Source organism: Eucalyptus grandis, chromosome 7 (genome assembly GCF_016545825.1).
Source record: "Eucalyptus grandis isolate ANBG69807.140 chromosome 7, ASM1654582v1, whole genome shotgun sequence".
In the NCBI taxonomy this organism is placed as follows: Eukaryota; Viridiplantae; Streptophyta; class Magnoliopsida; order Myrtales; family Myrtaceae; genus Eucalyptus; species Eucalyptus grandis.
This window is the reverse complement of record NC_052618.1, coordinates 5,170,097-5,242,185: the sequence shown is the minus strand read 5'-3', so window position 1 is coordinate 5,242,185 and position 72,089 is coordinate 5,170,097. Positions and strand designations below refer to the sequence as shown.

At 39.8% G+C, this 72,089-nt stretch overlaps 3 protein-coding genes across 3 annotated transcripts; 2 read left to right on the top strand and 1 right to left on the bottom strand.

The window, feature by feature from the left end:
* Positions 1 to 13,493: 13,493 nt before the first annotated feature.
* Positions 13,494 to 29,314, top strand: LOC104454821. Its single transcript, XM_039317333.1, has 13 exons — positions 13,494 to 13,906; positions 14,028 to 14,156; positions 14,848 to 16,490; positions 19,597 to 19,803; positions 20,087 to 20,891; positions 20,971 to 21,347; positions 21,471 to 21,519; positions 22,012 to 22,565; positions 22,689 to 22,737; positions 23,757 to 23,853; positions 24,424 to 24,660; positions 25,243 to 25,479; positions 26,061 to 29,314. The coding sequence occupies exons 5-13, from the start codon at positions 20,250 to 20,252 to the stop codon at positions 29,312 to 29,314; spliced, it is 5,496 nt and encodes a 1,831-aa protein (XP_039173267.1). The 5' UTR covers positions 13,494 to 13,906; positions 14,028 to 14,156; positions 14,848 to 16,490; positions 19,597 to 19,803; positions 20,087 to 20,249.
* An 11,763-nt stretch (positions 29,315 to 41,077) lies between these two features.
* LOC104422932 (disease resistance protein UNI) lies at positions 41,078 to 67,679 on the bottom strand. The gene is given in 5 exon segments (XM_039317332.1): positions 41,078 to 41,085; positions 41,168 to 42,542; positions 42,544 to 43,606; positions 65,197 to 65,280; positions 66,306 to 67,679. Coding segments are annotated over 3 exon segments (2,445 nt in total). The 5' UTR covers position 43,606; positions 65,197 to 65,280; positions 66,306 to 67,679.
* On the top strand, positions 57,715 to 58,661 carry LOC104429938 (uncharacterized protein At5g41620-like). Its single transcript, XM_039317008.1, has 2 exons — positions 57,715 to 58,076; positions 58,119 to 58,661. Exons 1-2 carry the CDS (start codon positions 57,876 to 57,878, stop codon positions 58,374 to 58,376), a joined length of 459 nt encoding a protein of 152 aa, XP_039172942.1. The 5' UTR covers positions 57,715 to 57,875; the 3' UTR covers positions 58,377 to 58,661.
* Positions 67,680 to 72,089: the final 4,410 nt, after the last annotated feature.

The following is a 72,089-nucleotide window of genomic DNA, read 5'->3' as shown; positions in this document are numbered from 1 at the left end:
GGCAAGCTCTGTCACGAATCAAGGATCACTGCTAAACGATCTGAAAGAAGAAGAAAATGCAACGATGTCAAGTGAAGTGGAAAGGCTGGAAGCTACCCAGAAGCAAATAGCAGAAATTGATATTATGCCAGAGCAAGACCTTTCGGACTTTCTAGAATTGGAACAACTTTCTTTCTGTTCATCTCCCTCAGGATCGGATGTTAGTTCACATTTCTCAGAATTAGAATCTGAAGAAATGAAGTTCGAAGCAAGTCCAGAATATCATAAGGGAGAAGCATCGGAAAGTGCAATCTTCCAAATACAGAACAATGTAGAGCCAGAGGTTGAACCCTTTTCCTTGGAGGTAAACAAACACTGCTTTTGAGAAAGTTCATTCATTCCATGGAACAAGAATCCAAAGTCGATTCATATTGCTCAAGACAAGAATATGAAATTAGGGGTCCGGCGAGGCTTGAGCTGGCAAGGATTGGGCAAGACTCATCCTAGCCGGCCCTAGGCAAAGCTCAAGCTTGCTAGGATTGGGCAAGACTCATCCTAGCCGGCCCTAGGCAAAGCTCAAGCTTGCTAGGATTGGGCAAGGCCCAACCTTGCCAGCCCTCTCGATCACTTTGTCAGAGGAACAAAGAAAAAGACAAATAAAATAATTCAAAATTCAAACAAAATAAAAATAAAAAAAGAAGGAAAAATTGTCCACATTGATGTTGACCGTGCCATGTAAGATTATTGGCATCACATCAGTAATTTCCAATCAAAATTAGCAAATTGTCAAAAGATTTAGGACTCAATTAGCATAATTGAAAGATTTAGAACTGAATTAGCACATGCATACTAGGTTTAGGGTTTTTATTTATTTATTAATTCCCAAGATTTAATTATAATCAAGTGATATAACGGAGATTACAATCATGAAGAAGCAAATCATCTCTCAAGAAATTATTTGCATTCTACTTTCTCAATTCATGGCAAATAACTTGGTTTGTCTTTTGTTCCTGTGGTCTCTTACCCTCATGCATAATTAAGCACTAGGTCTAAGAATGATTTAGTATTCCCTTTTTTTTTTTGGGGGGGGTGTGGGGGGGGTGTGGGCTGACTGCGATTATTTCAGGGTTAACAAGATTGGTAATGTTCTTTGTTCCAGAGACTCCAGACAAGATTACAAGAGGTGCAGGTAGTTTATCACGGGAGTAAATCAGATGAAAATGAGATGCAGGGACTTGTTGAGGTCACATGCCTTTCTCCCTCCCTCACTCTTACGTCATTATTACTTTCTGGCCTATGTTTTCCTCCAAACAGCGTGCAAGTTATGGTTACTGGACATGCAAATTTAATTAAATATATTATGAAGCTTTGTGACGAGGTGATTTAATCACAAAACTCCATTCCATCCTGCTTTCGTATTAATTTCTCTTTTATATATAGATGTTAAAGATTGTCATCGAGCACTTGCTCAAACTCTTTACTTGTCGTCTCCAGCTTTTACGTAAAGTACCTTATTTGCTAAAATTAACTCTCAGATGCTATGCGCCTTTTCGTCTTTCGAAAAATTTTCTTCTCTCAAAGTTGCACGCAACCTATCCTCTCCAGACCACTGCCAAATCAAACTTTATGTCACTAGAAATCTACACATCTTGTTAAAACTATTTTCTCCAATTCGAATATCATCGCGAATGCCATTGGGAATCTTGGCTCTATGATATTCATTTGCTAAAAAATTATGCGAGTAGAAACGAGATAAACAATGAAAATAAACCATACAAGAGATTACAGAGTTCGTTTGACCAATCAATAATCTACGCTAAGAATGGCAGAAAAAATTAACTATAATCAGGTGACACAAATGGAGATTACAATCGCTCCATGTCTCAAGTGTTTGCTAACCCCTCGTTTTACACCCTTAAAACTCACAAACTATTGCTCTACGACATATCAGTTCTGTTTAAATAACTTAGAGAAATGACAGGATATTTTATGGAGATGTTTCTAGCGGCTTAATCTTCTCATTGAATGAAAATACAACTCATACACAGCGAATTTATGGAATAAATCCTACCATGTTATGCCTAAAAAGAAAAAAGAAAAAAAAAAAAAAACCCCCACTGAACACGTCTCACACTCCCGGCCAGGTGGGCTATGGGCAAGGAGCGCGCCTTCTGGCCTAGCGGACGACGAGCAAGGCCTCCAGATAGTGTTGGGATGTGGTTTATTCTCCCGTTTGACAGAAGACATGAGGTCCCTTTCCTGGCTACTGGAGGAGTTTTATAATATGAGCTCGTATTTTATTAATAGTTTGGACTTGAACATATGAATAGCTACTTGCTTAATATATAATCTTCATTTCTTTTAATTGAAAGTTGTAATAAAAATGTGGGATGTCTTAATTATAGTGAAATCCTCTGTTAGATGTGGGTCTTGTTTTAGAGTGAACCGGGATAAACTTTGTGTCATGATTTCTCTTTCACTTTTATTCTTTATTTTGTTATGTTTGTGTCTCTAGTCCTAACAGGCAGAGCAATCTGACGTTGGGCACAGCCTGATGGACTCGAGATATTATTTCAACACTATCAATGTCATTTACATATTGAATGCACTGACATTGTTGTAATTGCCTGCTGCTCCAGGAAAAACCAATCTTCGATCAAGCCGTCACTCGTTCAGTTGGATCATCCATTAGTTTGGGTTCGGGCCTCTGTTCTCGTGCTGTTGAAGATCAGAAAGGTAGCTTTTATTCTTCAAAGAATCATTACATGTTAAATGCTTTGTGGAGAAGATCTGCAACATGACACTGATATAAGCTTAGCCATTCAATTTCAACATTGGTTTGTCCTAAAATATAAGTTTTCTAATACTCTTTGCTTAGACAATAGCATATTGCTAAGCTCAAGGTGACTTAAGAGGTGCCATTCTTTTTCTTTTTGGGAAACTTACACTTGGGACTATATGATTTACAATTAATATTTGAGAATTACACTTAACCTCCTACTGTTGTATGGAGAAAAAGAGACGAGAACTTTTACTGTGCTCACAAGATCACTATCTTAATGCTTATGTCAATAAAGTTGCATTTATATATGCATCAAATTGCTATTGTAGATAGTATGAAGTCTAGAAATGCTGCTACTTCCAAAGAAGCACTCTCTCTGAACTGAACCTGAGTCGATAATGGCAAGACAATCAATTTTCTTCTTTTGGTGAACAAAGGAACCGACTTTGGCTTTCTATTTTCAAGTTGTCCGTTTAGATAAGTGTAGCTGCATTATCATGAAATGCGTTTGATAAGTTGCGGAAAAAAAAATTATTTACCCAGGGTAGATTATGAATAATGATTGTAACTTTGCCTCATGAATTTGTTTCTATGCAGAACTCAAGCCATTCTTTGGGATTGATTTGCATCACGCAAGGGCAAGCTATGTCATGAACGAAGGATCACTGTTGAGCGATCTGAAAGAAGAAGAAAATGCCATGGTGTCAAGTGAAGCGGAAAAAGTAGAAGCTATGCAGAAGCAAAGAGCAGAAAGTGTCTCTGTGCCAATGCAAAACGCTCAAGATACAGAGACTGAACTATTTCCCTGGCTAGTGAAAAAGGACACAGATCCTCATGCTGCTTTGGAAAAAGTTCATTTGTATTCATCACACTCAGAATCGGAAGTCAGTTCACATTGCTCAGAATCAGAGTCCGAAGACAAAGATAAGAAGATGAAGATCGGAGCAAGTCCAGAATATCATAAGAGAGAAACATCGGAAAGTGCAGTTTTGCGAATTCGGAACACTGTAGAGCCAGAGGTTGAACCCTTTTCCTTGGAAGTGAATGAAGACACTGCTTCTGACAAAGTTCATTCATTTTCCTCTGAACAAGAATCTGAAGTTGATTCATATTGCTCGGGACCGGAATATGAAGTTGGGGATAAAAAGGCAAGGATAGAAGCAATTCCAGAATATTACAATATTATGCACATACCAAAGATGAAAAAGGAAAGTTCTCCACATGCTACTTTGGATAATACCAATGCCTCAATTGATATGTTAGGCAGCTGTGGAAAACAAGAAGGGAGACCATTAGAAGGATGGGGTGCCATTAACTATGACTCTATAGTCAACCTTCTCATCAAGTCCATAAAAAAATCTGACAATGAAAAAATTGAAAAAATTGGAATATATGGTAGAAACGAGGTTGGAAAAGCTATTGTCATTGAAGCTTTGAAGGAATCTGCAATTTTGAGGAATCTATTTGATAAAGTCATCTGTGTTACTGTTCCTCTGAACTGTGACATGGAAAAGGTGCAAAAGGAGATTGATGGACAAATATCTTCTAATTTAACTGATGCCAATGCAGCGGTGGTGAAAGCATCGGAAGGCCTCAAGTTTTTGCTCATTCTTGTTGGCATTAACCAACACATGAAGCTAGAGACATTGACAATTCCTGATTCAACAACACCAGTGGGTAGCAAGATAGTTTTTGTGGCTAGATCAGGACGATTATGCAACGAAATTGAAGTGGATAAGAAAATATGTTTGGACGATCTGTTGCTATGCGAATTATTTCGTCAGAATGTGGGTGAAGTTGTTTATTATCCTAAAAAAGCCCTAGCTAGGGAAATGGTTAGGATGTGTAGGCCATATTCGCATGCTGTTATTCTAGTGGCAAGGGCACTGCAAAATGTTGATGACATTTCAATCTGGGAACGTGCGCTTGAAAGGCTCAATGTTCCACCTACAAGTAATGAAGCCGGTGTAGAAGCCCTTATGGTTAATGTATTAAGATTCAGCATTGACCAACTAGAAGATGATAAAACTAGAAGATGCTTGAAAAATCTTGCTCTTTGTAACAATTACTATGAGATTGCATCCGAGTCTGCTATAGGCCTATGGGTCAAGGATGGTATTGTAGACGCCCGAGATGAAGGCCAAAAGGTCCTAAAAAATCTTGTCAATGCTAACTTGCTTGAAATTGATGAGAATGGGCAATTTGTGAAGTTTCAAGACCAGGATCAGGATATATTAGTGAACTTAATATTTCAGCCTGAGGAAAATCGTGTGTTTCTGATGCGGGGTGGCTTAGACTTGACAGAGCCACCAGAGGTTGAGGAGTGGGAGAGGGCAAAAGAGATATGTTTGATGCAAACTGGAATTTCTGAGCTACCGAAGGAACCAAGGTGCCCTTCACTTTCGTCATTATATTTGCAAAGAAATTACAAGTTGAGAAAGCTTTCTTCTTCATTTTTCAATCAGATGCCTGCTCTAGAAATTTTGAATCTGTCCAGAACCCGCATTCGGTTCTTGCCAGAGTCCATATCTCAACTTGTCAGCCTCAAAAGACTCTTCTTGAATGATTGTGTCCTTTTGAGATCGATATCGCCAGCAATTGGAAGGCTCAAGCAGCTGGAGGTATTTGATCTTGAGGGGACAAAGATTAAGAATCTTCCTAAGGAAATTGAATGTTTAATCAATATGACTTGTTTGGGGTTCTCAATTTCTGGAACTGAACCTTCAAATGACTCTAAAACGGTGATTCCTCATGGGGTAATATCTTCTCTATTACACTTGGAAGAACTTAATCTCGATGTGAATGCCAATGCTGAATGGTGGGATACATGTGCTGAAGGTGTTGTATCTGAAGTTTGCAACTTGAAAAGGTTAAGCACTTTGAAGTTCTCCTTTCCTACAATGGAACTTTTGAGACAGTTTAATCAGCTTAGGAAATCGATGGAGCATCCATCTTTAGCTCAATTCAGACTTTGTGTTGGTAATCATGCTTGCCATATCATGAATCGGCTACCATCAGATATTGAATTTGAGTTGGAACAGTGCAACCGATACTTGAGGTACACAAATGGTGACGATGTCTTCACCGATATTAAGGACATGCTGCAACAATTAGATGCATTATTCTTAGAAAGGCATGCTAATCTCAAGACGCTGTCTGAACTAAGAATAAATAGCATGGAGCAACTCAAATGGTGTGTTCTGGGGGAGTGTGATGAGCTTGAAGTGCTCATAGATGCATCTGATACCATGCATCAGGAGGCTTTGACCGAATCTCACTGCAAAAGTGCCTGTCTTGAATCGCTGGAGTTTCTGTATGTGTATTACATGAGAAACTTGAGAAACATTTGGAAGGGCTCAGCGCAGAAGGGATGTTTATCTTCTCTCAAGTTGTTGACATTGTGTAAATGCCCTGAGTTGACTGTTATTTTCTCATGTGAGATGCTCGATAATCTCAACAATTTGGAAGAGGTCACAATTGAGGACTGCCCAGCCATCAAAAGCCTAATTAGCTGCCAAAATTCTATTTGCGAAGTCCTTGAGACGTCTTATTTCCTCCCTATGTTGAAGAAGTTGTCCCTCCATTACGTGCCTGAACTTTCCAATATATCCTGTGGGCTATGGATTGCACCGAGGTTAGAAAGGTTGAGTTTTTACGACTGCCCGAGTCTCAAGTCTCTTTCGACCAATGAAGTTTCCAGTGAGCAATTGAAGAAAATTAGGGGGGAGAGGAGTTGGTGGAAGGACTTGGAATGGCGTGGCCATAAGCCAGATCACTTGGATGGTATTTTCGTCCCAATTGACACATGTGACGTCCCTTGACTCTGCGTGCATGCGTGTGAGTCTAACTGTTGGAACTGCTTAACAGGTCAGTAGGAACTTCAGTTGCTTAATGACTATTATATCGAATCAATATCGGTAGTTTAAACTTTGATAACTCCTGCCTACCCAATGGCAGGCCTTACTAGTCGACTTTTCTGAGGTTTATAAGTTTCTTCCCACTGTTTTTTTCCTGTTGTTCAAAGAGAGGACCCTGAGATAAAGAATAACTGGGCAGGGCTTGAATGGCCATCATCAGGTTGGTTGAAGTAATGATAAATAGTGGAATGGGAGATCTGCACTTGAAGGAAATTTTTTAGTTTGTTGGATTTTGCTAAAAGCAATCAACCTGGACATTAGAATGCCAACCCTTGGTACGACGCCGCACGGAATGCAGAAGAGCTTTCTATTCTGCTTGTTTAGCCGGATTGGTTAGAAGCTCGTATTCCATTCACAAACAAAGCAGTCTCACTTCCTGTTATTAGAACTGAGAGTTGAGTCTCCTAGTCAGAGACACTATTCACTCTCCTAAGTCCTTGTCTGCGGCAGTATAACCATCGCTTATCTATCTCGGTAGGCAACAGCCACAGAAGAATATTTCTCGTTGGCAATTTATAACATCACTGGCTATTAGACATGTGATTAGCAACTTCCTCTAAGAAAATAGCAACACTTGTACGTGACTAAAGCCTCTTTCATATGAAAAAAACATAACTCTCAATGTCCATCTAATAAATTCTATTTGTGGTCAACTATTAGCACTCCACAAGACAGAATTATTTTTGACTGTTTTTTAATGGTTAATTTATCTATACAAATAGATGACTGGCATCATCAGTAAATCAAGTAATATGACGAGTGCATCTGATGATGAGAGCTCTTTCATAGGGATTGGTATCTTTATATATTAGAACAAGTTTCAACTATCACCAATATATATCCAAGTATTTAGCATTTTCTGATAGAAAACTAACTTCCAAGCTTTTAATAAGTTCAATATGTAATCTATAGGAGCTGCCACTGGGCATGGCTTGGCAAGGGCCCGTTTTTAAGTAATTTAAATTTTTTAATGAATTTTTTTTTTTAAAGTTGGACTAATTTTTTTCAAAATACTAAAATAATAATAAAATTAATCGAGGAAAACTTTCAACGATCATTTCATCTTGTCGTGTCAATGACCGGATATGGCACTTCTGCTATGAGCGGTGAATTAAGGTATGTTTGGTAATATTTCTATTATGAAAAATAATTTCCTTTTTAAGAATAGTTTTTGTTATTATTTATATTCTCTGGAGCAGTATTTAAGTAAAAGAACGTGTTTAATAACTATACAAAATTTTTATTTCTAGAATAGAAAAAGAACATAAATGCATTTGGTACCACTTCTAATTTTTTTTGTAATGTAGAATTTTTTTTAATTTTTTTTTGAATTTTTCTTTTGTTTATGTTTTTCTTTTCTTTTTTCCCCCTCTTCTTCATCTTCCTCCTCTATCCGGTGATGGCAGGCGGCAACCAACTGTGGTGACTGGTTAAAAGAGGAAGAAGAAGAAAAGAAAAGAATGACTTATTCCAGAAATTGTTTCTTGAAAGAAGAAGTAACGTTTTTATACTTCTTATTTCTATTCCAAATCGATTCCATACTACTTTTCTATTCCAAGGAGTAGAAAATTTGGCTAACATTATCAAAAGGATTTATGTTCTTTTTTTGGTTCCAAAGAATAAAAGAACAAAAATTTGGAGAAATAAAAATGTTGACAAACGGAGCCTTAGAATGTCAACACACGCATCTCCTTGCATGTCTCCTTCAATATCTTGCACATTGAATTCTATGTGTTCTTACTACCAGTGAGTTTTCAGCTTGCCCTTCCCTGTGCCATAGACTTGTAAAACTACAAATATCGTCTTGCATGCATACACATCACATGTGGAAGAATATCCAAAGTAAATTGGATTTAGCTATTGGACAAGACTCCATATTAGGAAAGTGTTCATATGGACATTATCTAGCGTGATACTAAAAACTTTATAGAATGTCAAACTAATTGACATCTCTCATTATTTTAGTAATTACATTTCAGGAAATATGTCGGAATATTTACATCTTAAATGTAAGAGTTCCGTGATATAATTCACACTCATCATTGACCCAATGGTCAATAACGATACAGTATGCGTCATTCATAGGGCTAATCCATAAATTACAAGTTAAAGAAACTTGAAACTTACTCATTGGCAGCAAATAACGTCATTTTTCTCTGTACAATTAATTATAGTTTTTTTTTTTTTTTTGTGTTTATCATCTAAAGAATGGGCCTGAATTGAAGTTATAGAGCTATTTGCGCATAGCGCACAAAGTAGGGATCTTCAGCAAAACCAAAAGGTTGCTTGGTGATAAGACGATAATATGCATGCTCCCACTTATTCCTTGCCTCGTCATGCTTGAACGGGGTTTTTGCATGCTACGTTGCACATGAAAAGCTCCTCCTGACCTTGGACATCTCTTCCTCATGTCAATATTTGTGCCTCCTCAAGTGGCTCGTCCCACTTGACGGTTCACCTTTTAATACACCGCTTCATATCGTGCAAATGTCCTTTTTGACATCATTGCATTGATCCAAATTATCTTCTGGGACCAAAAGCTCTTCTCTGCGAAACTAGATCCGTAGTTGCTTGGGGTTTTCGTAGTGGATACGGGTATCCTCCAAGAAAGCATTTTGGTAGGGACTACCTTTGAGTGCTCACCTGTGCAACTCTTCCCAATCAACGATCTAGTCATCGTCGAATTCAATTTGTTGTAAGGGCAAAGCCAACTTATGTACATTGTCACGGAATTCAGTGAACAAGTTTTGCTTTTAAGTACATGGCAAATCTAGATTGAATTGGAATGATTGGACATGATTGTAGTTATTGTTCTTCATTATATATTTAGAATGTCGTTGTTGGGGAAAAGGAAATAAATGAAATTGACAAACAATTTTAGAAAGCAAGAGCATTTAGAAGTTGGAAAATGGTGAAGAGCGAGAGCAAGGGCCACTTAGGCCCTGTTTGGTTGGGCATTTGGAAAGCTCCTTTGGGCTCTAAAGTCCCTTGGCCAAACGCAAACGTGTTTAGTTCGGTTTTTTGGGCGACTTTGGCGAGATGCAATTGCATCTCCAGATGGCTCTAAGGGCCTTTAGCCCAATGTAACTCCGAAGGTACTTTGGGAAGTTGCATCTCCGGATTACAAGTTCGGTACTATTCATCTTCTCCAAAATCACCACACACCACCACGAAAAAGCTGACCGGAGGCCGACAACCACCGGCCAAGGGGTCGCGCGCGCCGGCGAGGTGCCGGCGACCACCGCCTAAGGGTCGCCCGACCCCGGCGACCATCGCCAGACCTCAAGCAACAGTTGCTTGGGGTGCGCGACCCCAGGCGACCGCGACCCCAGCTACGTTCGCCTGGGTCACGCGACCCCAAGCGACAGTCGTCAGGGTTGCGCCTAGCCATTCGATCGCTAGATCCGGCGGTCCGATGGCCGAACTTCAAAAAAAAAAAAATACTCAAGAACGTTTGCACAGGGGTCATGCCTGGCCATCCAGTGCCAAATCCAGCGGTCCGATGGCTGAACTTTAAAAAAAAAAAATACAAATGTTTTTTTTGTTTTTTTTAATTTAATAAAAGCCATTTACAAATGCAAATTTTACCAAACGGTATTTTAGCCAAAGTTGTATCTCAATGCAAATTTTACCACACGATATTTGCATTTGTAAGAAACGCATTCCCAAAACAACAAATGACCTTAATAAAGATCCAAAATTTTCCTTTTGGTCTTGACAGTCACTTATATGTAGGGCCAACGGTCGGCCATTGGGGTTGGCCCGCCATTGGGCTAGCTTGGGTCACTTGATATGGGCCCGAACCAATTAATTCAGCTTCCAAGGCTAAATCCATATAAAAAGAATAATTTGTCAAGCTTGGGCCAGCCCATTAAGGTCAATGGGCCTGACTTGGTCCAGTCCAGATACATTTTGAGGCTCGACGCAGCACCCAATAGGCTTGTGCCTTCCTACGTGATTGGTGACCTTCTTGATGAAAAAGCCAATGCAGCAACATTTTACAATTTGTAAGATAGGTCATTAGCTAGAAATCTTCAATTGTATTTGGCTTTCACTATATTTACAATACGCGATCAAAATGAGTATTAATTCAAAAAGCCAACTGAAAACTTGTTAATGCGTTGACACCAGGCCCAAATATGAGCCTAAATATGAGAACCTTCTTGCCCAAATTAGGTCATAACAATATAGTTAATCCATAACACCTACTCAATAAAATGCCTAAACTAGCTCGTCAACCAACGAAACCCATGGATGGAATGTCTAAAAGCTCATCATAGCGAGTTTCCAATTGAGAAAGTTTAGAGTTCATGACACATGTCGATGCTCGATTAACTCAAAATATGAAAGGAAGTTGAAGTATAAGTCGAGAAGGATCCATCAACCAAGGAAGAATTGTTTCCAAAAGGATTTGAAGCAGTTACAAGTCATCAATACATAAGTCAAAAGACAGTTAGAGATACGGAGGAAGGTTACGGTGCATAATGGAATGACTCATTAGAGATATAGGAACAATCAAGGATGGCACCTATATCCCTCAAGACATTTAACACAGGCAATGCACTAGGGACAAGAATTGTGCATCAATCAAGAAGCCAAATTTTTAAGATCATTCAAATTAGAATCTGCTTTAGTTTTGAATTCAAATTCGAAGCAGATTAGATTTCCTAAGTTCTGTTATTTGTGTTTGATTATAAAATCTTCCAGTCAAGTCCTTTAAGCTTTTTACGTTCTCTATGCAGTCATGATTTCCATCGATAAGTTTTTTGTTCAAATCCAATCATCAAGTAGGCATGCACCCAAAAATTAAAGCTATCTTTTCTAATCAATATAAGTTCCTTGCAATTTCCTTTTTTGTTTCAATTATTTGTGCACTCTTTTGTTTACGTAATTCGAATCTTACATAGTCCTTGAGACTTCTCAAGGCACATCAGAATCCATTAACTTTTAATTTGAAGTTGGATTTCATGCTTTAATTTGTCATCAATCAATTGCTTTTAGACTTTAGTCATTAAAATTATTGAATTTCTAAACAAAACGTACGTAATGTATCTTTTGCGACCACAGTGGGACGATACAATGTCTTGCCATAGTACTAGGAGTGTGTCCGGGCTGTAGGATTCTGAAGTTAATGACTCCAGTAAGTCCGAACCCAGCAAAAGCCTCTTAGGCGAAGGATGGTCCTCAGGATGGAAGACCACCACCCAATTCATTGCTGAAAATGTACAAGATCACTCTTTTTAATCGACTTATATTATCTTAAAAAATTCTAGAGAAAACCTTGAAGTGCTAAACAATTCGAATACACGGCTCAGATGAATCTACACTCTGGCAATGTGGTAAAAGAAACAAAAGAAATCAAATCATTCACCATGTCGATGCACAAACTGAGAACGTAATAAGTAGAGTTCAAGAAGGTGAACTCACTTTCGTGAACGTCCATAGTCAAGGATACTAAAGGCTCATTGATGATGGGCCCAATTTGACTTCGTGGGCTTAATTAAGGCCCAAACATCCTGTCGATGAAGGCCCGTTGAGGATGGGCCCAACTCGTTTGACCCACATGCCTCAATATGGGCCTTCAGTCCAAGGTACACCCACAGGATGGGCCTTTTTTGGGATTCATGGGCCCAATCAAGACCTAAAACCAGCCCAGGAGTCTTCATAAATTGTGCATTGGCCAATTAAAGCCCAATTTTGGGTTACATCAGCTCAGCTAGTGCTCAAAATATTCGGCCAATGGGCCTAGTCACCCGCCCATTTAGGGACCAGCCAATTAAGGACCAAGAGCAATGGGCTGTGGTCGAGGGACGGTTGGGCACAAAACAGGCGCAAAACAAGATTGGGCCAAGTAAGGGCCTTAATGCTACAGTTAAGGCCCAATTGTAATGGGTATAATCCTGGATCTTTAGAGGGATGACTATGGGCCCTCTGAGCCCTCCAATGACGGAAAATTACATGCCCCCATTAATATGAATTATATCGCGCTCTCTTGAAAAATTAGATCGACTAACAAATCTGTCAATGGACATAAACGAGCTCTTTTTGGCTCATCTTCACAGTATATAGGAAGAACACATTGCTAATATAGATAGAAAGAATGGATCTTGTAGGTTTCCCAATACTAAATGAGCTCATAATATGTTCAGGTAAATATACTCGATTTCCTGAGTTCGCTCCCAAAAATACATAGACCTATCATGAATATGAGTAAATGACGTCCAATAAATTTACATTTGTTGTAGATTTGGGTGAATTGTGAAGGCCCATTGTAAGCAAAAGATTCAATCACAATATTTTTTATGTAATGATGCATTGTAAGCTTTAGATAGACTCATTATTTTGATGAGAAAATCTAATGATGTTCGAATATTGACCCTCTTAACTATAAAACCAATCGTAAGCTTCGGTATGAATTAGATCATTTGAGCTCATCAACTACTCGCAACATGACTGAGTTGGCCAAAAGCTAGTTCTACTCTTAATGATATCGATTCCAATAACAAGAAGTAAAAATTAGTTGCGGACACGTCCATGTTGTATAAGGACCGACTTACACAAATTAGTGGGAGTGTGTGCACATCAGTGCCCCCATTTAATGCGTTTATGAATTTTCAAACGTTATCAATATTATATTGTCCAAAAAAAAAAAAAAAAACGTTATCAATATTACAGCTCATCGTTGTCGGTAGTCATTTGATGTATCAGAGGCCAAAGTCAATTTTCAAACGTTATCAATATTACAGCTCATCGTTGTCGGTAACTCATTTGATGTATCAGAGGCCAAAGTCAATCATCCTTATCTGGTTCAAGGGCTATTAGTCTCATCTGCCATTCTATGAGGTGCATGCCCTCTTGAGGGTAATCTTCTCAACAGATTTTGGGGAATCAACAAACACATACGCAGAAAAGAGAGGCAAATCGACGCATTCATTGAGCGAAATTGAGCCATGAGCAACACCAGCACAGAACGGAGGCCAGAAATGCCAGAACTAGACAGGACCAATCTTGGTAAGGCTATCAACACCAGCCAGAGAACGGTTCAGGAACGAAGGTCGGGGGTATCGAAATCAAACCAGAGCACCAAATTCAAGAAGTCTGCTCGAGTTCGGGCGACAACCATCAACTGCGGCAGCAGCGACTTCCAGAAAATTGTCAAGGAATTCACCGAAATCCCTTCGCTCAACGGGAGCCCGATTAGCAGTGCGGACTCTACTCCTACGAAAAGGTAATCAATTAATTAATCATGTGATTTTTTTCCTGTTGTTGCATGCATGACTGTATCCTTGATGTTTGAATGTGGACGTGATTGTTGCATGATTTTGTGACGGCAACCAAATGTGTTGCAGAAAGATGATGCCTCGGGGGACAGAGCAGGTCCGAGTCGCCCCAGCCTCGGACCTCGATGTGCAACCTGAGGATGGGTACATTTGGACGATGTACCGTCAGAGGACATCTCCTGAAGCCAAGTATCCAAGGTGAGTTTAAAGACAATCATTTCTCTCGCAAGTCTTGAAGCTCCATCACCATAAGGATGTTGGTAGTTTGTTTATAAAATAAATGAAAATGTGCCTTATCCCACATCAAAAGATATAAGTGCACACGTGAACGAGATTTGACACTAACTAATGATTACTATTTTTATTTATTAAAAATTCGGACTTATTTTTATAAAAAATTAATTATAAATCTTGTTAAAACAGTGTAACTATTGATGAAAAGTTACGATTATTTTTTATTTTTTATTTTTTAATTTTGAATTTTTTTATGTCTTTTCAATGTAACATTTAACATGTACTTATTTATTTTGCAACATTTCTCGAAAGATTGCTTTTGTTTTTTTACAACCTTTTGAAAAGTTACCTCTATTTGAAAAATACGTTTGTTTTGAGATCAAATACAAATCTTCTTTCATTTTTTCGATTTCTTTCGAAATAAATTACAGTTATTGCTTCTAATTAATTTTCATTAGAGGCCCTGAAGAAATATTAGAATTCTCATTTGAAACTTTGTTATATCTTGGAGGAAATTTACCGATAACCATTAATAACGTTGTGAAACAAATAAATTATTAAAGAAAGTGATATTGAGTCTCTAAGTTCGACTTGATTAGATCCGAGTTCATTATTCTACCTAATTCGAAATCATAGTTTTCTCAATAATTTTAAGGATTTCACTGTGCAACAATGGAATCAGAGTTTATAGTCGGAAGCAAAAGGTGCTGATGAGGCTTAAGGTCCTGGCGTATGTTGCCCGGTTGTGTGTCTCGGCTGCTCATGAGTATGCTTGGCGGACAATCTGTTGCTGGGGTGAGGACTGCACGATAATTTGGTCTACTTGGAGCCCGCCTTGGTCTAGTTGGCTGAGATTGTGGGTTTGTGCGTGGAAGAAGGGCAGAGAGAGAAAATTCGCTGGAAGGAGAATCTGACACAAAGTAAGAGACAAGAAGAGAAGGAAGGAAGGAAGGAGGAAGCAAGGAGGGGAAGGAAGGACGAAAAAAATAAAATAAAAATTCCCCCTCGCGGTCTAGGGTTTGCAGACGCGCACGTACGGCTTTCTTCTCCCTCTCGTTTGATGGCCATTGAAGTTTCCGGGCCCATTTCAGTGTTCGCGACGAGCATAGCCGTGCCGCGATTGACCGCCGGTTCTTCCCCTTTCGCTCTCCGTTTACGCCGGTCGGTCCGGACGCTTAAGCTCGCGTTCCAGAACGCCGGCAACCCACGATCTGGAACGTCCGGTCTCCGGCAGCGCGGCGCGGCGCTCGAGGTGGGCGCGGTGCGGGGGCGGTGCGGTGTCGGTGACGCGGCGAGGCCTCTGCGTATGATGCTGGGCGAGGTACACGTGGGCGGTCCCGCTGGCGGCATGGCTGATGAGGCGAGAGGCGATTGTACGGATTCGGTCAATTGCGTTGTTGCGGGGAAGGACGCGGACGCGGGCTTTGCGGTCGACGGTTTGACCGGCGCGGGTGCCGATTCGGGCGGTGGTTTGTCGGTTTCGCAGGGCGGCGGAAGCGGCGTCGGTTCGTTTCGTGAAGCTATGGCGACCCATTGTTCTTATGTAGAGAACGGAGAGGTGGATGGTGATAATGTGGCCGATCTTCGGGATGAAAAGGTCAACGGCTTGAGGGAAGTGAAGCGGGAACGCAATTTGGTGTCTTGGACCGGCATGATTTCCTCGTACATGAGCAACGGCCAGTACGAGCTTGCTTTGCGGTTGTACGCTCTTATGTGCCGGACGGGCGTGAGGCCGAATGAATTTGGTTTCCCCGTGGCGCTTAAGGCGTGTAGACTTACTCGTGACTTCACGATGGGAATGCTCATCCGTGCACAGTTACTCAAATGCGGGTTTGAGTCTGATGGGTTCTGCAGTACTTCTGTTCTTGGCCTCTATATTGAAAGAGGTAGCTATTCAGTTATTTTGTCAGATGATACAGTGTGGTGTCCAGCCCAATCGTTTGACTTACGCGATCCTTGCAAAGCTAGCGACCGACACATTGGATGTCGGCTTGGCAAAATTGTGTCATGGCCAAATTGTTAAAGTTGGTTTAGAAAATGATGTTATTGTAGGAGGAGCTGTGGTTGATTCTTACCCAACACCGGGATTCCTGGACGATGCTTTGGGAATATTTCAAAATCTAGAAGAGAAAGATAATGTTATCGGTCAGTCCCAAGGATATTAGCCAAAGTTAGCCATTTGACGGTGCTCAACTCAGAGTTGTTCCAGTTGCATTTGTAACACAATGGTACTGTCAGTGGGGTCTTGAGAAGGATGATATGAGAGCTTCCGTAAATTTAATATCATGAAGAAATGAGGTATGGCTCTGATTATACCTTTTAGAAGGTTTCGGATTATATGATGTTGTTGATTCCATTCCTAGAATTGCTGGTATTTATTTTTACCTCTCTTAATTCCAGTTTATGCACTTTTGATACCTCGATACTCCATTCGCTCGCATTTATTGAATTCTTAGAGAATGTTGTTACATGCATGGGCTGATATGTAGTCCTCTATTTATGGAGGCAATCTAGAGATATTGAATGGGTTTTTCGGGTGTCCCTTGTTTGGTTCTAATGTGTTCTATTTGCTGTCCTTGCCCCTCATAGATTTGATTCTAAGGACTAGCATAAATGAGCCAAAAGAGTAGAATTGCATTGGTTTTCTATTTTGATGTATGGATTTCATTAAGCATGAAAATTTGATGATGCATAATTTCGATTAATTGCCTCTTGAAATATACTTGAAGTGGGGGTATATGAAGGGGACTATGGAGCCAATGTGATTGGAGTCATTAAGACAAAAGGTATCTAACTTTCATTTTAAAATGAAAGATTTGAGTGAAGTAGATACCTTATTGGGTGTTAAAATTAAAAAATAATGGGGGTTATTCTTTAAGTCAAAGTGATGACATAGAAAAGATTTTAAATAAATTTAAACATCTTGGCTTCAAAAAAATGTGTACTCCATTTGATTTAGTATTAAATTAAATTATAATACTGGTAGAGTAGTAGTACAATTTAAATATACTAGTGCTATAAGGTCTTTAATGTATGCAATGCATTATATTAGATTTGATATTATGCAAGTTGAGTAAGTATATTAATAATCCAAATATAGAACGTTGGGTTATCTTAAGAAGACTATAAATTTGTGATTGTTCTATAATAATTATTCAGTTGTATTAGAATTATACACCAATGTTAGTCGGATTATAAGTGTGGGAAATGAAACTTCTGGATGGATTTTCACATTACGTGAATGTGTTGTTTCTTGAGTGAGCAAGAAACAAATGTGCATAATTCACTCAACTATGAAATTTGAATCGTTGTTTTAGCAGAATTTCGGAAAGAGGCTGAATGGACTATGAATTTGTTGTTGAATATCAAATTATGGCATAGTCTTATGCCTCATATTTCTATCCACTGTGATAGTCAGGTTACTTTAGCAAGAGCCTATAATAGCTCCTATAATGGTAAGTCTAGATATATTAGTCTAAGACATGAATATATGAAACAACTGATTAAAGATGGTACCATAACAAGTGTCCACGTGAGGTCAAGTAATAATCTTACCGATTCTTTGATGAATGCTTTAACAAGAGACATGATAATAATAATCTCACAAGAAACGGGGCTGAAACCCTTTAATTAAAATCACCAATAACGGTAACCTAACTTTTTTCTAGAACATTATTAATTCTAAGGTTTAATAAGTAATAACAAGTTATTGAATGTGATTGTTTGATATTGACGTAACCTTGATATGAGAAATCGGTATCGTCTGTTACGTTTTGTAGGTTAAATTGAATTATTAATGAAGTATAATACACACTTGTAATGTGTTGATAGTAACAAAAATACAATACTTCACTTATATGAGCTTAGAAGTGGTGCCATTTCTTACTATAGTTACTTTCTAAAGAGCTCATGAAACAGAATCAAGCACAAGGCCATAATAGTGTGGAGTAATATAGAACTTCTTGTGAAACAAGAAATTAGTATATGTGCGGTATGTCCGGTTCTATTATATAAAAGTCTACTTGTCACTTGGTAGAACTTTGAGATACTCACACTAAGTAAATGTTTAAGTCAAAAGAGACTTTTATGTATATATATATTAATCTCATGGAAATTTTAGCTATATATTTTTAACATTTTATTTCTCGTTTTTGTTTTATAAACAAAAGTGGGGATTGTTGGTAGTTTGTGTATAAAACAAATGAAGAGGTATCTTGTCTCACATCAAAAAGATGTGAGTGCGCATGTGGATGAGATTTAACACTAACCGGCGATCATTATTTTTATTTATTAAAAATTCAGATTTATTTCTATAAAAATTAATTATAAATCTTGTTAAAATAGTACACCGTTGACGAAAAGTTACGATTATTTTTTATTTATTTAATTCCGAATTTTTATGTCTTTTCAATGTAATGAGATGTACTTATTCATTTTGCAACATTTCCCGAAAGGTTGCCTTTATTCCTTTTACAACATTTTGAAGGGTTGCCTCTATTTGAAAGACAAAGATAAATACGTTTGTTTAGATCAAACACACATCTTCTTTCATTTTTTCGTTTTCCATTCGAAAGAAACTACAGTCATTATTTCTAATTATTTTCCATGAGAGACTCTAGAGAAATATTACAATTGTTATCTAGTATTCTCATTTGAGACTTTGTTGTATCCTTGAGGAAATTTGCCGGTAACCATTAACAATGATGTGAGACAAATAAATCCTTAAAAAAAAGTTAGGAACGTTGTGGGGCAAATAAATCCTTAAAAAAAGTGATATCACGTCTCAAAGTTTGACTTGATTATTCTAAATATCCGACTTCATTGTTCTACCCAATTTGAAGTTATATTTTCCCAACAAATGATTCACTAGAACATTATCCATAGTTCAAAGTAAACCCCCTTTAATGATCTTGCCTTTCTCAATCCTACTCCAAATTCATCTCCAACATGTTGCATTGGGGGACTTGAGATAAGCCACGTCCTTGAACGCTAAAAGGAAGGAACTCGATACTTTTCCTGTGTAATGTGATAGGAGTAGACAGATTTCTCCCATTTTTCCTCATATGGAAAGTTAATCACAAGAAGACTCGATGAAAGATGACATCATTTAGCAGCACAATCATTTTCGCCGTGTCGATCATCATCTTATACTTGATGGGTTGTTTCATGGTCAACCATCTTTTTCTCATGTCACCATCGCCTAAAAACAATTTCAATTATTAATGGCTTTTTGTGTTGCTATCACATTTCTCTTCCTTAGCCTACTAAAGTTTTGACATATAATTGAGCACTTTGGAAATAGCTCGGCTATGAGTGCACACAAGTTTTATTATGTTTCCTTTGTCCTTTATATCTAGCTGTCATTGATATTTTTCCCACACTTCATATTCAAGAACTACTGTAGGTGCACTCGTGGGAATGTCCAAGGTTGTTTGGCTAGAAAGCGAGTGCGAAGATCTGATGACGACCCCACTGTCTTTGGAATCACATACTGCAAAGGGCACACGTGCAATCACAAACAGCAGAAGTCCCTCCACTTTTCTTTTCCTCTTGATGAGGCTCGAGCCCCTGTAAATTCGTGGAGTTGACGATGCGATGAGTAAATACAAAGGTAAGCAGGGAATACTAGGATCAATCATACTTCTTAGAAAGGTCTGTTATTTCGATAAATCTATGGATATAACACAACTCAATGTCACGCCTTAAGCAATGGAGATACAAATTGAGTAACGAAACCTAAAATGCTCGTCCCTAATTGCTATGCCTTTTCAAAAGGGGGAAGTGCACATCCTTGATATGCAATCTCCATCATTTTCCTGCCGATTTGCATGGTGGTTGTGTGCTTTTGCTTGGAGAGAAATCAAGTCTTGATGATTCTTTTCTCGATCTAGCAGATTGGAAGAGGGAGCACAGGGATATTGAAGGAGCGCCACCGCATCATATGGTAATCAGAATTTTGCAAGATAAACTAGAGAGAGAGAGAGAGAGAGAGCCCACAGGTTCAGCCGCCATTCAGTCAAAACCCTGTGGGTTTTGACCAGCCAAGCTTCGAAGAAGATGCCTCCTCGTACACGGCCAGTGGGATGCCCAGAGCAGAAGAAAAGAACCTTGCGCGACACGCGACCATTGCCTCTTCTTCCTCCCTACCCTTTGCTCTCCCCTCCCCTCCCTCATCACCTCCCCCTCTCTCTGTGTTGGAGATCAGAACATAACCGGAGCCATCCGAGGAGGCCGAACCCCACTTTCGTTTTCCCCCGTTTTCTTCTTTCCGCGGAAGCGATGGCCTCACCGTCGGCCGGCACGGGGAGCTTGGACCCTCGAGCGAGCTCCTTCTCATCCCTCCTCGCCTCCGCACTGGAGGACGACCATCGCCGTGGGTCCGGCGTTCCCAAGTTCAAGTCCATCGCCCCGCCCTCCCTGCCGCTTAGCCCCCCCGCTGGGAGCCTCTCTGCTTTCCTCACCTGCCCGCCTGATCTCAGCCCTGCCGATTTCTGGGACTCCCCTCGATTGTTTAGCGATTCCGAGGGATCTACCCTTACCGATTTCTGGGACTCCCCTCGATTGTTTAGCGATTCCGAGGGATCTACTCCTCTCTCTCTCTCCCCCCGCAGCAAGTCCTCCGACAGTTACCAGCAGATCCCTAAAGGGGAAGACGCAAATTACTCTACCTTCACTTGGCAGACCAACGCCAAGCAGCAGGTATGTCTACACTTTCTTTATATGCTCATCCCTCTTCCCTTTGCCTCACGATAACTGATCCGATTTCGATAATTTTCAGTCTCCGGCTGACGATGGTTACAACTGGAGGAAATACGGCCAGAAGCAAGCAAAGGGGATTGAGTACCCCAGGAGCTATTACAAGTGCACTTATCCTAATTGCCCTACCAAGAAGAAGGTCGAGAGATCTCTGGATGGCCAGATTACCCATATTGTCTACAAGGGAAGCCATAACCACCCTCAGCCTCAGGCCACCCAGAGATCCTCGGCGTCCTCCGCCTCCTCCGTGCTGTCTCATGCAGGCCAAGTCTATAATCCCGCCGCCCCCGAAATCAGTGACCCTGCTTTTTCTGCGCATGGCTCCTCTCAAGTAGACTCTGCAACCCCAGAAAACTCTTCCCTTTCGGTCGCCGACAAGGAACCGGATTCCAGAAGATGGTAATTTGCTGGCTGGATGGACTTCTGTTTGTTTGTGTGCAAATTGAAGTTTTTTTTATGTTACAATTGAATGGTTTTGATCTGCTCCATGGTCCCTGATTCATTTCATTCCTTAATTATTAGGAAGCAAGAGGGTGAGAATGGAGGGATTTTAGCTCCTGGGAGCAGAACGGTAAGAGAACCCCTAAATTCGTGGAGTTGAAAATAATTATGAGGCAAACAGCATTGTTACTTTCTGGCCTATGTTTTCCTCCAATAGGGTACTGGTTATAGTTATTGGACGTGCAAACTTAACTAAATATAATTATGAAGCTTTGTGACGAGGTGGTTCAATCACAAAACTCCATTCTATCCTACTTTTGTATTAATGTTTTTTTATATAGGTGTTAGAGATTGTCATGGGGCACTTGCTAAAACTCATTACTTTTCGTCTCCAGCTTTTACGTGAAGTACCCTATTTAGTATAACGAGTGTGTTTTTAGTTGTCTATTGCAATTCTCCTATGTAACCACCACAACGCTTCTGCATATCCTATCAGTAATATTAGAGTGAAAGCTGTGGACTCTACAATTGGTATCAAGGCAAAGGCTCGCATACCCTACACTCGTCCCTCTTCCCTTTGCCTCACGATTATGGCTCAAGAGCTGTCATCTGAATCTTGCAGCAGCAGCAGCAGCTAGTGTGGCAAGATGATTCCCTTCCTTCTTACGAGAGCATGGTGAAATCTGAACTCAATCCATTCCAGAGCTTCTCCCCTGAGATCGCCACCATCCAGACCAACGCCAATAACCGACCCAATTACGATAATAATCAGTCTCAGGCTCAGTCCATGCGAGGGCAGAGGAGATCTGACGATGGCTACAACTGGAGGAAATATGGCCAGAAGCAGGTGAAGGGGAATGAAAACCCCAGGAGCTATTACAAGTGCACTCATCCTAATTGCCCTACCAAAAAGAAGGTCGAGAGATCTCTGGATGGCCAGATTACCGAGATTGCTTACAAGGGAAGCCATAACCACCCTAAGCCTTTGGCCATCCGGAGATCCTCGGCGTCCTCCGCCTCCTTCGTGCTGTCTCATGCAGGCCAGGTCTATAATCCCGCCGCCCCCGAAATCAGTGACCCTGCTTTTTCTGTGCATGGCTCCTCACAAGTAGACTCTGCAACCCCAGAAATCTCTTCTCTTTCGGTCATCGGCAACGAACCAGATCCCAAGAGATGGTAAGTTGCTAGCTGGATGGAGTTCTGTTTGCTTGTGTGCAAAATTGAAGTTTGTTTATGTTACAATTGGATGGTTTTGATCTGCTCCATGGTCCCTGATTCATTTCATTCCTTAATTATTAGGAAGCAAGAGGGTGAGAATGGAGGGATTTTAGCTCCTGGGAGCAGAACGGTAAGAGAACCAGTAAATTCGTGGAGTCGAAAATAATTATGAGGCACACGTCATTATTGCTTTCTGGCCTATGTTTTCCTCTAATAGGGTACAAGTTATAGTTATTTGGACGTGCATACTTAAATAAATATAATTATGAAGCTTTGTGACGAAGTGGTTCAATCACAAGACTCCATTCTATTACTTTTGTATTATTTGTTTTTTGTAGAGGTGTTAAAGATTGTCATGGAGCACTTGCTAAAACTCATTACTTTTTTTTTTTTTTTGGTAAGGAAAAACTCATTACTTTTCGTCTCCACCTTTTCATAAAGCTGTTGTATGGATCTTTTCTACCACCTCAATCAACATCTTATTTGCTAAATTCAACAATCAGATGCTATGGCCTTCTTTTTTTTTCTTTTTTTAAAAAAATTCTTCTCTCTCAAAGTTGCAGGCAACTTATCCTCTCCAGACCACTGCCAAATCAAACCTTAAGTCACTAGAAATTTGCACATCTTGTTAAAACTATTTTCTCCAATTTGGAACCGTGGCTCTATGATATTTATTTGCTGAAAAATATGCGAATAGATGTGAGATAAACAATGAAAATAAACATACAAGATATTACATTGTTAGTTTGACTGATCAATAATCTATGCGGAGAGCGGCAGAAAAATTTAACAATAGTCAGGTGATACAATGGAGATTACAATCGCTCCACCTCTCAAGTGTTTGCTAACCCCTGGTTTTATGGAATAAATCCTACCAGGCTATGCCCCTGCCCCCCAAAAAAAAGAATAAAAGTACCCCAGAAAAAAAAAGAAAAAAAAAAAAACCACTGGACACATCCCAAGTGCCCAGCCAGGTGGGCTATGGGCAAGGAGTCCACCTTCTGGCCTGGTGGACGACGGGCAAGGCCTCCAGGCAGATCAATCTGATGTCGGGCACGGTCCATGTGGACTCGAGATATTATTTCAACACTATCAATATCGTTTACACATTGAATGTACTAACATTGTTGTAATTGCCTGCTGCTTCAGGATAAATCGATCCCTGATCAGCCCGTCGCTAGTTCAGTTGATACATCCATTAGTTTGGGTTCAGGCCCCTGTTCTCATGCTGCTGTAGATCAGAAAGGTAGCTTTCATTCCTCAAAGAATCGTTACATGTTAAATGATTTGGGGAGAAGATTTGCAATATGACTCTGATATAACCTTATCCATTCAAATTCAACCTTGGTTTGTCCTAAAAGATGAGCTTTCTAGTAATCTTTGTTTAGACAATAGCATATTGCTAAGCTGGAGGTGACTAAAGAGATGAGAGTTTTGTGCTTCCGAGATTGCTATGCTTCTGTCAATAATATTGCATTTATATATGCATCATATTACTATTGTAGATGGCATTAAGTCTATAAGTGCTGCTATTTCCAAAGAAGCACTTCTTGTGCATCGGGATTCATTTTGGGCTAAAACGGGGTCTTTCTCTCTGAACTGATCCGAAGTCGATAAAGGGGGTGACCAAGTGATTTTGTTTATAGTCAAGAAAGGAACTGACTTTGGCTTTCTGTTTTCAAGTTGTCCCCTTAGATCAGTGTTCTGCATTATCATGGAATGTTTTTTGACAAATTGTGGAAAGAAAAGTTGATATATCTCAGGGTAGATTATGATAATGATTGTGCCTTTGCCTTGTGAATTTGTTTCTGTACAGAAATCGAGCGGTTATTTGGGATTGATTTGCTTCACACAAAGGCAGGCTATGTCACGAAGGAAGGATCTCTGCTGAGTGATCTGACAGAAGAAGAAAATGCGACAGTGTCAAGTGAAGTGGAAAAACTAGTAGCCATGCAGAAGCAAAGAGCAGAAAGTGATTTTGTGCCAATGCAAAGCACTCGAGATACAAAGACTGAACTATTTCCCTGTTCTCATGCTGCTGAAGATCAGAAAGGTAGATTTTATTCTTCAAAGATTCGTTACATTTTAAATGATCTGGGGAGAAGATTTGCGACATGACAATCATATAACCTTAAGCCCATTCAATTTCAACCCTGCTTTTTCCTAAAAGATGAGTTTTCTAGCATTCCTGGTTTAGAAAATAGCATATTGCTAAGCTGAAGGTGACTAAAGGAATGAGAGTTTTTCTGTGTTTGGGAGATCGCTATCTCAATGCTTCTGTCAATAAAATTGCATTTATATATGCATCACATTACTATTGTAGATCGCATAAAGCCTAGGAGTGCTGCTATTTACAAAGAAGCACTTCTCGTGTATCGGGATTTATTCTGGGCTAAAACGGGCTCTTTCTCTCTGGACTGATCCAATGTCAATAAATGGGGTGACCAAGTGATTTCATTTATGGTGAAGAAAGGAACTGACTTTGGCTTTCCGTTTTCAAGTGGTCCCCAAAGATGAGTGTAGCTGTATTATCATGGAATGTGTTGATAAGTAGTGGAAACAAAAGTTTTTTATATTTCGAGGTAGATTATGAATAATGATTGTGCCTTTGCATTGTGAATTTGTTTCTATACAGAACTCAAGCCATTCTTTGGGATGGATTCGCTTCACACAAAGGCAGGCTATGTCACAAACAAAGGAACATTGCTGAGTGATCTGAAAGAAGAAGAAAATGCGACAGTGTCAAGTGAAGCGGAAAAACTAGTACCCATGCAGAAGCATAGAGCAGAGAGTGATTTTGTGCCAATGCAAAGCACTCCAGATACAGAGACTGAACTATTTTCCTGTTCTCCTGCTGCTGAAGATCAGAAAGGTAGCTTTTATTCTTCAAAGAATTGTTACATGTTGAATGATCTGGGGAGAAGATTTCCAACCTGACACTGATATAACCTTAGCCCATTCAATTTCAACCTTGGTTTATCCTAAAAGATGAGTTTTCTAGTACCCTTTGTTCGGCTAGTAGCATATTGCTAAGCTGAAGGTGAATAAAGAGATGAGAGTTTTTCTGTGCTTGCGAGATTGCTATCTTGATCCTTCTGTCAATAATATTGCATTTATATATGCATCAAATTACTATTGTAGATAGCATGAAGTCTAGAAGTGCTACTATTTCCAAAGGAGCACTTCTTGTGTATTGGGATTTATTTTGGGCTAAAACGGGCTCTTTCTCTTTGAACTGATCCGAAGTCGATAAATGGGGTGACCAATTGATTTTGTTTATAGTCAAGAAAGGAGCTGACTTTGGCTTTCTGTTTTCAAGTTGTCCCCTTAGATCATTGTAGCTGCATTATCATGGAATGTGTTTTGACAAATTGCGGAAAGAAAAGTTTATATATCTCAGGGTAGATTATGATAATGATTGTGCCTTTGCCTCATGAATTTGTTTCTGTACAGAATTCAAGCAGTTATTTGGGATTGATTTGCTTCACACAAAGGCAGGCTATGTCACGAACGATGGATCTCTGCTGAGTGATCTGAAAGAAGAACAAAATGCGACTGGGTCAAGTGAAGCGGAAAAACTAGTAGCCATGCAAAAGCAAAGAGCAGAAAGTGATTTTATGCCAATGCAAGGCACTCGAGATACAGAGACTGAACTATTTCCCTGGATAATGAAAAAGGACGCCGATCCTCATGCTACTTTGGGAAAAGTTCATTCTTATTCATCACACTCAGAGTTGGAAGTTGGTTCACATTACTCAGAATTGGAAGTTGGTTCACATTGCTCAAAATCAGAATCTGAAGACACTGATGAGAAGATGAAGATTGGAGCAAGTCCAGAATATCATAGGAGAGAAACATCGGAAAGTGCAGTTTTGCAAATGCAGAACACTGCAGAGCCAGAGGTTGAACCCTTTTCCTTGGAAGTAAACGAAGACACCACTTCTGACGAAGTTCTTTCATATTCCTCAGAACAAGAATCTGAAGTTGATTCATATTACTCGGGACCGGAATATGAAGTTGGGGATAAAAAGGCGAGAATAGAAGCTAGTCCAGAATATAATGATATCATACACATACCAAAGATGAAAAAGGAAAGTTCGTCACATGCTACTTTGGATGATGCCAATGCCTTAATTGATATGTTAGGTGGTGGTGGAAGACAAGAAGGGAGATCATTAGAAGGATTGGGTGCAATTAAATATGACTCTATAGTTGACCATCTTATTAAGTCCATAAAAAAATCTAACATTGAAAAAATTGGAATATATGGCAGAAACGAGGTTGCAAAAGCTATTGTCATTGAAGCTTTAAAGGAATCTGCAATTTTGAGAAATCTATTTGATAGAGTCATCTGTGTTACTGTTCCTCTGAACTGCGACATGGAAAAGGTGGAAAAGGAGATTGCTGGACAAATATCTTCTGATTTAACTGAAGCCAATGCAGTTGATATGCCACATTCGGTGGTGAATGCATTGGAAGGCCTCAAGTTTTTGCTCATTCTTGTTGTCGTTAACCAACACATGAAGCTAGAGACATTGAGGATTCCTAAAGCAACACCACCAGTTGGTAGCAAGATAGTCTTTGTGACTGGATCAGGAAAATTATGCAATGAAATCGAAGTGGATAAGAAAATATGCTTGGATGATCTGTTGCTGTACGAATTATTTTGTCAGAATGTGGGTGAAGTTGTTTATTATTCTAATGAAGCCCTAGCTAGAGAAATAGTTAGGATGTGCAGGCCATATTCACATGCTGTTATTCTAGTGGCAAAGGCACTGCAAAATGTTGATGACATTTTAATCTGGAAACATGCGCTTGAAAGACTGAATGTTCTACCTACAAGTCATGAAGCAGGTATAGAAGCTCTTATGGTTAATGTATTAAGATTCTGCATTGACCAACTAGAAGATGATAAAACTAGAAGATGCTTGAAAAATCTTGCTCTTTGTAACAATTACCATGAGATTGCATCTGAGTCTGCCATAGGCCTATGGGTCAGGGATGGTATCGTAGACGCCCATGATGAAGGCCAAAAAGTCCTAAAAAATCTTGTCAATGCTAGCCTGCTCGAAGTTGATGAGAATTGGCAATTTGTGAAGTTTCAAGACCAGGATCAGGATATATTAGTGAACTTAATATTTCAGCCCGAGGAAAATCGTGTGTTTCTGATGCGGGGTGGCTTGGATTTGATAGAGCCACCAGAGGTTGAGGAATGGGAGAGTGCAAAAGAGATATGTTTGATGCATACTGCAATTTCTGAGCTACCGAAGGAACCAAGGTGCCCTTCACTTTTGTCGTTATATCTGCAAAGAAATTACAAGCTGAAAGCTTTCTTCTTCATTTTCAATCAGATGCCTGCTCTAGAAGTATTGAATCTGTCTAGAACCCGCATTCGGTGCTTGCCGGAGTCCATATCTCAACTTGTCAGCCTCAAAAGACTCTTCTTGAATGATTGTGTCCTTTTGAGATCGATATCGCCAGCAATTGCAGGGCTCAAGCGGCTGGAGGTATTTGATCTTGAGGGGACGAAGATTAAGAATGTTCCCAAGGAAATTGAATGTTTAATTAATCTGACTTGTTTGGGGATCTCAATTTCTGGAACTGAACCTTTTAGTGACTCTAAAACAGTGATTCCTCATGGGGTAATATCTTCTCTGTTACACTTGGAAGAACTGAATCTCGATGTGGATGCCAATGCTGAATGGTGGGATACATGTGCTGAAGGTGTTTTATCTGAAGTTTGCAACTTGAAAAGGTTAAGCACTTTCAAGTTCTCCTTTCCTACATGGGAACTTTTGAGGCAGTTTAATCAGCTAAGGAAATCAATGGAGCTTCCATCTTTAGCTCAATTCAGACTTTGTGTTGGTAATCATGCTAGCCGCATCATGAATCGGCTACCTTCAGATATTGAATTCGAGCTGGAACAGTGCAACCGATTCTTGAGGTACACAAATGGTGATGGTGTCTTCATGGATATTAAGGACATCTTGCAACAATCAGATGCTTTTTTCTTAGAAAGGCATGCTAATCTTAAGAAGCTGTCTGAACTAGGGATAGATAGCATGGACCAACTCAAGTGGTGTGTTTTGGGAGAGTGTAATGAGCTTGAAGTGCTCGTGGATGCATCTGATACCCTTCATCAAGAGGCTTTAACTGAATCTCACTGCAAAAGCATCTGTCTTGAATCGCTAGAGTTTCTGTACGTGTATTACATGAGAAACTTGAGAAACATTTGGAAAGGCTCAATGCATAAGGGATGTTTATCTTCTCTCAAGCTGTTGACATTGTGTAAATGCCCGGAGTTGACAGTTATTTTCTCAAGCGAGATGCTTGATAATCTCAACAACTTGGAAGAGGTCACAGTTGAGGACTGCCCAGCCATCAAAAGCCTAATTACTCGCCAAACTTCTACTGGCAAAGTCTGTGAGACATCTTATTTCCTCCCTATTTTGAAGAAGTTGTCTCTCCATTACGTACCTAAACTTTCCAACGTATCCTGTGGGCTACGGATTGCACCGAGGTTAGAAAGATTGAGTTTTTATGACTGCCCGAGTCTCAAGTCTCTTTCAACAGATGAAGTTTCCACTGAGCATTTGAAGAAAATCAGGGGGGAGAGGAGTTGGTGGGAGGACTTGAAATGGCACGGCCATAAGCCAGATCACTTGGACAGTATTTTCGTCCCAATTGACACATGTGACATCCCTTAACTTGCGCGTGTGCGCGGGTGCGATTCCTACTATTGGAACTGCCTGACAAGTCAGTGGGAACTTCAGTTATTTAATGACTATTGTATCGAAAAAATCGTTAATTAAACTTTCACAACTCCTGCCTACCTAATGGCAGGCTTTACTTGCCGGCTTTTCTGTGTTCTATAAGTTTCTTCTTGGCCCTGTTTCTTTTCTGCCGTTCAAAGAGATGACCGAGAGATAAAGAATGACTGGGCAGGGTTTGAATGGCCATCTTCAGGTCGGTTGATGTAATGATAAATAGTGGAATAGGAGATCTGCACTTGAAGAATTTCGTCGCCGTGGGTTTGATTTTGCTAAAAGCAATCGACATGGACATTAGAATGCCGGCACGGACAAGATAGAACTTCTAATTCTGCTTTCCCAGCAGAATCGATTAGAAGCTAGCTTCCCATTTACCAAGTATTGTCCCTCGCTGTTATTAGAACGGTGAGTTGAGTCTCTTAGAGAAACTAGCCGCGCTGCTAAATAAGCAACAGCTACAGAAGAGTCTTTTTCATCGGCAACCCATAGCCTTACCGGCTATAAAACATGTGATTAGTAACTTACTGCAAAGAAAAAAAAAGCAACTGGTACCTCTTTATATGAAAAATATAAGTATCAATGGACAAGTAACTAGTTATTTCCTGCATGTGGTCAATCATTCCCCAAGACAGAATTATTTAATTTATCTGTAGATGTGGATGATCTTTATATGGATAAGTAATAATGACCTAGGAAGCACAGATTTTCTTTGGGAGTCTTCGTATCATGTCGAATACTTCGACACGTATTCGACACTCTTGGATACTTTTTGGCACTCTCCGACATTTGGTGATAAATATTGGAAAATTCGACACTTGATCAACTTTTCCAATACGTTTTGACACTCGAGTCCGAAATTCCGACACTCGAGTTTGGAATTTCAACACATAATTCCAACATATATGGGGTCAATAAAAAAAATTCAATAAATGAGGGTCACAATGTGAAAATATATAATAATAATAATAATAATAATAATAATAATAATAATAATAATAATAATAATAATAATAATAATAATAATAAATGGGGAAAAAAACTAATTTTCTCTTCTCACTCTCACGTATCATAACACACAATTCACTCTCAAGTTTTTTTTTCCTCCTCTTCCAACACATGTTCGACACACAAGTCTAGAATGTGAATTGCTTGTTTTTTTTTCCTCCAAGTTTTATGGATTATTGAAATTTAGTTGAATTTGTTAAATTGAAATAATGAATAATATTAACAAATGGCGAATTAATATTTTTTAGTGTGAATTCATTCTATGCTCTTTTTATTATTTATTTATTTGTTAATTTGAATCAAAATAATTAAATTGAAATAATCATAAAAATGATAATGTATTATATATATATATATATATGTACATACATACATACATACATACATACATACATACATACATATATATATATATATATATATATATATATATATATATATAAACACACACACATTTAATATATAACATGTTTCAACGTGTCAGAATTTTCTATTTTTTTAGAAATAACATGTCGGTATATCGTGTCGAGTGTCGTGTATTAGTATTGGTGCTACTTAAATAATGACGATAAATGTTTTTGTTGTAACTGCAATCTTTTTATATCAGAATAGTAAGTTTAAGGGTATCAACCATCACTCATAGTATTTTTTTTTCCATAGAAAAATAACTTTGAAATTATTAGCAATTTTGATATGAGATCTATAGGAGTGGTCACCGCGCTGTGCTTGGGCCGGCATATAATCGTGCTGGGGCCTGGCATTGTCTGGCACGGGCCCATTTTTCGTAAATTAATTTAGAATTTTTAATGAAAAATTCAATAAAGTCAGCCTATTTTTTTTTCGAAATACTAAAATGGTAAAAAAATTAATTGAGCAAAACCTTCCTCTCATTTGTTGTGTCAACGGCAGGAGATCGCACGTTGGCCACAAATATGTAAAACTGGCGGAAACCGTCTTGCATGCACAAGTCAACGCAGTAACATATACATTGCATGTGCATGAAAATCCAGAGCAAACCAAATTTTGTTAGTTGGACGAAACTCCAAATTAGGGAGGTGTTCACATTGGCATTAACTAGCACAATGCTAAAAGATTTTATTGGAGATGTCATGCTCATTAACAATTTTCATTATTTCAGCAGTCACATTTCAAGAATCATGCGAGAATATTTACTTCTTAAATGGAAGAGTTCAGCGACATAATTCCATTCATCATTGACCCAGTGGCCGGTGATGACACACTACACATAATTCAAGTACATAAATCAAAAGTTAGAGTGACTCGAAAGTTAGGAGTGGACAGCATATGCACTAACACCACCATTTTATATTCGTATAGTATTTTGTAGTTTTTGGCATTTGTTGTCCGCAGAATGGGTCTGAACTGAGGTTGTAGAGTTGTATGCACGTAGTGCACAAAGTGAGAGATCTTCAATGAAGCCAAAGGGTTGCTTGGCAACAAGAAAATAGTATGCAAGCTCTCGTTAATTCCCTGCCTCGTCATAATAATGGGTTTCCCGTATGCAGCGCGGCACCTGAAGAGCTTCCCCCAACCTTGGACATCTCTTCCTCATATCGACCCCAATGCGTCCTCAAGTGACCCGTCCCACTCAACGTTTCACCTTTTAATATGCCACCACATATCGTGCAAATGGCCTTCTTGACATCATTGCATCGATCTCGAGCCAAAATGTCTTCCAAACACTAAACATTCTTCTCCACGAAACGGTGCCACAGTTATTGGGGGGTTTTCTTGGGAGTATAGGTATCGTCCGGGGAAGCTTCTTGGCAAGGAGCTTCCGCCGTTCGCCCTTGCAATTCTTCCCAATCGTCTAGTCATTATGTCTCGTCATCGTTAAATTCGACTTCTTGTGGCGACGGGGCCAGCTTGTATATTTTGTTGTCATGGAACTTAATGAACAGTTCCCACGTTAATTACATGGTGAATACCACATTGAGTTGGAATGATTGGACAATGTTGTAGTTATTCACCATTGAGATATTTAGAATGCGATTAAATCGTAACGAGAAATGAAATATATGAAATTGACAAATGATTTTAGAAAGCTCAGCGTTTGGAAGTTGGGAAATTGTAGTGAAATGTGAGAGGAAAAAACCCAATTTATAGAGTTCCAAATTTTTGTTGTTGGCCACAACGATCACTGATCAGCCCATAAACAAAATGAGGCTCCACCCACCACCCAAAAAGCCTGTGCCTAGCATGGCCCAATGGCCAATTCTATGTTATCTGTAATATTCGTTATAAAAATGCCGAAACGGCAACAACCTACAATATGGAAGATAGGTCATTAGCAACAAAATCTTCAACTGTATCTTGTTTTCATTATATTTAAAGATCAATGGTCATAAGCCTTCAAAACAAACATTAATTCAAGGAGGAAGCCGGCAACTTGTTAGTGCGTTGACACAAGGCCCAATTTTGACCTAAATATAAAGAAGCTAAAAGCCCAAGTCATGCCATAACAATATGGTTAACCCATCAGGCCCACTCAATAGAATGTCTAAAGAAGCTTGTCGATCGTAAAGGTCCTAACTACACAATTGACCCATGAGACCCATTGATAGAATGTTTAAAAAGCTCATTGATTGTGAATTTCCAATGAACACAGTTTAAGTGGGGCATAGCACGTATCGATGATTGATTAACTCGAAACACAAAAGGGAGTCGAAGTATGAGTAAGGAAGGATTTATCAACCAAGGGAAAATTAGATCTAAAGGATTGGGTGTGGTTACAAGTTCACCATGGCATAGTGCACACAAAAGGTAGTTAGAAATTCTCGTGGAGGAAGATCATCATGCTTAATGGAATGACTCATGACAAGACATTCAGCAGGGAAGATAGACTTCGAACAAGAATCATACAGCATCGCGAAGGAGCCCACCAGATTTTGGAAGAACATCTATTCAGATAAGATTTTGCTAAAGTTTTGAATTTCAAATTCGAAGTAGATTAGATTTTCTATATTCAGTATTTGTCTTTAATTATACAAGCTTTCCAATCAAGTCTTGTAAGCCTTTTACTTTTTCTATGAACTTCATTAAATTCCATTGAGAAAATTATTGTTCAAATATAATCATCAAACAAGCATGTATCCAAGAATTTAACCCATATGTGCCTAATTCAATAAAAGTACGTTGCAATTTCCTTATTTGTTTTCAATTATTTGTCCGCCCGTCTCTCTTTAGTAATTCGAATACAGAGAAAACGAGTTATACTAGACTTTAATCATCAAAACCATTGAGTTTCTAACTATCACAACCTAACAAAAACGTATATAACACGTTTAGTGACCACAGTGGAAGAATACGATGACTCACTAAACTCCTAGGAGTGTGTCTGGACTAGAGCTGGCAAAATCGGTCATAAACCCACATTATGACCCATTCTTAATTAAATTGGTCATATATGGGTCAAGTGAAAGTTAAATATGAGTTAGAAATGGGTCTAAGAAAGTAAAACATAAAAAAATGAGTCTAAATGGGTTATTATGAAACCCACTTTAAACCCATGGCTTTTTTTTTTTTTTTATGACCTAGGGAAGCCCCGTACGCCGACAGCGCGACAGAGTAAACCCTTGGGAAGCACGTGAGTCACCACCACTCATTATGCCCCGGGTAAGTCACTCTTGCGACGCCCATGAATCAAACTCCTTTCCTTGCATTAGGGGAAGAAGCTCGCGCCAACAGCACCACCCAGCGAGGTGGTAACCCATGGCCTTTTTTAACTTTATAAAAAAATCTAAATTATAATTTTTTTCATATTTCAATTTTTTCTTTTCTTTTTTTTCTTTCTTTTTTTTTCCTTCCTTAGCCGGTGGCCGGTAGGGCAACGGCCGGCCGCCGGCCGGGGCAACGGGCGGCGAGGCTTGAGCTTTGGCGGTCGCCAACGACTAGTGAGGCTCCGGCCTTCCCAGGATCGGCAGGCTCGGCCTCACCAATGATTGGCGAGGCTCGAGCTCGCCGACGTTAGCGGGGCCTCGGCCTCGCCAAATCGGCAAGATCGAGTCTCGCCCGAGCACCGGCAAAGAGCCTCGCCGATGACTAGCGAGACTCGAGCTCACCAACGTCGGGGCGAGGCCTCGGGCCTGCCGGATTGGTGAGATCGAGCCCGCCCAACGCCGACGAGCTCGATCTCGGCGATCGAAGAAGAAGAAAAAGAAAAAGAAAAAATAATTATTAAAAATTAGAAATTATATTTTAAAAAATAAAAAGTATAAAAATTATATTTTTAAAAATTAAAAATTCGATTTTTAAAAAATATTTTTAAAAAATTATAAAAAATTTCCATTAAATTTGTATTGCATAAAAATTGTTAAAAAATTTTATTGCATAAAAATGTTTTAATAATAATTTTTTTATAAAAAAATTATAAAAATGAGCTTTTTTAGGTTTAGTTAAAAAAATCAGTTTTTAGTTATTCAATGGTATGTTCACTTCAAATAAGAGAAGCAAGTGTGTAGTCTAATTTTTTATAAATATTTCAATTTATAGGTTTTTTTAACTTTTTTATTTTATTTACTATTTTTAATTTAATTTGAAGTTTTAATCCAATTAGCATATAATAGAAGTGGATTTTCTAAAATATTAATAGGTTTAAGCAATACGGGTCGGGTCAGGTACGGGTCACTTGATTATACTACATGAATATGGATCAAAACGGGTTAAATGGGTCAAATATGGGTCAACCCAAATCCGACCAGACCCAAACCCAAACCCAACCCGACTCACCCATTTGACGGGTCTAGTCTAGGCTTATGGATTCTGAAGCTAATGACTTCCATAATTAGGAGTTGAGAGCGGTTCAAGAGCCTCCGAGGCTAGGGATGGTCCTGAGGATGGAAAACCACCACCCGATCCATTGCTGAATATGTACAAGAAGATCACTTTTTTCAATTGACTCGGATTATCTTTAAAAAAGATCAGGAGAAAACCTTGAAGTGCTAACCAATTCGAGCACAAATCTCAAATGAATCTACACTCAGGCAATGTGGTAAAAGAAACAAAATAAATCAAATCATTCGCTATGTCGATGCGCAAACTGAGAAGGTAATAATCAAGGTTCACAAAGGTGACCTCATTTTTGCGAACGCCCATGATCAAGGAGACCACGGAGTCACACTTCACTAGTAGTGTCGTTTTGTCGAATGTCTTTTTATCTCTATACTCTCTGTGCTCGCCTGACGTCCGCTTGTCAGACTCGTAATGTGTGGTTTTAGTTTGATTTTTCCTTTCTTTTCTTGTTTAATGGCAACGAGAATGGGAAAACAACATAAAGCAATTGGAACAATATCGTTTACGCAGGATTTGGTCTGCTGCATATTGATAACATGTATCTTCTGGGAGGGGGAGGATGAAAAATCTGTACTTCACATTGATCTGGCAAGAGTAATCAGGATAAAGAACAGTTTACTAATCCAACCGCGATGGCCGGGCTCTTGCTCCATCCGAGGGCTTAATCTGTTGACAACATTCGATCATCCGCATGTCACACTTGATTATGAGCCCCAATTGAGCTCGGCATCTAGAGGATCCTTTTCAATCTCAATCTTTTGTTTACCCTTCCCTATGATTATAAAAGTGAATAACTCTTTCTCTGATTTTTCATATGAAAAGCTAGTTCTTAGCGAAAAGGTAACGAAAGCAAGTTGGACACAGATCGGAATCCCACAGGGAAGAGGATAATTAGGAGGACCTACAGACCAGTAGGACTTGCAAACTGGGAAGGAAATAGCAGCAAAAAGCTTATCTACATTCCACAAGGGCACGAGCAAAGTGACTCATGCGCCGCTTCGCATGAGACAGGGACGTCTATTAAGACAAGTCATTTGGTCTGTCAAACAAAATGAGAGACCGTCACAGGGCCGCAACGTTCCTAATATCATGACATAATACTTATTATGGAGGACATTAGATGTTTGGATATTGGAAAGTTTGGAATTCATGGAAATGACGGGATAGAGAAGCCTACTGTGATCAAACAATTGAACAATTGTTCAATTTTGACGACTTGGATTACTTTTCCTGAGAACATGACATGAAAGAGGTGCCTGAGGAGATTGCGGAGCAAATGTCGTCTGATTTAGTTAAAGCCTTTGAAAGCTGACATCTCAGACTTGGTGAAAAGAGTGCTGGAGCACGATAAATTCTTACTTGTTCTCAATGACATTCGTCAACTCCTAAATCTGGTGTCAATGGGGATTCCTGAGCCAACACCACCGTATGGTAGCAACGCATCCTTGGTGACTAAATCAGAACAAGTTTGCAGCGAAATGGCAGTGGACAGGATGCTAAGTTTGGATGATCACCTTTCTTGGGAGATATTTTACCACTGTACAGGTGGAATAGTTCACTCTTCAGAAATTCAAGCTATAGCCAGAGAAACAGTTAGAAAGTGCACTCATGAATCCAGAGCAATTGTTCTCATGGTACGAGCGCTGAAGGACGTGCATGATTCTTCCATATGGAAACATGCCCTTGAAACACTGGAGCCTGCAACGTGCTTTGAAGCCCCAATGATTACTGTGTTGAGATTCAGCACTGAAGGTCCAGATGACAAGAAAAGTTAAAAAATGTTTTGAAGGGTCTATTACTTCATAGCAAATACCAAGAGATAGAAACAGAGTGTCTGATAGGCAGATGGATAAGAGATGGTATGGTAGACGCCCAGAATAAAGGCTAGAAAGTCAAAGAATTTAGTCAATGCTAATTACTCCTAAATTGATGAGAGAAAAAGATTTGTCAAGTTTCAAACTCTGGATCAGCATGTGTTGGCGAACATAATTATTCAAATAGAGGAAAGTCACTTGTTTCTGATCGTTGAACTACCAGAAGAACCTAGGTGCCCTTTACTCACAGCATTGTTTCCCCAAAGGAAGTACAAGCTGAGATTGACACCTCCTCCATCTTCAATTACATGCCTGCCCTAGAAGTTCTAAACTTATCAAGGACTCGCATCAGATCTTTGTCAGAGTCATATCTCAATTAATCAGCTCAAAAGATTATTTTTAAAGCATCGTGATCTATTGAGGACAACAACAGCGGCAATTGGTGGGCTCATTCACTTCGAGGTGCTTGATCTTGATCTTGAGGGAACAAAAACCATGTATCTACCAAAAGCAGCAGAAAGATAAACTAATCTCCCTTGCCTGGAATTTCAATATCAGGAAGTGCATCTCAGAAAGCAAATGCTCAAGTTTTGAACCCAATGATTCCTTGTGGAGTTATATTGGTTCTATTGTAGCAAGAAAAACTAAATTTCGATGTGTATTCTGATGCTGAATGGTGGAACAAGCGTGCCAAGGGTATTCTTTCCAAAGCCTGCAGCTTACAAAAATTAAATACCCTGAAATTCTACTTTCCAGGCTCAGAATTCCTTAGGAAATTCAAGCAGCTCCGACAACCAATTAGTGCATTAATCCTTAAATCAGTTTAGACTTGTTGGTAATCAGGCTGACCACATGATGAATCAACTACCATCTGGTGTTGAATTTGAATTAGATCAACATGACGGATACTCTTGAGGTAGGTAACATGGTGTTCCCATGTAATCAAGGACATACTGGAACCGTCAGACACCTTTTATTTAGACAGGCAAGCAGATCTTAAGAAGCTCTCTAAGTTCAGTTTGGAAACATGGAGTGACTCACTTGTTGTGTTCTTGGGGAGTGTAATGAGCATAAATTGTCCATAGATGAAGCTGACATCATCCACAAAGTGGAGGAAAACAAATCAATTAGTCACTAAACGAGCTACTATCATTGTGATGTTCATTTATCCCCACATCTTGCATTTTATATGAAGGGCCGCTTTTTACATGGGAATACTAACAAATAGAAAACCAATTCAAGCCATATAACTAAATTAAACCAAACTGAAACAAATAACAATTCTCACTTGGATTTCTTTCATACGACGTGTTAAGAAAAGGCAGTTGAAAGACCGCACAAATTGGTTGAGACCAAACCAAAACCAAATTCAACAATATTGTAGGTTTTACTTGGTTTTTGTTTCATAGTATGATGTATTTTGAAATATAGTTACTGAGCGGTTATAGAGGACACGATCCTCTTCTTGCGACTGAGTTTTGCGTAGTTTGAAGAACACCAAATCAATGTTATGACAGAACCAACTATGTTTATTTTTCTCTTTCCCTTGGTAGTGTCAACATTTGTACCCACTCACTAACCTAAACATTCAATGAATGCATCGAATTATCGATAGCAGAATGCATAACAAGGAGCTTTGCTTGACTAATATTCATTTTTAGTTTGACCTCATTTAAAAATTGATCCAGTGGTTGTTTCCGTCTCCAACATCAGCCAGGATAAAATTACAGTGGAAAACTCTTACTGCATATGCTCTAGCGTTAAACCTGCTTGGGCAGGCGGATTAGTTGAGATATTTGTTAGTTAGCCTAGACATGACAATTACAACAAAAATAAAAAAAATTAGTGCCTTGTAAGAGGCAGCTTGATCGAACAAGGGGTCTGTATTGGTTTTGGATGATTTGACTAAATGAACTCATAAAAAGAAAGAATCAAATCGAGGTGAATCTTGAATCTGATGCACCAACCAACATCTACAAAATCGTTAATCGTCAGCCCATCAGTCTAAACTCCAAATGCTTCGATATCTAGATGGTTTTGTCTCAGCTATGCATCTGCTGCTCTCTTAGAGTGTTCAACTCGGCTATGTGTCATTTCCAACACATTAGTTTTTGAAAGGAGATGGTCAATTCTTTTCCTGTAAAGAATTTGATATAACATGGCGACTTTTTCCTTTGAGAGAACTTTGCGTTGGCTGTTGACTGACTAAATAATATGAGAAATATGATATGCAGGGAAAAGTGAATGCTCAACTCTAGCAACTACAGAAAATAAACGAAGACTGATTAAATTCAGTTTGTTTCCTGCCAACTGGTTTGGTTTCAAAATTCTCGAGCTGAAATAGTGTGGCAGTCAAACTACACCACCACTCTTGGAGGGATAATGTTAACAAGCATGCTTGATATGTTTTTGGGGGATTGTTTCCAGTCAACATACTAGTCAGAGCTGTGAAAGGAACCAGCCCATTGACCTGAAAGTCTAATGTGGGCAAATTCTTCGAGCTCAAGATCATTCTTCATTTTGGGCATATACCGGGCTAAAAGGCCTAAAATCCTAATATGTGTAAAGCAACCTAGAGACTTCTTTAACAACTAGAAAGATATACATAAAGTCCATTCAAATGAGAAAATGGCACATTTATTCTAAAAACACTATTAAAGTCATAAACCAAATTAATCAGCAAATGGCCGAGAACGAGGACCATACTCGAAAACTGGCTCCAAAGATGCTGAAACTGTAGATTTCACTTTAAATAGACGATAGGAACTTATCCGGGAAATTACTCAACAGATATTTCGTTTACTATAGTATGAGAGCATATGTCAAAGGTTCAAATCTATTTGAAATGACTTTTATGTTTCACATTTTGCCTAATTTTTATTTTTTGCGGCTCACTGACATTTTTGTAATATGAAACACTTAAAACTTTCACAAGATGTAATTTTGGTAGATTGATTCACGAATAATTTTTCATAATTTTTTGAAATTTGTATAGTATTTTAAAGGTTGGCGTGATAACAATTAAACAAGTGGGCCCGACAATTTATGGTTAATATTGTTTTACTATTCTATATTCTTATTTTATGTGCTCCCTGCAGTTGTCTATGTGATGTAATTAGATTCGCATCCACAGCACGTTTCCGTGAAAAAGGCTCAATATACACATTCAGCTTAGAAGCAAATGATTCGTCTAACAATTGGTTAATTACACAAACTAGACAACAGTTGACTCAGTTCTCAAGTCGCAGTACTACAACATACAATTGTTTGATAATATACGATACGAAAATGGAAGACAAATTATGTAAACTGACCTTAGTTCTCAGTAAACTAAGCTCTGCAATCAGCTAAAGTCTTCTTCAACGATAGATGTGTGAGCAAAGGCAAACTCAAGTTCTCTGCGACCTTTCTAGTAACAGACGCTCTTCATTAAACAAAATTATACCCAAAGATTTCAAATCACTAGAGCTCAGTTTACTATTGAGAAGAAACTAACAACCACAAAGTACAGATCTCTAGTCAACAAAGCATGATACTACTATATAATCAAACACTTGAGACAGCAAGGTACTATGATCCCAGCATTAAATTGCAACATCAAACTACTAGAAATTGAACTTCTTACCTGTCATAAAATTGGCCAATTACTGGCTGAATATGCATATAGGTCGTAATCTTTGTTCAACTTCAGCTTCCTGCCAGGATAGCTGCCTCCACCACACTCTTTGAGTTTCAATATGTCTCAGTTTGGCTGCATTATGGTTGCCGAAGGGCAAACTCCGCAGAGATTTGCACGTGTCTATTGTAATGCCCTCTAATGACGACCACAACAATGAGTTATCAATCCAAATGCTTCTCAACTTAGGCAGATCAATAAGTATTAGAGTCTTCAGACCTAGAAGTGCACTAGGGTCTAAATTGTTGTTTTCAGCTTTCATGATGATCTCTCTAATCTCATGACACTCTTCAACTCTCAAATACTGAAGCTTAGAAAGTCGTTCAATCATGCCATAGGAGAACATTTTCTTCAGTTTTGGACATTTATATATACTTAGAGAAGTTAGTTGGGCTAGGCTTCTACATCGGACGGGACCATTCCAAAGGCATGTCAATTTCGGGGCATCGTTTATAACTATCTTTTCCATGCATTCCAATGCACCCTCTGTGGAATGATTGCCATCAATCATGGCTTCAATGTCAGAGCACCCTTCAATCAGGCAACCCCGCACCTTGTTGATATTGGCGTTGCCAAAGTCTGATATGCTTGAAATTCCCTTATGGCATAAAAGTTCGAATGCATCAGTTTCAGCAAGTACAGCAGAAATTGCATGATCCACACCGACCCCATTTGCATATTTCAAGCATCTGCAGATTTCATACTCAAAATGATCAAGGATTCGGTATTTGGTAGACTCATGGTAACCAACAGAGAATCGGAAGGTGAAGCAAATATTCTTCAGGAGTGAGCTGCTAGTGACAAAAATTTTCAGATACTCAACAGAAGGAAAACAAAATGATAGGGAAGTTAAGCGCGTCAAGGTGGCCACTTCTTGGGTAATAGCCTTTTTAACCACATCCCACCATTGGTTATTAGGATGCACATCGATGCTAAGCTCTTCCAACAAAGAGAGCCTTGAGATGACATTGTGACCAATGTCCATGACTCTTGGCCGTCCCTCAATCACCCGTCTCATACATGAATTGGATAAGGAAATCCTCAAGCATCTCAAATTAAGCAAGTCCCCAATCTGAACCGGCAAATAGTCAATTCCAGTGCCTCGGATATCAAGAACCTCAAGATGTGCCAATGCTTTCATGTCAATGGGAAGTTCAATTAAAAGGCTGCAAGAATTTAGATAAAGTGCTCTTAGAGCTGTCAGGGACAACAATGATAATGGCAAGGATGTTATCCGAGTGCCATGCAAGTCCAGAACTCGAAGCTTTTCCATAGATCTGAAGAACGGGTTTGGAATTAATGCCAGTTCATAATTTCTCTGCAGCATCAAAGTAAGAAGAGAAGTGCAATCTACTGTTTCTGGTAATGTGCACAATTGATTATCCATTAGAGATATGCGATTTGCCATTTTCCAATCTTCTTCATTAGGGGCCACATTCAGCCTCTCACAAGCTTTCACCAAGAATTTAGAATTCTTGCCTTCAGACGAAATTTTGAGTGCCATGTTCCGAAGCACTTTATTCATTCTAACGTGCTTAATTTTTTCACTTCTTTCTAGCAAGGAAACATCAATGAGATTATCCAATATGCCATGCCCTCGATCACGAGCTTCGGTAAAATCAACTGCATCACTCAGAAAGCCTTCTGCTCTCCAGCACTCCAATAAATAATCTATATAGACGTCAGAATCCTCCGGAAACAGTGCGCCATAAAGGAAACAAATCTTTTGTCCTTCATCATCTAATTTGTCATAACAGAATCTCAAAAATTCAAGAACTTCGTCCATGCCTTGGACTTTGACATTAGGCCATCTCCGCAAGCTTCTTAATCCATCCCTCCAAAGATTAATGTTACCCTTTTTCTGAAATATCTTGCAACTCTGTCAATAAGAAGGGTAAACCAGCACATTCAGTTACCACTAGACGGGCAAGTGGTTCAACACCAGGCAGATTAATATTCCTACCCACTTTCTCCCGGAACATTTTCCATGCATCTGCTTCAGACAGCCTTTTCACATTGACCAACTCATCAACTTCCATATCCCAACAAACATGTTCGTACCTACTTGCTAACACAACCTTACCATCCTGGCTGTTATCATGTAATCCTACTGCCTGTAAATCAAAAACATTCCAAACTTCATCCAGAAGAAGCAAGTATCTTTTGTTCTCCAATTCTTTTGATATTCTCCACGATATTTCATGTGGATCACTGATCCCTTCAGTATTCAATTTTAGCCTCTGTGCAATTGCCTTTTGCAACTTCTCTATGCTACTCTCTTTGGAAACTGATGCTGAAATTACAATGTCAAACATTTTGCTGATCTCTACATCATCGTTCAAATTATGCATGATTGTGGTCTTCCCTATTCCCACTGTCCCCCAAAGCCCAATTCTTTTCACATTGTCGTCCCGCAAGTAACCAAGGACCTCTTCAACAGCACAATGGATTGATGGCTTGCTTTCTGTTTTCGGAGCATGCATCGTTCTGACACGCTCAGGTGGTCTCTCGACAACTGCTTCTGTTTCAAGTCTTCCTTCTGCCCATAGACTATGCAATTCCTCGCACTTCTCAGCCAAACGTTTACTGAAATTGGAAGCTGACCAAATGCGACGCCCTTTCCATGGACGTTTTCTTCCTTTTCTAAATTTATTTTCTAGTTCTTGAACCTCATTCTCTTCATTTTTAACCCTACCAATCCAGGCTTCACACTCTTTAGTTTTTTTCTTTGTCTTGTCTTTGTTTGCTTCAGCTTCCACGTCATCCCTCCTAGCAAAGAGTTTCTCTGCTTCCTCTTTAAGCCTTCTAAAATTCTTTTCAAGATCATTCGCAGAATCAATTTTGCGACCAACATAAGCTATTAAGCTTTTCCCATCCCTGTATGCCTCAACAGCTGCTGCCGTAGCTGCTGCCTCAACCATACTGTACAAGCAACCAGCTAGAGTTTATAATCTTAACATAAATCGTAATGGAAATTCTTACTAAAAGTAGTAGTTGCAAGAACAAGAATGTCTAGTCTTTACCAATAAAAAGGGAACAAATTTATTATGCACAATAAAAAGATGCCAAAATTTAAATCCAAACGAAGAGGGTGCCAAAGTTAACCCAAAATCTTGATCTGCTCTTTATTTTCTTAAATCTGTTCCATACAACTGCAAGAATTGGAAGGAGCCGATTGAAACACACGTTTACTTGACAGTCCTTTACTTAACATTTGGTAGCCAAGAAACATAGAACCCTGATAAACATTATCGCCAGCAAATTAAATATATTTCATTTCAAGGAGACAGATAAATTATAGACTCCTTTAATTGTGGCATCACAGCTGTTTATTGTTCCTCTAACGATTTCTAAGAGTAGTTTTGTATTCAACATATTAAAGGAAAGGATGAAAAGTTGCTAAAGAAAAATAAGGTCTAGGTGTTGACTAACTTCAATTTTGGAGACGCCGGGTCAAATACTGAAGAGACAGCTCAGATTGTGGATAGCACGACTACTCAAGATGTTCATATGACCTGCAACCGAAACTACTGTCACAATTTGAAGAGCATAATCAGACATTTGAGTAGGGTGCAAGAGCTAAAAAAAAAACCTATTTAAGTCATAAGAACCAGAAATCTACACAATAAATGCCTACTTAATAGAAGAGTCTTGCAAAAGAAGAACGGAAATAACACATAGACCAACAGGTCAGATCTACTGGGCGTGCTGAACATGCACCGACCACCTTGCTTGTATGCATTGATTTTCATTCTCCGATCAACTCAAAGATAGGAGTGTGGAAAAGCTGGAGAACATTGAACATTCACAATAAAATTGGAAAACTACAGATACAAAGAAGATTTTGAACTTCAATGTCGTCAAGATGAAATTGCCGTGCCATTTTAACACTGACTTAAGGTTTTTAGCATGTAGTCTGAAATTTTGCAATTTTAGAAGGCAACTTTACTTTTAAGTGCAATCTTAGATGCATCATGAATTCATCCTTCTAGCACACGCACCAATGGCACATGCTTCAACTCCAAAACATGAAACTGTAAATACTTGGACATTTTCAGCAAGCAAAGCTGATTCACCTCAATTCAGCTATTGGTAAACTACTTTCCAGTGGAAAAAAGAGGAGAGGGAGAGAACAGTTCTATTGGTGACAGAGTTCGAATAGACAAAAGACGTTGCGAAAACAGAAAATCATTAGAAGTTGATGGTGGAATGACTCCTCCAGTTAGGAAAGACAGAACAAGGAGAAGATTATAAGAAGAAGAACTGCTACAAGTGAAAGAATATAAACTTCTTAGCCAGATGGTTGCAAGATCCCCCGTTCACATAAGAGTTCACAAAAATAGTCCATAAAAAATGTCAATAAAGAACTCCACATCGAAACTCAACTTCCATATCAGCTCAACAGCTCATCTTTCTCTTAGCATCTCAGAAGAAGAAGCACAATAGCAGTTCATACATAAGATTATACCAAGACACGAATCCATACTGCCTATTTCTTTCTAACCAAACGAGAGAAACATTTCCATGGGTTTTTTATTTCTGTTCTTTCCACTCAATTCCGTCAAACCCATAATTTTTCAGGCAAAATCAGTGGATCGAAAGAAGGACGAAGCGACATACATCGGAGCCATCACCCCATGCAACAAGCAGCGCTTATGAGAACCATATGATCAAATTCAATCCTCAGAATGGATGACGCCCTACTTACATGCAATTCAACGAAGCATCACTGACTAGCTCCAAAGCTCCATTGAAAGAAAGAGGGATTTAGCAGAAGCTTGAGGGTTGAAGTCAACGATCTCCAAGCTGGAAGTCTTTGCAACTCTTCGCGCGTTGCAACACGCACGCGTAATGAGTCGCTCCCCGCGTTTTTGGGCGGGGTCCATGGAGTGAAGAGTCCCAGCCAAAACCGGTTCTTCTTAGCAGGCCTCATCGAATTCAATATTGTTAATGGATCCAAATTGCATGTGCTCAATCCACCAAATTTCAATAGGCCAGTGCGATAGAATAACCCATGCACTTACTACTACTTTCAGCTAACGTCGAATAAGATCCTTAAAACTCTAATTTTGTTTGATCCAGTCTTTATGTTTTTGGAATCAAACCGATTCCTCTATCTAGTTAATTTGACCTTGTTGACATCTGACATGGGCAATCCAACTAGTTATGGAATCCACATTTGTTGTTGCAAGTGGCACCAATGTGCAATTGGGTCATTGTTGCATGACAATCCGATTGACCATGGATTTGACTACTGAGAATCATATCTTTTACAGCAACTAAGGAAAGACTAAGTGGATTTTCTCAATGAAAAGTAGTATTTTCATGCATTGATTTCAACATATTTGATAAGGATTCCTGCAGATGAAACTGTCTCATATAATTGGTTTCAATAAATTACGGATACATGAATACATTAATTTGTCAGTACACTCGTTAAGTTATGGTCGAATGTTAAGCATCACTATTTGTCTTCAGCATAGACTTCTAAATCTTTTTCTATACTCTTGAAAATACTGCTACATCCCATCAATCTCCTCCCCCGCCCGGCCCCCTTCCTCCTCTGTTTCTCTCTTCAAGGGGCGGGACAGAGAACACTTCCTTTAACCCCCTTTCCTTCTACAAAAAATTTGCCTCACCCATCTTCCACCTTTCTACTTATTCAACTTTCAATATGAGCTATTTTTTTTTTTTTCTAAATTCTTCATTTTCTAAAATTGCCTCATTTATGGCTACGAATTTGCCCAATTGTCCATAGACAACAGCATTTTTAGGAGCTTTTCATAGCTTTTACTAATTTCGGAGAATCTTTTCAACATAATTTTATATTAAGGATAGGAAAAATAAATCTAAGAGTGAAATCGATATGGAATTGCTTCTACCATTGACGTGTTTTTTCAAAAGGAAGAGCAATTAACTTTGGAAGTCAACAGGTGATGTTTGCAATTCAATTGTTTTATTAGGCCTCCAATTGTAAGTTTCTGCACTGCAATATATTATATCACCGTATGTTTATATGGCAGCCCATATTCGGCATTCTTTTAGAAGCCCATATTCGGCCTTTTTTCTTTTAACACAAGGCAACTATGATTGGCCAATTTCTTAATAACACATTACAAAATATCAACCATTTCACCAAATCTAAATTTCCATGTGGCAATATCCTACTCATTAATCACCATAGCCCTCTTATTATAAATACAAGTGATATTTAACTGAGGGTTTTTAAGGAGAGACTTTGCCATTGAGAGCTCCAACATTGAATACTACCTAGAGATAGAGCTAAGCTCGAAGAGCTTTGAACGGGCTTGAGCAGGACCTTTTCATTATAAAGTCCGGCCCAGCAACTTCGCACGTAATTTTTTCTTTTCGTTATGTCTAGGCATTTGAGGTCTCACAGGCTCTTGCCAAAATTCAGAATCTAGGCCTCCAGCTTAAAATTTTTGGGTCAAATTACTAAGCACTATGTCCATTCGGATAGAGAAATATTCAATGATGTAAAAGCACCACGTTATAAAAGCCCAGCTGGATCCACTTACCACTTGACAAGCGGCAATTAAATAAAAGTAAAATTTCTAACCTCCTATGGAATCATAAGGCCCTGTTTGGCAATTGGCCAAATAGTAAAAATTTCTATTATTTTGTTCCTGGGAGTAATTTTAGAACATAATCGTGTTTGGTCAAAATTTTATTCTCAGAAACAAATTTTTGTTTTTTTGTTCCTGAAAGTAGATTTGGAACAGAATTAAGAATAAAAAAAAAAGTTGATTCTTGTTCTCGAGAACAATTCTAGAATCAAGCCCATATTTTCTCTTTTTATTTTCTTTTTTCTTGTTCTTCTTCCCTTTTCTTGCTTCATCTACCGCCACCGCCGCATTCGCCGTCTGCCGCCCACTACCGCTGGTTGCCGGCAACCGGTTCGGCAAGCTCGCCTAGCCAAGGGGAGATCTAGTAAGCTTGCTAGAGGCAAGCCCAGCCACCGGCAAGGCCGAGTAAGTGGCCTCGCTAGATGCAGGCAAGGCCGCTTGCCCAACCATTACTCAGCCGAGCCTCGCCCAGCTACCGACAAGGCTCGGCTAACGAGGGTTGGCCTCGTCAAGGGCCGACGACGCTTTGGTGAGGTTGTCGGCCCTCATCTGGCCGATCGCTGACAAGCCGATTGGCGACCGACCACTTGAAGAAGAAGAATAGGAGAAAGAAAGGGAAAAAAAGAAAAGAAGAAAAAGAAAAAAAAAAAAAAAGGAAAAAAAGTAATAAAATTATTTAAAAATTAAAAGAAAATGATTTGGAGTAGAATTTTGAACACGGTACCAAACACAATTCTATTCCAGGAATTGAAATTTTGGATAGTTATCTAACAGCTTAAAATACTTAGAAATTGTTTCCAAGAACATAATAAAAAATAATCATTTCTTATTAGAAATTGTTCTCGAAATAGAAGTGTTACCAAACACACTTTAAACGTTGAACAACTTTTGGGAAAATTTTAAACGCCTACCCAATATCTCTCTTCAACCTTCGTTCATGGCTTTACAAAAACCTTCATCCTTCTTTCTTTCTCTCGGATCTTACATTTTAGACTAGAAAAAAAAAAAATCAGCTCTTACGTTGCAAAGTGCCACTTGGCCCTGCGCATAGATAACCTCTATTTTCACTTTGAAGGTCACCGCTTCTAGGACCTTCATTTTGCTTTAAAGACCGCCACTTGACTACCATGCTTCCAAGAACTCTATTTTCACTTAGAACACCGTTGCCTCGAAGATCTCCATTTTACTTTGAAGACTACTACTTGATGATTGAGACACTTAGAGTGCCATAACTTATCACGGAGGACACTTAACTGCCATAACTTCAAAAATGTACATTTAGGGGCTGCATGTTTTCGTTTCTTTTTTCTGTTTAAGAACAGAAAATTTGTTTTTTTGTTCCCGAGAACAAAAAAAGAACATAAACGCGTTTGTTTGCGTTTTTGTTCAAAATCTGATTTTTTGTTCCCAGAACACAAAAAAAACAAAAATGAGAAACAAAAGAAATTGTTTCTTGTTCCGAAACACTTTTGAAAAAAAATTCTTCTCTCTCTTCTCTTTTCTTCTTCTTTTTTCTTTGGTCGGTCGCCGGCCTCGGCCATGGCCGACGACCGGCTGTCGAGGGTCGGCGACCTCGCTGGAGCGTCGCCGTGGCCGGGCGAAGCCGCGCCGTAAAGAAGAAAAAAATAAAAAAGAAAGGAAAAAGGAAAAATAAAATAAAAATATTAAAAAATTAAAAGAAACAAAAAAAGAATATAAATTTACCAAACGTGTTTCTATTCATTTTTTATTCCCGAACAAGTTTACCAAACGTATCTTTTTGGTTAAAAATTGTTCCCAGAACATAAACACTTTTCTATTTCGTTCCCGAAACGATTTTTTAACGAAACGTTCCAAACGCGCCCTTAAGTGCCTTGGGTTTGAAGTAAATTGGAACACTTAAGTGCCACTCCGGCCAAAATTCAGCCAAATAGCTAACGTAGCAATTTTCCGGTGAGTTGGGTGCAAAACGATGTCGTTTTGTGTCGATGTGTAAATAATTAATATAAAAATTAATTAAATTAAATTTAAACTTAATTTTATTTAAAATATTCTAAAAATTAAAAACTTAAAATTTTAAAAACTTAAAAAATAAAAAAAAAATTAAAATTTAAAAAATTAAAATTTAAAAACTTAAAATTTTAAAAACTTAAAATTAAAAAAATTAAATTTAAAAAACTTAAATTGAAAAAACTTAAATTAAAAAACTTTAAATTTAAAAAAAAAAAAATTTAAAAAAAAAAAAAACTTAAAATTTAAAAAGCTTAAAAAAATAAAAAATAAAAACTTAAAATTTAAAAAACTTAAAATTTAAAAAAAAACTTAAAATTTAAAAAATATTAAAATTTAAAAAACTTAAAATTTAAAAAACTTAATTTAAAATTTTAAAAAACTTCCATATATCCGTGTTTGTTGTACTTTTCATAATTATTTAATAATAGGAGGTTGATAATACTTGATTATTCATTTAACGCGTCAGAGACCGAAGTCAACCATCCTTATCTGGTTCAAGAGCTATCAGCTTCGTCTACCATTGCTGCTAGATGTATGCTCTCTGGAATTAACTTCTATAGATTGGCAACAATTTGAAAAGATAAACACAAAATCTTACAATTTCTTTTCTTTTCTTTTTTTTTAAATTGTGCATCCAAAGAAAATCTCTTGGACCTGCCCAACACCACCAAACCCTGCATCGTGCCATTTGTCTTGTTGCTTCATTGATGAACTATCTATTTGTCACATAGCTACACACCATGACTTTTAACAGTGTCAATGACCTTTTAGAGAATCACTAAAATTAAATAGAATAATTTCAACAAAATAAATTAACCCAGGATTGACAAAGTTGGGTTTGGGCATTGGGGAATTTTAAACTCAGAAATTGGATATCACTTATTCTAATATCACTCTGTCAATAATTTTTGGCAAGACCAACTACATAGGCCAAAGGCCTAGAGTTAGTCAGTCATGAGGTTTACATGATGTTTATGGGTGTCCAAATAGTTGAGCCTTTGTGTTTGTGCCCTTGAATTTTTCAAATAAATTAATTAATTGGGACCATGTCGAAAAAAATTCATCTATTCAGGTCTTTAATTGGTGAATAATAAATACAGTTATCACCTGAGTATAGGGATGTCCATGTCTATAATCCATCAGTTCAGAATCTAACTCCAATTAGGAATGGACAAAAGTATGACTCAATTAGATCTGCTAATACTATCACTACTCTATCAAAAAGAAGAATTCAAAGCATTATACTATGTTCTGTAGCACATGAAGGTAGTTAACCTATATGGTAGTAAGCAAGATTTAAGTCCTCAATTGAATTCTGGGCCTTTGTCCCTAGTTCATCACTTCTCAGAAAAGGTACTTCAGTTGGATTTTAGTTACAAAAGAGTATAGTTTTTCACCTCATAATCAGATTGCAAGAAATAGGGTCATGTGTTTTTCCATCTCTCTGAGAAAATGTCCCCCAATTATGCCTCTTATTGGTGGTAACAGACATTAACAGTCGGCGATATTCAACCCACCCCCCCCTTCCCTTTTGTTTAGCGATTCCGAGGGATCTACTCCTCTCTCTCTCTCTCTCCCCGCAGCAAGTCCTCCGACAGTTACCAGCAGATCCCTAAAGGGGAAGACGCAAATCACTCTACCTTCACTTGGCAGACCAACGCCGAGCAGCAGGTATGTCTACACTTTCTTTATATAAATCCAATAAAGTCTCATTTAAAGAATGAAATGAGGGGTGCTTAATAATGAATGGATCAAAGAGATTCCTTTATAGTGACAATTCGATGTAAAAAATCAACAGATGTGAAATGCAATCAAACCAATCATGAATTACTGCACATTGCGTGAACACAGGCACAAAGTCCCCTAGAACAGGTTAGGGAGTAGGCCGAAAGTTAGAAACTCAAAAAACGTCCTAAACCAATAAGATTAACTTAGGATCCGACAATCTTATATGTTGGAATATAATCCAGAGAAAGTAAATTGTTTGTTGTAATCAGAACATCAATGTAAATAAGACAATAACATATCCTCTTTTTTTTCTTTTTTTTTGGTGCAAACTTACAAATCTTGGAGAAGAAGAAAATAGAATATCATTGGAAAAATGACATAAAATTGGACGTGAGGTACAAAATATTCGAATCTCCTTAAGTCGATTAGTTCCTGTCAATGGTGCTCCACAAATTCACGAACTATGCCTCCCAAGATACAACACCTCGAACCTGTTTGGATTAACACTATGCAAACATGACTCGGTTGAACTGTTCAATTGAACCAAGACACCCAAAAAATTAGAAGAGTAGAGTAATATTTCAAATTGTTCAATCGAAAAACCTTCTAATAAAGCTCTATCCTCTTATCTATTTATAGAGCTTTAAAGTTCATGTACATAAAATATACATGAATTAAATAGACGCATGTATCCAAGAGATTCATAAATCCAGAAACACGTGAATTCAAGAAATTCGTGAATTCAATAAATATATGAATTAAAAATATGGATGAATCTAAGAAATTCATGAATTTAATAAATACGTGAATAGAAAAAACGTATCTTAATTTGTTGGCCTTAGTTGATTCATTAACCATGGTTATAACATTATACTCTCAGGGCGCAATGCTCATGCGAAAGAAACCTACAGCAAGTTCCCAATAAGGACATATGTCGGCAAAATTCACCAAATCAAAAACGAAATAATAGATTTATTTTTCTTGAACATAAAAAAGTTAACCAGCCTAGACCCGGTTGAAACACCTAAGCTGATTCACGGGGAGCATCAGAGGGACAAGGGCTGCGACCGAAACGACCTCGACAGCGATGAGCACGAGCAACGGTCCGACACATGGACCACGAATCTCCTCTCCTTTCCTAAAATCCTCCCCCAAAAAAATATTAGGTATCTTAAAAGTGCCACACAATCCATGCTCTGATCCATTCATGCGTCGACACCTATTCTCGGGACCCGCCATGTCTACTCTCTCTTTTCTCCATCTTCTGCGCTTATGTCTCTCTCCTCTCTCTTCTCACTCTCTCCGAAATAACTCTTGATGGGTGGCTCGTCTCGGCTTGGCTGGCTCTAGAAGGAAGGACGACTCCCGCTTAAAATTTCTCACTCCTCACTTAAATATTTTGGGTTTTGTCTCTCTCTCCTCGTGAAGAGCAGAGAACGAGCTGCACTTCCCCTGTTTCCTTTTCTCAGCGCATCCCACCCCACCCCACGAGCAGCCCCCGCCTCCGGAGGGGGAGCGCCCGAGCCACGCGGCCGGTGGAGGAGGCGCGAGCGAGGACGGGAAGGCGGAGGAGGCCGAAGCGGCGCGGCGGCCGTGGAATCTGAGGCCGAGGAGGGCAATGAACCCTCCGCCGCTGTCATTGAGGAACAGCGAGGCGTTTCACGACGCCGCGGGCGGCACGCTCGACGGGGACAAGGAGAATTACGCCACGCAGCAGCAGCAGCAGCAGTTGCAGCCGCAGCCGAAATCCGTGCGGTCACGAGGCTTCGTGGGGGAGGGCGAGAGGAAGGAGAAGAAGAGGAAGTTCTGGATATCGCTGTCGAAGGAGGAGATCGAGGAGGACATTTTCATCATGACGGGGTTCAGGCCTGCCTGGAGGCCAAGGAGGAGGCCCAAGAACGAGCAGAAGTAGCTTGATGTATGTTCTTCTATGTGGGATATTCATTCCTCTTTCGTACGATGAATTTTCTCTTTGTTTCATTTGGTTTTCGCTTGCAGATTGTCTTTCCTGGTTTATGGTTGGTGGGGCTCACACCGGATGCTTACCGTGTGGCCAAAGCTCCGGCCAAGGTCTCTCTCTGTGTTCTAGAACTTAGGATTATGTTGCTGTCTCTGTATGAACTTGCCATGCTTGAAAGTTAATGAGTTTCGTGGCCTATTTGGTTTCAACAATGAAGTCTGTGTTTATCACTTCTGCAGAGATAGTTTGCGCTGAGGTAGAACATTTTGCCCGTTTCCTGAGCCGGAGGTCTCTCTGTCTCTGTCTCTGTCTCTCTCAACCAAATTGTCATGCTCTGGAAGTTCTCAGTGTCTTCACCCTGAGAACTTTGATATTGAAGGCGTACGTCCCGGAGATAGAAGGTGTTCCCGAGCCGGAAGTCGTGATGCTTGAAGGCCTATGGAGGCTCGTAAGCATCGGGCGCTTTCACACATCAACTAGAGGTAAAATTTGGTTAGTAGGTACAGGAAAGGGAAAAGTATCGAATTGGGAAAAGGGACAAAGTTATTGTTCGATTTTTTTTGTTTGTTGATCTAAATTTACTTTCCCTGCTGGGTGTTTGCTTTGTAAAGAAGTTTGGTTTTTTAATTGTTCGGCAATTGCAAGTAGTACACGTAAATCTGAAAATAGGGGCCGAAGATGAACCGGCAGAGCATATTTTGGATAATTTATGCTATGCTTTGTGCATTATGATCTCCCTTTAATTGTGTTTCGAGATACCATATCGGTTGAATAGATTAAACTTCTTTACAGGCTTCTTCATATGACTACGTATGCTGACACAACAAAGCAGAGTAGCGAGGTGTAGTTCGGAAAATAAAACACCGTCCGCGCTTACTGCATTTAACTTGATTGGGCAATGCAGACCCATCGCAATTAGATTGTTGTTACGTATATGTGTAGGCTGTTGTATGTATTTTCTGTCTTGCATACATGAAATGGGTGATCATGTTTGTATTTAGAAGTGCCCATCACACAATTAGAATAATCTCCCATGTGTCAATGTTCTTCATGTGCTTTAAATGCTTAGGAGATTTTTTGTCTGTGTTTCTGTTGTTATCAGAAGTACTTCTCATTAGAAAATTATTGCCTTTCGGGATAATTTTTTAGACGTCTATTAGGCATTCTCTTTTGCACAATTCCCTTTGATTTAATCCTGAGGTTCCCTAACCTGCAGAAACTCTCTTCAACTTTTGCAAATAGTTTTGCAAACTTTTGGCATCTATCAGTAGATATGATGACCAGCTAATGATCTTAAGGCACTCTTAGCTGTTTTGACCTCTTTCAGCTCTGTCTCTACTCATTTGATATTGGAAATATTGTGTCGATGATCACAAATGAGTTTAGTCATGGGCATGGATACGTTCATGTGCACAACACTGTATTAACACTTTTTTTTCTGCTGAAAAACACTTGCTTAAGAAAATATACATACAACAGCACTTTTCAACTTCCATTGCTTTCCTTTAATCTGTTTCAGTTAAGAATTTTCCAATAAATCTGATTCTGCTTTATTGGAAGGCATATTCTTATATTTCCTTATGCCGGGGTCTGCTTAACATCGGTTTTAGGTTGGAGCTTATTGAGCAACCAATAACCATGCTTGGAAATAGTGATGAACTTCAGGATCTTACTTTATTTGCTGGCTCTAGGGACGGCAGTTTTCATTCAGTCTCATATTTCGGTGAGCTCTCGTGTCATGATGCCTTTTGAGGCCATGGATTCTCTCGAGGTCCTTCCTTATCCTGCTGGAGTACAAAATCCATCACGTGTGGTGTCTTGATTACGTCCATGAATAGTTGAACTGTAGCTAGCTTTGCTAGAAGTGTTCTTGAATTTTAGACTTTTTTTGAGTGCGAACCGGTTCAGCCGGCTTGACTATTTTTCAGAGCAGTTTCCTGCAGTGGGACATTTCCCTAAGAGGCAAAATTAATGCCCCTTTCATTATCCATAAGATAGATGATCCTCTGTCTCATCTGCACCATGTGATACCTCCATGCTTGATCTGAATCATTTATGGCATGCGCACCCGATTGCTGAGCTATTCATCTGATTATTTAGCTGGAGATCTGAATCACTGTGATGACATGTGCCATCGAGGCTTGAGTATCGGTTGCACATGTCGGTGTCTGTAACTTAATCGATTACTATGTGGAGAAATAAACTCCTTTTGTTCTTGTGCTTCCTCAAAATCTTGCTGACGAACTAAGCACATTCCTTGTCGGCAAGATTTTGTTGTGTCTGTTTTAGGTTTTGGCAGCACCGGAAGACATCTTTGCGAAGAGAATGTATTTATTTAAATACATTATCAATTGTATTATTTATTTAACTTATACATTATCAATTGTATTAGTTAAATAAATAATAACTTCTAACAGTTGTGAGAAATCAACCTTTTGATGACACTTGTGCTTCTTAAACATCCCTCTATCCTTTAATAGCTGTCACAAATGTGATGATGTTTCCATCATGGCCAAAGTTCTACAAAATGTGGAGAAAAAATTTATTGGATGACTCTGAATACGGGTAGAACTGGCAGATGTATCCATTAGGGCTTCAATGGAAGGGAAGTCATCTAAATTTTGGTCCTTGCAGCTCTATCTTTGATTGTGACTTTCGTAACATGGTAATGCATTATAATGTAAGCTTACAAGTTCAAGAAGCTTGTTGAGGGTACTTTTCTTACTAGAATAGTTGCTTTTAGTTTGTCAAATGAGAAAGCACTACCTCATTTGTGTTAAAAGAGAATAACACATTTGTTGAATAACGCATCTGTTGAAGTAACTCACATCGCATGTCTACTGGTTTTATATGGGCCTTATATTCATGTGGTCTCCTTACACTTACCAGCTTAAACTTTTGGGTTGGACATTTTAACAGCATCAAGGTTGGTTTTTGACAGGCCTAATCAAAAAGAAAGGGATCGTAATTCTCTAATCTTTGTCATTGATTTGTTGAGCAGTAACTAAACACACTTGCAGACACTACCATGTGTACATGTTTCCATGTTTCCATGTCTAATATATTTTGAAATGGGTAAAATGGTATTTTAAATCTGTCTTTTGCACCAAAAAGAAGAAAGGAATGAGTAAATTTTTGCATTTCGTATGTGACTTAAAAATTAGGCATAGCATTTCCAAATTGCAAAGTACATTAAATCTGTCAAATTGATCATAAATGGCAATGGCATGGAATGAGTGAATGTGATTCAAGTTTGAATTGGAATTAAAAGGATTCTGAACCCACCCTGTATGAGCACCTCATCTTGTGTGATTAAATATGAATGTCAGAGGTTCTGTGGGGATCCTAATTTAATCTTTCGGTGAAGATTGCAGCTGTAAGGGAGACGATTGTTGCACAATCAGGATAAGATCTCTCCAATGAGTTATGTGGTCTCTATAGCATCAAATATGAAGGTATCCAAACTTTCTTGTATAATGCGTTTACCTCTCTAAATTGATGATGTGCATGCATTCTATGGAAAACATTTGTATCTTTCCCAGTTCAAACTTCAGACCAATCCTGCTGGTCCTCTTCAAGTAAACTGGAATAGCATACGATGTAGATACTATATATTTTCTCTTGGAAGTTTAGGAGTCAGAGGGAATTGGTGTGATGAGATAACATAAAGTCCTATTCAGATTTAACTTTGATTTTGAGTTACAATGATACCCGACGGAAGTCATAAGATGTGATCAATTTCCTTTGCTAGACAATAAGTATATCTGGTTGTACTTGGATGTTTTTCCAGAGCAGTATCAAAACTTTTGACTTTACTTTCCTCTTTTTATTCAGGCCAGCCTTAAAATATTGGACTTTAGCATATAGCTTCTACAAATTTTTTGCCCCTTTCTCCACTCACTCCATTACTTTCGTCTACTTATTTACAGCTCTCTCTTTTCCTTAATTTGATTTTTGGCATATGAATCAAGAAAAGTGGCATATGATAACTATTTCAGTAAAATACATAACTCCAAAAAGCATTGGAATATTTACTTTAATATCAATTTTTTGTCAGTTGTATCCACCAAAAGATTGGCTTGTGAAGTCATCCTTGCCCTCTAAATTTAATCCCAGCATCATCCATGCAGTACTCGAGAAGCTTTCTTCAAGAAACTTCCAGTAAGATCGTCTCATCCTGCATCCGTTGATATGTGCATAATAGATATGTCCTTTCCCCTTATGGGCATCTTGGAGAAAGAGGCTATAACAGTCCTTAGTTATTTTTGTTTCTGAATATATACCATAGCAACTAGAAAGCATGGTGAATGTTTCAAATACATCGACATAATGGATTTGCTGGTACACCATCAAATTTTCATCATTTATTTACTTCCATATTTATGAAAGTTACTGCATTTAAGAAAAGGATAAAACGCGTATTTTTACTCTAAGTGACATGGGATTGCATTGTCAATCTTTTTTTTGCCCTTCAAAACCCCCCTTCTTCTATGATGCTTTCGTCGCTAGCTTCATTTGCTTGCAGAACTTTTAGTGCTGAGAAGTTGGGCATTTCTTGTGAAATTTTGGGAGTTTGGTCGCTGACTTGTCCTTTCAGAGATTTGATGGAAGTCATGAGTTTATGAGGTCTTAGTTCTTGTCATTGAGCCCTCTAAAGGACATCGTTAGTAGTTTAACCACGTCGAAGGAGCTTCTGAAAGTTCTTTTTCGGGTCGGTGGTCTCGAGAAGCAACATAAACTGACTATAGGCCTCATCTCAGCCTTAGGAGTTGAGCTCGATCGTTCCATCATCCAGGTTGAGCAGTTGATCCATGAAGAGAGGTCTCATTCTCACCAGATTGATTTCCTCATGAAGCATTTCGCAGAAGAAAAGGCGTATTGGAGAAGAAAGGAGCGGGAATGAATCCGCACTGCCATTTCGCATATGGCGGAGGAAGTCGACGTGGAAAAGAAATTGAGAAGACAAACGGAGAGACTAAACAAGAAGCTTGGCCAAGAACTGGCTGGCATGAAGTCATCTCTTTCCAAGGCGATGAAAGAGCTCGAGAGTGAGAAGAGGGCTAAGGAAATATTGGAGCAGGTCTGCGACGAGATAGCGAGAGGGATTGGAGAGGACCGGGTGCAAGTGGAAGAATTGAAAAGAGAATCCGCCAAAGTTCTTGAAGAGGTGGAGAAGGAGAGGGAAATACTCCAGCTAGCGGATGTTTTGCGCGAGGAGAGAGTGCAGACGAAACTTTCAGAGGCCAAGTACCATTTTGAAGAGAAGAATGCCGCCGTCGAAAAGCTGAGGGCTCAGCTCGAGGCCTACATGAGATCCAAAATGAGTAAAGATGAGAATTCTCCGAAATCAGAGAAAGCCAAGGAGCTCGAGCTGTTCTTGAGCGACAAGATCAATCTTGAATGCGCTGAAAACGAATTATTCTGAGAAAATAAAGAAGCTGATGGAGAGGAGTGCGAAGGAAATGAATCCGCAGAAAGCGATCTTCATTCGATCGAATTGAACATGGACAACAACACCAGGAGCTACAAATGGAGCTACACGCACGACGATACTAATCAAGAGAACTCAAAATGGGTCTCGGTAGATAATGAGTTCAACTTCAATGGGAGGAGATCTTCATCCGACAAAATTCAATGGGAGAGCATCTCCTTAAGAAGAGGAAACTCTAAAGGGGCGAATCTTCACGATGGTGCCAGAACTCATGACAACCTGAATGGGTTCAACGCAGGGAGAATAATAGAGTTCTTCTCGCCGGCTAAAATGGACAGCAACAACGAAGACGAAACCAGAAGAAACAGAGGGCTCGCAGGCCTGAAGGACCATCAGCTGTCAAATTTCGCCAATCCGATCAGGCCATGGAGCCAGTCCTTGCCTCTGCAAGATCACGGCATGGAGAGTTGGACCGTGGGAGAGTAATGAATGCGAAATCGAAGCGAGTCAGGATTAAAGAGTTTTTTTCCTTCTTCTTTTTGCGCTCATCTCCATGTCAGGCAGGGAATACTAGAAATTGCTAGCGAACGATGTCCTCGCGTTAGTCCTATTTGAGAATTTTGATACTATAATTGTATGTGTTGCTGGTCTAGTGCTGATGTTAAAAACCATCCCAATTCGCAATTTTAGTTCTTGCTGCTAAGTACCATGCTGATGTTGCTGCTGTCCCAGTTTGCAAGACCGGTGTCATCTGCCTGAAAGAACTTAAAATGAACTTTTCCACGAGAGTTATGATCAACATGAGAGAATAATTCCACCTATGCTCTTCATCATTCCATGTGCTCCTTAACAACTCATTTCGTCGTCAACTAGCCGAACAAATTCTCTGGCATGAGGACCAGCATTTGTTATAAGACAAAGCGCCTGTTGAAATAAGACCAGGCACATGGAACTGGAAAATATTGAAACGGCAAAACCCCAACCCCCCAAAAAAAAAAAAAAAAAACTCATCACTGAAAGAAAAGATCAAATTAATTCATGAGAAAAGTCATTAATGTTCTTATTTCATTGCCAAGAGACAGACTAGTTACAAGAGTCCTATTGCATAGGATACGGACATGTTTACTGTGTAGCTGAAATATAACATTGCTTTCTCCACTATCAAGCAGGAAGTATTTATGAACTATGTTGCTTGCAATCAGAATTTACAATAGCCCATTAAGTCGAAAAAGTTGAACAAACAATCAGGAGTCCAAAAAGTTGAAACAAACAATCAGAAGGTTCCCACTGGGACCAACATTTGCTAGGCGTTATTTGCCATGATTTGGACCTGGCTCCGTGAAAGAAAACATAACCTATTTGTAAGGGCCTTCAGGCTTCCCAAATGTCAATGCAAAGGTAACTGGGTTACTCGGATGGTCCCTCAACGTCAGGCTAAGCACCTCAGGCCTTGAATAATGCCCAGCCACATCAAAATCAAACTTGGCCTGCGCTATTTCTCCAAGGTCTGCACATCATTACACCATAAGTAAATCAAGCTCATGAGGAAAAACCTGAAGCCCTCACAACCAAAATGAGATCATAATCTTCTTGGTTAGCTAACTTCCAGAGATTTAAAGTGCACGCAAGCTGCAAGTGCAAGGAACATACCAAGGTCAGCTGCGATGAGTGCCTTAGCATTGATGTGCATCTTAATAACCAGTGGTGGGATGTGGCTGTAGAGGCAATTACCCAAGTGGCCACCTTGACATGCTTGAATTCTCTATCATTTTGTTTCCTTTTGTCGAGTATCTGACAATTTTTGTCAGTAGCAACTCACTCTTGATGAATACTTGCTTCACCTTCCAATTCTGTGTTGGTTACCATGAGTCTACCAGATATCGAATCTTCAATCATTTTGAGTATGAAATCAGCAAGTGCTTGAAATATGCAAATGGGCTCGGTGTGGATCATGCAATTTTTGCTGTACTTGCTAAAACTCATGCCTTCGAACTTTTATGCCACAAGGGAATTTCAAGCATATCAGACTTTGGCAACGCCAATATTAACAAGGCACATGCTTGCCTGATTGAAAGGTGCTCTGATATTGAAGCCATGGTTGATGGCAACCATTCCACAGAGGGTGCATTGGAATGCATGGAGAAGATAGTTATAAACGATGCCCCGAAATTAACATGCCTTTGGAATGGTCCCATCCGATCTGGAAGCCTAACGCAAATGTGCAAATGTCCAAAACTGACGAAAATATTCTCCTGTGGCATGATTCAACTACTCTCTATGGTAAGGCCCTCTAGTGATGGCCACAACAAGGAGGAGTTATCAGTCCAAATGCTTCTCAACTTAAGCAGATCAATAAGTATAAGAGTCTTAAGACCTGGAAGTGTACTAGGATCTAATCTCATTACACACTTGTGTAATGAGATTAGAGAGATCATCATGAAAGCTGAAAATAACAATTTAGACCCTAGTACACTTCCAGATCTAAAGACTCTTATACTTATCGATCTGTCTAAGTTGAGAAGCATTTGGACTGATAACTCCTTGTTGTGGCCATCACTAGAGGGTCTTACCATAGAAAGTAGTTGAATCATGCCACAAGAGAATATTTTCGTCAGTTTTGGACATTTACAAAGTTAGTTGCGCTAGGCTTCCAGATTGGATGGGACCATTCCAAAGGCATGTCAATTTCGGGGCATCATTTATAATTATCTTCTCCATGCATTCCAATGCACCTTCTATGGAATGGTTGCCATCAACCATGGCTTCAATATCAGAGCACCCTTCAATCAGGCAACCACGTGCCTTGTTAATGTTGGTATTGCCAAAATCTAATATGCTTGAAATTCCCTTGCGGCATAAAAGTTCAAAGGTATTGAGTTTTAGCAAGTACAGCAAAAATTGCATGATCCACACCGACCCCATTTGCATATTTCAAGCACTTGCCGATTTCATACTCAAAATGATCGAGGATTCGGTATTTGGTAGACTCATGGTAACCAACACAGAATTGGAAAGTGAAGCAAGTATTCGTCAAGAGTGAGCTACTACTGACAAAAATTGTTAGATACGAAAGAAAACAAAATGATAGAGAATTCAAGCACGTCAAGGTGGCCACTTCTTGGGTAATTGCCCCTACAACCACATCCCACCACTGGTTATTAGGATGCACATCAATGCTAAGCTCTTCCAACAAAGAGAGCCTAGAGATGACACTGTGACCAATGTCCTTGACTCTTGACCGTCCCTCAATCACCCATCTCATACATGAATTGGATAAGAAAAATCCGCAAGCATCTCAAATTAAGCAAGTCCCCAATCTGAACCGGCAAATAGTCAATTCCAGTGCCTCGGATATCAAGAACCTCAAGATTCACCAATGCTTTCAAGTTAGTAGGAAGTTCAATTAAAAGGCTACAAGAATTTAGATAAAGTGCTCTTAGAGCTATCAGGGACAACATTGATATTGGCAGGGATGTGATCTGAGTTAGGGGTGTGCATGGTCCGGGCGGGCGGTTCCCAACCTAGAACCAGGGAACCGCCGCTAAGGACCGGTTAGAAAAAAATCGGAACCGGATCCACCGTTTTGTGCATGGATCCACCGGGAACCAGGACCGCCGGTCCGGTCCGGTTTCGGTGGATCCATGGAACCGATTTTGATGCCAAAAATTCTGGTTTCGCGAGGACACTTCACTCACTCACCCGACCGGAGCGAGCAAGAAAATTTTGCGAAGCACGGAGAAAGTGAGAGGAGGGCACGACCACGACCGCCAAACAGAGCAAACAAACAAGTCAAGAACTTAAAACCCTTCTTCCCCCTTCGCTTGCCATCAATGGAGCTACCGAGTGACGGGCATGAGCGAGCACAAACTTGCGAGAGATGATAAAGGGGCAAGGAAGGAGGACGAGAGAGGAGAGGGCATTACGGTAGAAGGCCAAGGTGTACTTGTTGAGCCCGTCAAACATGGTCATTTTCACCACCACCATGCCGCTCGCTGAACCAGAACCACCATTATCATCCCCACGAACGGCCGCGAACCCCGGCCCTCCCTCCATCTCCATCTCTCTCTCTAGCTCTCTTCTCGGTTCGTGGGTGAAATAATTGGACCCGAGAAGCTTTCCTCTTTTTTACGGGACCACCATCGATTGGATGATTTTGTTTGACTTTAAAGCGACGGAAGACAAAGATCTCTCCCTCCAATGGAAGACAAGGTGGAGGAGGAGCAGCGGCGGCGTGGATACTCGGGGATGAATCGAAGACGAAGAGAAGAAACAAAGAGAATCGAAGATTGAGGAAGAAACAGAGAGAATCGAAGGCCGAGGAAGAAACAGAGAGAGAAGAGACGCGAATTAGGGTTTCGCAAATTAGGGCTCCGCGAGTTGCGACTTTTGTTTTGTTTAGTATTTTTTTAAATTATAAATAGGTACCGGTCGGTCCGGGTGGGCGGGCGGGCGGATCCGCCCACGGGCCGGAACCGGACCGGTTCCCTCAAGAACCGCCGGTTCCGAGCGGTTCCGATCCGGTTTTGGGCGGTCCGGGTGGTTCCGGGTATTTTGCACACCCCTGTCAGTGCCATACAAGTCTAGAACTTGGAGCTTTTCCATAGATCCAAAAAACAAGTCTAGAATTAATGTCAGTTTTTTATTTTTATGCAGCATCAGGGTTAGGAGAGAAGAACAATCTGTTTCCAATAATGTGCACAGTTGGTTTTTAATCAGAGATATGTGGTTTGCCATTTTCCAATCTTCTTGATTTGGGGCCTCTTTCGGCCCCTCACAAGCTTTCACCAAGAATTTAGAATCCTTGCCTTCGACGAAATTTTGAGTGCCATGTTAGGAGCACTTTATGCATTCTAACATGCTTTATTTTTTCACTTCTTTCCAGCAAGGAAACATCAATGAGGTCATGCAATATGCCATGCCCCTGATCCTCAGGAAATAGTGCGCCATAAATAATCACGAGCTTCGGTAAAATTAACTACATCACTCAGAAAGCCTTCTGCTCTCCAAAGACTCCAATAAGTAATCTACATAGATATCAGAATCCTCAGGAAATAGTGCGCCATAAAGGAAACAAATCTTTTGCCTTTCATCATCTAATTTGTCATAACAAAATCTCAAAAATTCAAGAACTTCGTACATGCCTCGATCTTTAACACTAGGCCATCTCTGCAAGCTTCTTAATTGTTATCTCCAAAGATTAACATTATCCTTCCTCCTAAAATATCTTGCAACTCTGTCAATCAGAAGTGGTAAACCAGCACATTCAGTTACCACTTCACAGGCAAGCGATTCAACAGCAGGCAGATTAATGTTCCTACCCACTTTCTCCCGGAACATATTCCATGCCTCTGTTGGGGACAGCCTTTTCACATGGATGAACTCATCAACTTCCATATCCGAACAAACATGTTCGTATCTACTTGCTAACACAACCTTACTATCCCAGTTGTTATCATGTAATCCTAATGCCTGTAAATCAAAAACATTCCAAACTTCATCCATAAGAAGCATCTTTTATTCTCTAATTCTTATGATATTCTCCACGATATTTCCTTCAGATTCCTTCAGATCACTGATCCCTTCAGTATTCAATTTAAGCCTCTACGCAATTGCCTTTTGCAACTTCTCTATGCTACTTTCTTTGGATACTGATGCAGAAATTACAATGTCAAACATTTTGCCGATTTCCACATCATCATTCAAATTATGCATGATAGTTGTCTTCCCTACTCCCACTGTCCCCCAAAGCCAGATTCTTTTCACCTCGCGATCCCTCAAGTAACCAAGGATCTCTTCAACAGCACAGTGCATTGATGGCTTATTTTCTGTTTTGGGTGCATGCATTGTTCTGACAGGTTCAGGTGGTCTCTCAACAACTGCTTCTGTTTCAAGTCTTCCTTGTGCCCACAGACTATGCAGTTCCTCACACTTCACAGCCAATCTTTTACTGAGATTGGAAGCTGACAAAACATGACGCCGTTTCCATGAACCTTTTCTTCCTTTTCTGAATTCATTTTCTAGTTCTTGAATGTCATTCTCAATATCCTTAACCCTACCAATCCAGGCTCCACACTATTTAGTTTTTTTCTTTGTCTTGTCTTTGTTTGCTTTAGCTTCCACGTCATCCCTCCTAGCAAAGAGTTTCTCTTTTTCCTCGGTGAGCCTTTTAAAATTCTTTCCAAGTTCATTCGCACAATTGATTTTGCGACCAACATAAGCTATTAAGCTTTTTCCATCCCTGTCTGCCTCAACAGCTGTTGCTGTAGCTGCTGCCTCAACCATACTATGAAAGCAACAAGCTAGAGTTTATGATCTTAACCTAAGTCATAATGGACAAAATCACTAAAAGTATTACTTTGAAGCACAAGAGTCTCTAGTCTCTACAAAAAAAAAAAAAAGGAACAAATTTATTATGCACAATGAAATGACGGCATAATTTTGGGCCAAACAAAGAGCCTGCCAAAGTCAACCCAAAATCTTGTTTTGTTCTTTGTTTTCCTAAATCTATTCCGTACAACTGTGAGAATTGGAAGGAGCAGATTGAAACACAAGTTTACTCGACAGTCTTTTACTTATCATTTGGTCACCAAGAAGCATACAATCCTGATAAAGATTATTGCCAGCAAATTAAATTATTTCATTCCAAGGAGACAGATGATTAAAGACTCCTCTAATTGTAGCATCACAGTTGTTCATTGTTCCATCACAGCTTTTATCGTTACATGATTTCTAAGAGTAGTTCTGTATTTAAATATGGAAGTTATAGATGAAAAGTTGCTAAAGAACAATAAGATCTAGGTGTTGACTAACTTACTTTTGAAGAGGGCCAAATACTCAAGAACAGCTCACGTTGAGGATCGCATGACTACATGAGATGCTTGTGTGACCTGCAACTGAACTGCAGCCACAATTTGAAGGACATAGTTGGATAAAGACATTCGAGTACGTTCTTGGTGAAAAAAGAAATGTTTTCAAACTAAAAGAAACATAAACCTAAACAATAAATGCCAACTTAATTTAAAAGAGTCTCGGCAAAGGAAGAACAGATGAAGACACAGACCAACAGTAAAGATCTATTGTGAGTGGTGAACATGCACTGACCACCTAGCTTGGATGCATTGATTATAAATTCAAAGAAAGGATTGTGGACAACCTGGCAAACGTTAAACATTCACAATAAAATTGTAAAACTACAGATGCAAAGAAGATTGTGATTTTCAATGTCATCAAGATGAAATGCCGAAGCCATTATAACACTGATATAAGGTATTATGGATGTTTTTAGCATGTTGTCTGAAATTTTGCAATTTTAGAAGGCAGCTTCACTTGTCTGTGCAATCTTAGATGCATCGTGAATTTATCTTTCTAACACAAACACCACTGGCACACGTGTGGACTCCAAAACACAATTGCAAATAATTGGACATTTTCAGCAAGCAAAATCGAAGCACCTCAATTCAGCTATCGGTACGATTACTTTACAATGGAAAATGAGAGGGGAGGGAGAGGGTGGTTCTATTTGTGACAGAGTTCAAATTAGCTCGAGGGTGGCAAAGTCCCCCATTCACATGAAAGTAGACAAAAGAAGTCCATCAAAAATGTGATTAAAAAATACCCCACTGAAATTCAACTTCGCTACCAGCTTAATCGCTCGACTTCAAAGCGAAATGTGGACTCTTGTCATCTTAGAAGGAGCATAATAAAAGCACTTCATACATATAGAGAATAAAACAAGCCCTATCAGAATTAAAACAGGGCAATCTCTCCATTACAGCCATTTTTAACAAATTGTCTGCTCTCTGGAACGAGCTGGAGATGGTGGAGGAAAAGCTCGAGGGTCCCGAAGCTACTCTAGCTCAATACCGAGCAATCAAAGAGCGAGAAAAGGCAACACGTTTTTTACTCATTCTCAACGAGACGTACCTGCCGTTCCGAAGCCAAAATCCTTGCGATGGATCCGATTCCGCCTCTTGGACGCATTTACCAACTTGCCGTCCAAGAAGAATCCCAACGCCTTGCTTCCACGGAATACTTGAAGACCGGAGATCGCGTCGTCTTGGCAGCAAAAGCAGCGACGGAGATGCACCGGAGCAGCGGACGGAATGCCCATGGAAGAGCTGGTGAAGAAGAAAACCCAGCTTTTCAAATGGACGGACGGGATTTAATGGGAGCTTTTCGATCCAACGGCTCAGGACATACCAGAGCCTTAATGCAGATGGGCGGACAGGATCTAATCCCTGGATCAGACGGCCCAGGACGCGGAGCGAGATCTAACGGCCAGGGTTTTCCAACGCACAGAGTACTAAACTATTCAACTTCAAACGCCCCAACTTTCAACAACTCGTATACAGACGAGAATAATATCCGCATCGTCGACAATCCCCGATCACCATCACTGGACTAACTCCACCAAACCCTTCGAGCTAACATTTCGAACCACCCAGCAAGCAAAAAGATGGGCTGGAGAAGGAAAAGTATGGCTGTAAACCCGAGAAAACCACACTCCAAGGCTAACAAGTCGATTAATAACGTGACGACACGCAAATACATCTTTGGATTTGGCTAAACTAGCTCCCAAATCTCGTTAAACCTACCAAGCCCATTGCTCACAACTCACGGCCATTTCAACGCCAACTTCTCTTCTCATGAACATTTACACACTTTTTCCAGTAAAGGAGAACGCCCATGGATTTACAAACCAACGCATTCGCTTTTCAAACAGAAAAAATGCATGGCCATAAACTCACATCTCAGGGAAACAAACGTAGACTACATGAACTTAAAGTCAAAAGTTATGACTTTTCTAAAATAATCAGATGTTTTGATTTGAAAGACCCTCTTCGAACGAGGAGGCAGCTTTCGCAGTCGACTAGAATGCACAGCACAGAGATAGGTTTACACAGTTTTCGTTCAAGCGTTTCGTCGAGCACGTAGTGGGCAAGAAATGAGGAAAACGACGCTGGCCACTTCTTAGGACTCGGACTTAGACCTAGACCCGAGTGAACACATGGAAACGCTCAACATCAAACGAATTGACTCAGCTGGACACAATAAACTCAAGAATCAGAGAAAACTCGCTTGGCTATTCCATCACCAAAACATGGCAGTGCCGAGAGAGTTCGTGGGAATGAGTTTCAGTCATAAGCCCCTACTCGGCTCGGAGACGGCAGCGCGAAGGCCAGTTCGAGACAAATCGAACTTCAGTCGACCACCTCGCGATATCCCTGAGCCGAGATCCTCGGGAACGAACAATTTGGACAAAAAGGAAACTCGCCGGGAAAATGCCGAGATTTGGGAACCAAAGTCTTGCTCTCGAGGGCGTCGGCTAGAAGTCAGCAATTGGCCTCGAGGAGGGGCGAGCAACACTCCACCCAAATAGCTTCTAGCTTTCTCCCTAATAGTCTCCTTCTCTCAAGCTCGCTCCCCGCTGGTTTTTTTTTGGGTTGCTGTTTTCCTCTCGATTCCGCTCCGCCCTGCTCTCTGCTGCCCTCCTTCGGTCTTATACTTCTGTCTTTCCTTTTTCTGCAGGTATTCCGAGCGAAGACCTCCTGCCGTGCCGGCTGGTCGATCGGTCTGCTTCCCCGACCCGCGGATCGCGCCGAAAGCCCTGCCATGCCGATCCTCTGCCTTTGCCCCCTCTTTTCTTCCCGTTTCTTTCCTTTTTGCTCTCTTTTTTTTTTCTTTTTCTGCAGGAACTTGCGCGAAGACTACGGCCGAGCCAGTTGCCGGCCGAGTGCTCCCGACTTGCGGATCATGCCGCTCGCCTGCCACACCGATCCTCTGCCGCCCCTGTTCTCGCTGCCCTCCTGCTGCTCTGTCTTCTGCAAGTCTTCGAGCGAAGACCAGCGGAAGAAAAGAAAAAGGGGCTGGGCCGGTCGAAAGGGAAAGGAGATTGGGCCAGGCCCAGTGCGAGGGGAAGAAAAGAGAGGGGGTCGGGCCATGGTCGAATCCGGCCCGACCCGACCATTTTCGTTTTTTTTTTTTAATTTCGATTTTTTTTCGAAATTTTTTTAACTCTTTTTTTTTTTATAATAACCCTTTTTGTGTCTAATTCCTAACCTTTAACACTACTTTAAATTAATTAATTTAGGTGAAATTTAGGTGTCAATAATCTTCATCTTCTAGAATTGCCTCATTTATGACTATGAAGTTGCCCAATTGTCCATAGACAATAGCATTTTTAGGAGCATTTCATAGCTTTTACTAAGTTCGGGCAACCTTTCAACATAATTCTATATAAAGGACAGGCAAAATAAATCTAAAAGTGAAATCGATATGGAATAGCTTCTACCATTGACGTGTGTTTTTAAAAGGGCGATCAACTTTAGGAGTCAATAGGTGATGTTTGCAATTCAATTGTTTTACTAGGCCCTCCAATTGTATTTTTCTGCACTGTAATTTCACTGTATGTTTTATAAGGCAGCCCATATTCAGCATTCTTTAGAAGCCCATATTTGGCCTTTTTCCTTTTAACACAAGGCGACTATGATTGGCCAGTGTCTTCATTACATATTACAAAATATTAACCGTTTCACCAAATCTAAATTGCCATGTGGCAATATCATACTCATTAATCACCATAGCCCTCTTATTATAAATAAATAAAAATTATATAAGGGTTTTTAAGGAGAGACTTTGCCATTGAAGGCTCCGACATTGAATACTACCTAGAGATAGAGCTAAGCTCGAAGGGCTTTGGGTGGGCTTAAGCAGGACCTTTTCATTATAAAGTCCGGCCTAGCAACTTCGCACGTAATTTTTTCTTTTCGTTATGTCTAGGCATTTGAGGCCTCACAGGCTCTTGCCAAAATTCAGAATCTAGGCCTCCAGCTTAAAATCTTTGGGTCATATTAACAAGCACTTTTTCCATTCGAATAGAGAAATATTCAATGATATAAAAGCACCACGTATAACGTGGCGCACGTTTGTCCAGCTGGATCCACTTACCACTTGACAAGTGGCAATTAAATAAAAGTAAAATTTCTGACCTCCTATGGGATCATAAACGTCGAGCAGCTTTTGGGAAAATTTTAAACACCTTCATCCTTCTCTCTTTCTCTCAGATCTTACACTTCAGACTAGAGAAAAAAAATTTCAGCTCTTACGTTGCAAAGTGCCGCTTGACCCTGCACATAGATGACCTCTATTTTCACTTTGAAGGTCACCGCTTCTAGGACCTTCATTTTGCTTTAAAGACCGCCGCTTGACTACCATGCTTCCAAGAACTCTATTTTCACTTAGAACACCGCTGCCTCGAAGATCTCCATTTTTACTTTGAAGACTGCTGCCTCGATGATCTCCATTTTTAAGAAATCCAACTGTATGTAAACCACCTTATTTTTTCAAATCAGCTTACCTCCTCGAAAACAAATTTACACTAATGTAGTTCGGCCACACCCTCTTTTCCTTGACCTTGGCAACATTACCTTGTTTTGTGCTTGCACCATGCACATGCCGTGGATATTCTGTGCACATTCTCTAGAAGGACTTCGGGTTAAAAGAATCATTGACTCAATGGGTATATGCTCAAAGCAAATACGTCAGCTTAGTGATTTTGGCGTAATTATTTGCAAAATAGCTTAGAAGTTAAGAAAGAAAAGAAAGACAAATGAATTGTATGGACGTCCTCTAATTCGAGTGTGTAGGAGGTTGAGCTCACCGTTACTAAAGACACTATCTACTGCAATTCCTTATAATTGCATCTTTGGTAAAGGGCTCACCGGTACTAAAGACGCTTATCTCCTGCGATTCGTCACAGTTGCATCTTTGGCAAAGCCCTGTACCCCTGCTCCCCAACTTCAAAACAGGTTCCACCTCCATTTTGAAAAATTACCATTCCAAATTCTAACTAAAAACCGCTTTGACTTCCAGTTTGTAAAATTATCGGTCCTACTCATTGCCCTCTTCGTTTCGTTCCAAGTTCTAAACCAGAAGTTGAACAAACGAAGCTCTCTACTCAGATGACGAACTCAACTCCTCCTTGGCAACGCTCCTCGCTTCATGCAAACCTTAGGATAAGGGTAAATTGCTGACCTAGGGTTTCACTTCTTACACATTCGAGTTTGTCTTACCGCGTGCCTTTTGTTCGAGAACGTATACAGGAAATGAAACTAAAAATGGCAATACTGGAATGTGTTTTTTATCAGCATTTTGATCGAGCAATTGTTCTGTCTGTGGGGAACGATGGATTCATCCTCATGGTGTAGATGGGTTGTGTTACGGCACTCTTGTGTTTGAGCGACTATTGTGTCTATTTGTTTGACAATGTATTTCGTTCTAGAATGGCCTAGGTAGTGTCCGACGTGCTGTCCTTTTCGTTTGTCTATCTATGTTATATATTTGATTTGGTATTTCTTGGCTATTGAAAAATACACAACTATTCGATATTGAGATCCTAGCGCACAAGAGAAGTGGCGAAGTGTCTGAAAACTTTGTCACTAGCAACTCATTCTTGAAGATCGTCTACTTCACCTTCGATTCGTGTTGATCATAAATCTACCAAAGGGGCCACCACACATATGATCAAGTTAATTTTTTCTCGTTTTTGGCATTTTCCTTTAATTTTTCATTCGCATTGTGTATTTTTATATATTCTCATTATATATTAGGTAAAAAGTCCTAAACTTTTTTTGGTACCGATTTAGTCTTAAACATTTTTACGTTGTGCCATTTCAGTCCTTTTCGACCAATTTTCGTCGGATTTTGCTTACTGGATGCCAGCCGGCTGACGTAGCCTGATTGCCGTTGACGTTAACAATTTTTAATAATATTTTAATATTTTTTATTTTTATTTATTTTTTTATTCTCCTCTTTTTCCTCCGGCCGGTAACTGGACTTCAGCGACTAGCTAGAGGGGACGGCCGATGAGGTCGTCCTCGACCTCGCCGACCACCTCGCTTGTGGCCGCGAGAGTGGCCTCGCCTAGGCAGCGAGGCTCAACCTCGCCGAACCCAGCGAGGCGAGCCTCACTCGCCCGACACAAGGCCGCCCTCGAGGCCTAGGCGGTGAGGCTCGCCCTCGAGGCCTAGGCGGTGAGGCTCGCCCTCGTTAGATCTAGCTAGGGTTGAGCCTCGCCTATGGTCGACGAGGGCAAGCCCCGCCAGCTCAATGCAAGGCCAACTCAAGGCCGCCTCCTCGCGCTAAGCTAGCGAGGCTCGCCCTCGCCACCTAGGATTCAAGGGCGGCCTCATGCCGGGTGGGCGAGGCTTGCCCTCTTCGAATCTGGCGAGGTCAAGCCTTGTTGGCCATGGGCAAGCCTTGTTGGCCATGGTCGAGGCTTTCAACATAATTTATTGTGCATAATAAATTTGCTCCATTTTTTTTGGTAAAGACTAGACATTCTTCTTCAAACTACTACTTTTAGTGAGTTATTCCATTATGATTTAAGTTAAGATTATATAATCTAGTTGGTTGCTTGCACAGTATGGTTGAGATTATAAAATCTATTTTTAATTGGAAGCTTCATGCACGAAGCATGAGCATCGTGCATGAACGATGCACGAAGCAGGAGCATCGTGCATGAACGGTTTAACCGTTTCATGCACGATTCGTGCATGAAACGGATTCGTGCATGAAACGGTCAAACCGTTCATGCACGACCGTGCTTCGACAGATGGGGATCAGCAGCGGTTGCTGATCCCGTGAAAAACCGTCCAAGAAATGCCGTAAAGGGGTTGAAAAATAGAACGAAGAGGATGGGTGCTCGGT

Coding starts and splice junctions, on each gene's coding strand:
- LOC104454821 (XM_039317333.1), top strand. CDS start 20,250: ATGCCTCCTCGTACACGGCCAGTGGGATGCCCAGAGCAGAAGAAAAGA. Junction 20,892..20,970: donor AGACCAACGCCAAGCAGCAG/GTATGTCTACAC, acceptor GATAATTTTCAG/TCTCCGGCTGACGATGGTTA. Junction 22,566..22,688: donor GAACCAGATCCCAAGAGATG/GTAAGTTGCTAG, acceptor CTTAATTATTAG/GAAGCAAGAGGGTGAGAATG.
- LOC104429938 (XM_039317008.1), top strand. CDS start 57,876: ATGGCGGAGGAAGTCGACGTGGAAAAGAAATTGAGAAGACAAACGGAG. Junction 58,077..58,118: donor TTGGAGAGGACCGGGTGCAA/GTGGAAGAATTG, acceptor GTTCTTGAAGAG/GTGGAGAAGGAGAGGGAAAT.